This window comes from Hevea brasiliensis, chromosome 11, assembly GCF_030052815.1.
Source record: "Hevea brasiliensis isolate MT/VB/25A 57/8 chromosome 11, ASM3005281v1, whole genome shotgun sequence".
Lineage (NCBI taxonomy): Eukaryota > Viridiplantae > Streptophyta > Magnoliopsida > Malpighiales > Euphorbiaceae > Hevea > Hevea brasiliensis.
The window spans coordinates 84,094,407-84,166,495 of NC_079503.1; the positions used below are offsets into that span (position 1 = coordinate 84,094,407).

The following is a 72,089-nucleotide window of genomic DNA, read 5'->3' on the forward strand; positions in this document are numbered from 1 at the left end:
GTATTGTAGCATGAGTGGCATTGACCTCCTTAAGATTCTGAGGGCCATTAATAGTGCTTCATATTTTGCCATATTATTGGTGGCGTAGAAGGCTAACTTGGTTACGTATTGCAACTTTATTCTATATGGCCCCACTAAAATAATTCTAATTCTTGCACCATCTGACCTCGAGGCACCATCTACCCAGACTCCACTTTTCCCTATGGTCTTCTTTTTTATGGTTCTGTGGGAGTCAATTTTGCCACAAAATCTGCTAAGGCCTGAGCCTTTAGTACCAGCCTTGTGCTACTAGATGTCATATGAGCCAAGGTAGACTGCCTATTCTGTTGCTCTTCCAATAGAATCTGGGCGATGCAAGATTTTTCGTAATGGGTAGTTGCCTCTGACTTCAACTGTATGTGCCTTAAAGTAGCTCTTAGTTTCTTCACAAAGATTATGACAACAAAAGCAAGCTTCTTCAGAGTGGGATAATTTAGTTCTCCCCCTTTTAGTACTTGGCTTGTATAATAGATGTGGAATTGTTCTTCCTCTTCTTCCTTGACCTTGTAACGCCCTCACTTTAGGTAGTCCGTACATTCTACTGTTCCAATGACTAATATCTATTCAGACAGCCAGGATGTCTAGAAATACACTCGAACTAGAGTGAGGGATCATGAGATGGTTAAATAAAGACTAAGAAAAATTAATAAAAAAGAAAATAAAAGAAGTGTAGATAGGTTAAGGGAGCCGGAAGTCATAGCGATGGGTGACCCTAATGGGAAGCGACTGTGAAGACAGTTGTCAATCCCAGACTTGTGGGAAAACCCTGTAAGATAAATATTGGAATTAAATTGAAGGTTTTATGAGGATTAAATGACATTAAAAATATCAAAGAAAATTCAAAAAAATTAAGTCAATCGGTACAGACAAATATAACCCAATAAGCACAATGGAGGGCATTTTGGTCATTTCACCCTCAGAGATGAATTTTAACCTAAATGTCAATCAAAATGAGAGAGAATAAAATATTAAAAATAAATTAAAATTATGAATTATGGAATGGAAAAAGGGAAAAGAAAAGAAAAGAAAGAAAATCAAAATATAAATGAATTATTACATGAGCATGATGTCATAATGACATCAATAAAAATTATAACCAATAGATATTAGACAAACACACATAAATAGAAACAAAATTTACTTAAATAATTAAAAGACTTATCTTCTTCTTCTTTTTCTTCTTCTTCTTCTTCTTACCATGGTCGAACCTCTCTCCTAGATAGCTTCCTCCATTTTCAAACTCTCCAAGCTTGATTTCCTCCCCTTTCTCACCGTAAAATTCCCAATTGTCTTCATTAAAAATTGTCTCCACACCTTGAGGAAGCTAGTTTTAGCAACAAGAAGGGAAAGAATTGAAGTTTTAGCAAGTCCAAGTTGGACAAAGCAAGGTTAGTGCACTAATATGCTTCTCTCCTTTTCTAATTATGATAAACATGTTAAATTAGGTTGAAATTGCATGAGAACAAAAGAAAAGCATTAATAAGTGGGAACCTAAAAATTCGGTAGCCTTAATAAATGAGAATAGGTTGAGTTCAATTGGTACTAAAACTTGTTTATGGATGGTATTTCGTGTATATATATGATGGCTATGATGATTGGTATGAGTTTGGCATGAGATTGCAAACTTTGAATTAGGGTTTTGATCTAACTTTGGGAAATCTTATGTATGACTTGAAATTGATGATGTTGAGATGATTTTTTCACCATTAGAAATGCCATAAGTGTCAATTGAAGTTTGGGAGTTGGGAGGAATTGAATTAGGGAGTGCTGAATTTTCATGCAGGTTTGGGACTTATGAGTCCAGTGTAGTTTTTGAGCCATAAGTAGATTTGTGTTGCTCCAATTGGTGTGAGGCCAATTGGAGATGAAACTAGGGTCATAATTCCCCATTTTTCATGAAGAGACCATGCCCAAAAACTGTCCCTAACCTGACCTAAAAACTACTCGAATCCGGATAACCCTAATATGGACTCAGAAAAATGACCAAATGAATAGTAATTGTTCAAATGGCCATAACTTATTCTAGAAAGGTCAGAATGACCTGATTCTTGAACCATTGGAAAAGATAGGAGCACATTTTTCATGAAGAACATAGAGCCTAATTCTGCCTCTAACCCAATCAAATTGCTAGTAAAAGTTAGGTCACAAATTCTGTCCAGAGCCAAACTGATCAGAAATTCTGGACTTTAACCTATCCGACCAGTTTTGGCAAAAATGCCATAACTTGGTCCAAAAAACTGAAAATGCAGTGAAACCAAAGCCAAAATCTCTATAAGACCTAAAAATACAATTTTGATATTTTTACCAAAACCCAGAACCTAATGGAACTAGGTCAATTAGCTAGGAAAAATCAGCATGCCAAAACCTGAAATTGAACCAAATAACCACTTGACCCCATAACAGTTTTTATATCGTATCTCCCACTAGGAAACTCCAAATGGGATGATCCAAACTGTTCTGGAAACCTAAGAGACAGGGATCCAACGTTGATTCAGGAACCTTCCTTAGATTTTGAGTGTAAGAATCCTAAAATGGGAGACAAAGCCACTGACTTGAACCTGGAATCCTGAATGTACAGGGTACTTGAGTCCAGGCCAGTTAATTTACGATAATTAATTCTATAAAACTTGAAAAATTGCAAATCTTAAATCTGAGTGATCCTAAGACATAGAGTAACAACTCCAATGCAGAATATTAGGCCTAAAGGTGGTTGTAACATGTCCAAATAATTAGATAAAATTTGACTCCAGAATCTGCCTGATTCTGGAACTAGAATGAGTTAATGAACCAATTTTGGTTATTTGACCATAACTTGAGTTCTAAAACTCCAAATGACATGAATCAAAAAGGAAAACAAAGACAATATATAGAGGAACAACTTCCATGAAGGAAGTGTGGCCAAATAGTGGTCACATCTTAAACAATTTATTAGATGAATTTAAGAAACCAAATCTGGACCTTGAGAAAGGTTCATAAAATAATTTGGCATATGATATGAAATGAACTAAAATAATTTCCTAAACATAAAAATAACATGAATATGCATGTGGGACTTATGTTTCCCATTACAAGTGACGTGAAAATGCTATGAAATACAATTAGTACATAATATGAAATAATGAAACTATAAGTACTTAAAAATACTATTTTACCCAAAGTATACCTAGACTTATTTATATAGCATGGATCGATTGGTATATCAATTAGGGACTACAGATTGTAGTACTGCCACAGGAATAATCATTGATAGACAATATATGTCCAAGATGGTTGTTCTACTGGCTTTATGTCTGCCCATTGGCCATTGTGCCTGATTTTATTTCTGATTTCATGCCTGCCCACTAGCCTTATGCCTGACATGACAAATGTATATATGTTAGACATATGGATGTTTAACTAGTATACTCCCATGTATCTAGTATTTATAGTATGTTATAGATTACTTGAGCACAGATATGAGTAATAAGCTTTAAAATTTAAATAATTACACAAAGAGATTACAGATTTGAGTAATAAGACTGTACATGGCATAAATGAACAAAAAGAGATATTGATTAACTTAATTGCTTCCAAAGTTCTATAAACATGTAAAAGACTTCAAATTCATGAAATCTATATTTCTTTATAAAGTTATACGTAGAATAATTATTTTAATTATTTAGTTATTTTTATTTCAATTTATGCACCACTAAGCAATATGCTCAGCGCGTTAGTTCTTACCACGCATAGGTACGGGAAACCAGCAGCAGCAGCAGCAGCAGTAATGCCTAGATAGAATTTTGATCAGATCTACTACAGTGTCAGTGTCACCTCAATAGTCCATTTTGGTAGGGCTCTTGTACATTTAGATTTTGCATTTTGGTTATTGTATGTAAGTAAACGATGCAAATCATTTTGTGATTGTAAATAAATTATAAATTATTGTACCTGAATTTTATATGAATGAAATGAAATTTATTTTCTTGAAAATTTTATGAGCTATGATATGATATAATGCATGGAAAATTGATATGAGCAATGAAATGATATATGAAAATATGAAAAGGATATAAATTGTTTTTAACGGGTAAATAGTCTACACCCATCATACGCTAATATAACAGAGAGGACTCTGTCCGGGTCTCTATAAAAATGAAATATGATAAAAAAAATATATATTTACACATGGGATATTATAAATAAATGGACATTAAATTAATAAGGTACACGACAAGACAAGATAGGATGCACCGGCACTGAATGTGACACGCCTTACTCGGCTACATTATAGACAGGTAAAGGGCGTCACAGGCCTGAACAGAGCTAACAATTTCATTAATAACTAAAAGGTATAAATACAAAGTTTCACTTGGCTGAGGCATGTTAAGAAGAAGAGGCAGCATGTCCATGATGGCTTTTATTTTTTTGGGATTGGCCTTTATTCCCTTTTTTGATACCATGTATCCTAGAAATTTTCCAGCTTTCATCCCGAATGTGCATTTTTTTGGGTTTAGCTTCATCCTGTATGGAAATCCAACCATCAGGGAGGTTTGTTTTCGTTCTTTTTTTTATTCTTTTGCTTCTCATCACCATCCTCATTTACGTCACGATGTGCACCTGACTCAGGCTATCCATTCCTGTGGTTCAAGCCTGGTTTATTAAGCTATTCTTAATCTGAGTGTTGGGCAAAGGCTTCAGTGGATATGCTATAAACTAATGACTTTCTCCCTCCTCCCTCTAGCCATCAATTACAGGCTTCGATACTAAGCTTACTACTCTAGATAAAGAATGAAAAGAAGTAAGTTCGATCAACACGAGCTATTGTCCTTTGATGCTGGATACACTAGTGTAGATTTATTTTCTATAATTGGATTAGAAAAGTAATATAATAATATAAGTAGTGCTAAAGTCGATGCGTTAAATGAGAATTCGAGGTGGGATGAGTAAATTAGCTCAACTAGATTAGTGCATTTGCTTCTATTTTCATAGTGAAGCATAGCAACTTGAGTCTAGGACATCAAATGCCTCTATTATGTGTTTGGAATGGTCTTTCACCCTTTTACTTTTGATAATCATGTCATTCACATATACCTCTATCACCTTGCAAATCAAGTCTTTGAACATTATATTGACCAGACACTAATAGGTTGCACCTATGTTTTTTAGCCTAAATGGCATTACTCTATAACAGTGCACCCTATCATCTATAATAAATGCTATATTTTCTGCATCCCTAGGCCCTATTAATATCTGGTGGTATCTAGAGATTGCATCAACAAGTGAACATACAGTGTGTTCTATTGTGGTATCTACCAAACGGTCAATGGTGGGCAAAGGGTAATGGTCTTTTAGGCATACCTTGTTCAGGTCAATGAAGTCTACACACATCCTCCACTTTTCATAAGCTTTTTTGACAAGGACAACATTGGCAACCCAAATTGGGTAGTGAACTTCAAAGATTAAATCAGCATCTTTTAATTTTTTTTTTTACTTCTTCTGCTATTGTCTTTTATTTGTCTGGGGCAAATTTCCTCTTCTTTTGCTGGACTAGTTTGATAGTAGGATCGACATTCAGTTTTTGAGTCATGACTAATATATCAACACCCTTTACATCTTCTGAGTTCCAAGCAAAAGTTTGAATTCTCTAAGTTAGAGTTCGAATCACATCTTCTTTGGCTGTCCCCATCCTAACTTTCTTTGCTTCTTCCAATTCCACTATTGATACTGTGTTAACTAGTTTAGGAAATAATTTTTTTGGTTGCTCCAATAGCTCGATGGGCAGAGTCATTTGGGCGACCAGCTTGGAAGACTCTCTATAACATTCCTGTGCTGACTTTTAGCTTCCTTTGCAAATGGCTATACCTCTGGTTGTTGACAATTTTAGGCATAACATCCCCATGTTCATTGTTATTCCATAATCACTCAGTATAGATCTACCAAGGATGGCATTGTAAGAGAAATGGATGTTTACCACAACAAATTCAGCATACAATTCCCTCTTGTGCTTCTCGTCTCCCAAGACTATTAATTATGAGGTTGGCTATCATTATCACTGGTATTGACTTGTCTCCCAAATTGACTAAAAGGTAGGGGACCTTAGATAGATTTTTCACTTGAAGCTCCAACTTTTCATACACATCTAAGGTAAGGAGGTTAATCAAATTTCCAATATCTATCAAGACTCTTCTTATTTCATATTTCTTGAATCTAACTTTAATTACTAAAGGATTAAAATATGGGCAAGTGACCTTGTCATCTTTGGGGACAAAGGTAATGGGGGACTGGCATAGTTGTTCGACTGCCATGATTTTTATTGACCCATCAAGAGCCTAGTCTCTCTTTTTCTCCCCCTTGGCAAGGCCACTAGTAGTGATATTTATTACTCCAATTTGGTCTTTATCATCATCTTTATTCCTCTCCCTCCTTTGGTCTTATTGTACTTCAGACTTCCTTTTGTCCTTATGGTCACCCCTCCTATCCTCAAGGCTAAACTCTTTATTACTCTTCTTGTAAAGTGCTTAAGTGTACCGTCGCTGTCTACATTCATCTTTGGTGTGCCCATAGTCATCATGGAATCTGCAAAACTTACTTTGGTCTCTTGATTTAGAATACCCGGGGTCTAACTTTCTTGGCCATCTTACTGTCTCCCCATTTTTTTGAATCCACATTAGTGTGCTAGATCATGACTCATTTAGGGGGGGTATAGTTTCTAAACCTCTCCCTTCTTTTATCGATTTGGTGTGATCGACTCTCAGAGGTATTCCTTAATCGATCACGCTTTTCAGTTTACCTTTCTCCTTGCCTTTTATCATCCAGGCGGATATACTTTTGAGCCCTTTCCATTAATTGGTAGTATGTTGGTGTAAGGTTTTTTTATCAAAGAATCGACGAACTTGGAATTGGTGGAACCTTTTTTTAGGGCTTCACAGATTGTCTTATGGTTCAGTTGTTCCACCTAAACAACTTCAGAGTTGAAATGGTCTATGTAATTTTAGAGGCTCTCCCCTTCTTTCTACCATATCTTTTGTAGGTCAGAGGATAGGTTTTTGGATGGAATGTAGGTGATAGATTTCTATTTGAAATCACTTACCAATTGGTTAAAGTTTTGATGGAATTTGTTGAAAGGTGTTGGTACTACTTTTATGCCATACCGGTTAAGATAGATGGGAAGACCCTGCAGAGGATGAAGTCATAGACATTTTAGAGTTGCATGGTGTTTTAAAAGTTGGCAAGGTGACTGTGAAGATCAGTCTTTTCATTGTATTTGTCTAGACTTAGGAGTTTAAATTTTGCAGAGAATGGCTCAGCTAGGATCTCCTCTATCAAAAGGGAATAGTCTCTAACCCCAAAGTCATCTTCCTGAGCAATCTCTTTCTGTACCTTTTCAATAGCTCATACCAACCTCCAATCAAAACCTTTCTTAACTGAATTAACTTTTGGGTCCTCCTTATCCCTCTTTTTTGAATCAAATTTTGGTCCTTCATTGACTCGAACTGCTGCACTATTTTCTGGGATTCTAAAATTGTCCAGTTGCATGGCCTAATTTTTTAGGCTTAGATTTTCAACTTTTAATTGTTTGATTAACTGCAGTAGTTGTTCTAGTGTAAGTTGCATCAAGGTATTGTTTGCAAATGTGGCACCATTGGTGGAACCATTATTGGTGGGTGGCGTTTCTAGTGGTTCAACTAGTGGATCTGAGGTCATGATTTAGTGGAGATGACAGCAGTCATAAGAAAATTAATTAGTGGTTTTTCATAGACGGCACCAATGATGCTATCATAGAAATCTCTATGGGTATGGACCTGCAAAATAAGAAAGCACTAGATGAGTTAGTTGACCACCGCTTCAATGCCTAAGTCAGTATTAGGGTTTTAGAGAATGAGAATAGAGTTGAGAGAATAAGGGTTGGATCCTTTGTACTTGTCAATCCCCATATATATATATATATATATATATATATATATATATATATAAGCATCAGTTAGACTCTCATTGGGATTAGGAGTGTTGAGTCATGATAAGGATTGATCCCTGAATATCTTGGACTGTCCTATTGACAGAGTTCTTATTAGTGTAGGACTCATCTTCTTGTTAGGATTCTAACTTATTATGCAAGTATTTCAAAATCCTGTATTGGGAGAGGGAGATCTTCCAAGTCCGAATGCCCTTTATACCAGTTGGGTGAGCATAGTTTGGGCGAACAAACCATAGGCGATCAGGCGAACGCCCTTATACCTATTAGGAGAACAACCCACAAACGAACGTCCTTCGAGCGACCAAGATTATGGCAAGTAGCATTAATATATAACCACCTTCCAACTAAGTCATTAACCTAACTAAACTCAATTTTTTTACGATTTATTTTTTCCATCAGCAAAAACTTAAAAAAATATGAAACCATTCACTCTAAGGAGTTGTTTATCCAAACCCTATAGGTGGACATAAACCACACGTCTGTGTGTGTGTATGTATAAAAGAGTAAATAGCTCTGTAACACCCCTATTGGCATAGCCTGGAACATTTTGCTGTTCCGATGACCGATGTCTGTCTGGACAATTAAGAGAAGTAGAGCCATGTCTAAGACACCTAGTTAAGCCCTGAACACAAATAATTAGCAATTACCAAATAGTTAAGTATAAAGAAGAAAAATAGAACATAAAAAGTTAAATGAGCCGGGAGTCACAGCGATGGGTAATCTTCTCGGGAATGACTGCGAGGTCAGTCTAAACTCAAATTTCAAACCAAAAAATGTGACACCGCGGTCCTTAGGACTATTGCAAACACAGTGGAAAAGAGAAAATCACAGAAAAGAATTGTTAAGCAGGTTAAATAATTAGATCAGGGATCCGGAAGAAATATCGAATAACTTGCAAATCGGATTGAACCAGCGAGGGGCAATTTGGTCAATTCACCCCTAGAGCTGACTCCTAACCTAATTGTCTAATAAAATTGGAGAAAAGAAAATTTTGGGACCAAAAATTAAATTAAAGAATTAATGGAAAAATAAATGAAAAAGAAAAAGAAAGAAAAGAAAAAGTTTATTTGCATCATGCATGACATAAGCATGATGCAATAAATCTAATATTTAAAAATTGAATTTTGGGATAAATTCTAATAATTAAAAAGAAAAAAATTTTATTCTTCTTCTTCATTGTCAGCAGCCCCATTTCTCTCTTCCCTTTGCTTTCTCTCTCAAAACTCCATGGAAACACAACTCCAAGCTCTTGTGAACCTAAAAATCAGCTATAAAACTTGTAGGTTTCTTAATTAAATCTTGTCTTTGGACCTTGCTAAGCAACTTAGGAACAAAAAGAAGAGGAAAGAAGTGGAATTTGGGAAGAGGAAAAAGCTCTAATTGAGGTAAGTAATTGAATTTGGAAATCTTAGTTTATTTGTTGTGTTTGTATCTTAATTAAACTAGAAATCAACTTAAAATCAAACAAAAACAATTGTTGAGGGATCAAACATGAAATTCATTCAGCTAGGGTTAGGGTTTGATATGAATGAGTTTGAAGTATTTGAATGGTCATTTGAGGTGAACCAGGTGTGTAGAACATGAATACACACTTTAAATTGCATTATATTGAACTTTATGTGTAGCTAGGGTTTTGAGCATGTGAAAAATTGAAGAAATATTTGAGAATTAGCCAAATGATGTTATTGACCTTATTTGAGTTGAGAAATGATCAATTGTGACCTTTGTGACCATTTTTGGTGTGTATGAATTGTTAGAACCAAGTTCCAATTTGGATCGGTGAAGGTCAATCTGCAGGCAACTTAACCTAGGTCCCTTTCAAGGATCAAAACTAAAAATTTACCAACCCAATTGGTGTAAGGCCAATTGAGAATGAAACTAGACACAAAATGTCACATTTTTCATTTAGGAATCATGCCCAGAAAATGACCATAACTTAGTGAACAATTAGGCCAAATCCAGAATTGGGCAAACTGACTTGTACAAAAATTATCAAATGAATAGTAGTTACGTAAATGACCATAACTTGGTCTAGGAAGGTCCAAATGACCTGAATTTTATACTGATAGAAAGCTGAGACATAGCCCTACAACTTTTATGAAGAAAACAAACTCAAATTTTGACCATAACCTATTTGAAAAATTACCTACAATCAACCCATAAAATTTGCCAATAACTAGGAATTTGCCCAGAATTCTGGGTAATGCCAAATCTGGCCAGCCATGTTCAAATGGCCATAACTTAGGCTAAAAAACTCCAAATGGAGTGATTCAAAAAGGAAAATAAATTTAAGACAACAAGGAACAACTTCTATGAAGAAAACTTAGCCAAATTACCACAACAACATGACCAATGAAACAGTGTAAAACAAGGCACCAAATCTAAAATTTTGGAAGTTTCACCTAAGAAACTTAAAGTTTGAAAAAATAACTAAAACCAACAAATTAGGTAACCAAAATGTGGTATGTGGGTGAAATTGAAATTCCCATACCTATGAAGCATTAGAAAGTCAATAAATTGACTTGAATAATGTCATAAATAGTAACCCCGAAGTGTAAATTTTAATGAACATCAAGTTAAGCATATTAAAGCTAGGTATAAATAGATTTGAATCCATTTTTAGATTTATGATAAATTATGATACTGAAACACTGTGAAATTGTGTGTTTCAGTTGAAAAGAATACCAAGAAAGAACCCGAAGCATCGAGTCAAGGCCAAGAGGCGACTCGCATACGGTTTGTGCACAATATAGAAATTTCTATAAATTTTCTTCTGCAAATTGTTTTGAATGAATTGTGATATTAAATTATGAATTAATTGTATTGAAATGTTTATTATGCTTTTGACTTAAATTGTTGAAAGTTTAATCGTATGTGTTTGAAATAGCAATAAATGTTTAGTAAATTGCTAAGATAATTTTGAAACCACAATGTCATGACCATATATTTAAATGCCTCACTAGCATGACTAGTGAGGGAAATTAGTTTTGAATTTTGATTCTTTCTCTGGCTGAAGTATTGAGGTGTGTGCCAGTAGAAGAAGAAATTTGAATGGATATCCATATATTTGAGCTAGCTAGCCTTGTAATTTCTCATAAGCCTCCGGCTATTGAGATGAATATGTTTCGAATGGCATGATATAACTGTGTATTTTTATAAAATTGATTTGAGAATTCTTAAATGAAATTGGTGGACTAAAAGTTTATAAATCATGTTTTGCATGTGTCTTCCATTTTCAGCAATGTGTTTGAATAAGTATGATTTGAATTATGCATAAATGTTATTTTAGTATGTTGTGCACTACTGAGTCGTAGTACTCAGCGATGGCTGTTATTGCTGTCGTAGATATAGAGACTAGAGGAGTAGCAGAGTGAGCTGCTGAAGATCTTAGAGCCACCTTTCCTGAAGTTTTGTCGGGTATAAATTTATACCCTGAATGTAATGTTTATATTTGTGTATGTAACTGTTTGTATATGTAAAAACTGGTCATGAGTAGTTGTATAAAGTTGTAATAATATCATTTTGGAATTGCTAATGTAAAGTGGTTGATAAATGAAATTTATTTTTACTTTAATAAAAAAATGAATGGAAATATTGAGTTGTGAATTATTGATTTGAATTTTGGAGTTTGAGAAATGATGTTGAAGTTTGTTGTGGTAGTTGTTGAATTGATGAAATAAATTATTGGAAGTGTTTTTACAGGTTTTTGAAAAACTGTTTTCTTAAAATATGGACGGCACTCTGTCGAAATTTTTCTAAATTTTGTGTAAAAATAAAAATAGACAAAAATTTTAGCCAGCTTTTAAACTTATATTAAATGTAAAAAAATGCTCACCACTTCCAAAAAGTAAGAAAAAGGTTTTTAAAATCCCTTGTAGGGTACTTAATGAGTTATCGGTAGGTGAAGTTCGGTAGTTCATTAGGTATTATACGGGATTATGTTATGTCTTACAGAGGGGTAAGGTGTGACAAACTCACTAGCTTGGTTCCTTTCTTTTGTTATTGTCATTCATAGGAATCTCTGTAAGTACGAAATAACATCTTAATTAAATTTTTTCTTAAATGAAATTTTAGTTTATGTTAGTATATATTTAGTGTATCAATCTTTATGTCTTTGCCTATGTTTTGTTTCATCTTGAATTCTTCTCGTGACGAGAAAAGTTATTAATTTAAAAAAAAAATTTGACAATTCATTCATAAGAATTAAGATATAAATATAATATAATCTTTTCATAAGAAAAAAATATAAATATAAATAATTGAAATTAATATATTATCATATAAAATTATCATGTAATTACAATAAAAAGTGCATTTATAAAATATAATTATTGTAAATTGCATATAATTTTTATGAAAATAAAGTTAATTTTTATATAAGAAATTAATTTAAAATATTATATAATAAATACATAAAATTATTTTGAAGTATTTTTTTATTCACTGTGGTATTCCTCTATGTTCGTTTTACAGTCCAAAGAAAACTAAAGTATTAAATAAATTTTTTAAAAAATTAACTACATAGTTTTGGTGGTGGCTATAAGGCTTAAGACATGAACCAGTCTCTCTCTCCCCCTTTGCTCCTCTTTCTTTCTATATTTTGAACTTTTATAAGATTAAGTTTCAAGTTTAACAATAATATATCTAATTGTTAATATTACTTTCTCTATCTTTGTAGTCTTTTCCTATGATTTTCTATTAATACTAATTAATCTATTCATGTCATGACCTAAATTCTGGGCAGGACTAGCACTAGGACTGGGGTCAGCGTAAGACCCCCAAAGCCCGTAGTAAGCCTATCTATCCCTAGCTCAACCGTAAGGCCCTTAACAGAAGTCCAAATTCAAGAAATCAAACAGATAGAGTCTAGCCATAAATTAGACTATCCAATAGAGAGTATTAACTCACCCGACTTGTAAACATAAAATAACTCAATTTGAGGAGCTCAGCTCACCCTCACAATCCTCAAAACAATAAATAATCAAATGGGAGCTCAGCTCCCTCATCCAAGGTAAATACTCATCTTAAACATTCCAACATACCCATATAATATGTTTACAACTTCAAAGAAATAAATTATTACAGTCCAAATCAAGATTAGAACACTACCAGCACATGCAGAGTTCTAGATTATAAATCAAGGAAATAAAATTTAACTAAGCTGCTACTGGTAAACCTGCGAGAAAGGAAGCAGATTATTCACAAAAAGAGTTCACCTGTCACTTGAGGAAAAATAGTTGAACAGGAGTAAGCGTTATAGAGTAAGACATTGATTTTAAATATAATTTCTATAACTATCTAAGCTCAATGCATTCCTATGTATGAGATACAACATACACTCATATTTTCAAACAATTCAAATAATATTCACACAAAAGATAATTTAGAGCACTCACACACCTGTGCATCACATCAACACACACACACACACACATATATATATATATATGAGAGTTGATTCCTTATACAGTTCTCTTAATTCTAACACCTACCAATGAGATCAACTCGAGCTGAACTTTCTCTTAATAATCCAAATGCGGGGGTCAACGAGATCAACTCAAAGCCGTACTCACCCTGACTTATCCATATATAAGGATTGGGTCCCAGCGAGTCAAGCTTCAGCTGCGACTACCCATCCTACCCTTATCATAATCACACCACACGCACGTCGACATACGCACATAGCTCCAAATTACCTTAAGGCGACATCCACAACAATTTCATCAAACAAAAATGCAACACAAGGCGTGCCTAGTATTTAACTACATATATATATTTATAAGTGGATGCATGAGCATGTCTTTAATATATAATAATATTGAAATTATAAATAAAATCAATATCTACTCATAAATTCACTAGATATCACTGCAGTGGCTGGGAGAAAGAAGAAAGCTAATTCTTATCATCTAAATAATTATATCAATGAATTCATCAGTACCAATACAGAATAAGAGTTTAAATAGTCAAAGACATCCTAATTTATGCCCGAAATCTGATAGAGTTTTCCCTATACCTAAAACCTACTCAACCTGCAAAGCAACTTAAACACACTTCTAAAACCAAAGGCCTCAAGCTCACATCTCAATAATATCACACTGCCCTCCTGGGCTCGCCAAACCAGATAAAACTCAAGTAACAACACAATTTAGCTATAAGTCTTAAAACTAACATTTTACAAAAATCATCTAAACCAACCTCAAAAATTCTATAAACATGCCCTGCAGTCCTTAACAATGCTATAATACTATTGCGAAAGGAATTATAATTTTTTTGCTATCTATGAATATTTTATGAATTTTTATCCTAAGCCAGACATTAGGTAAACATGGCAATTTAGAGTTCGGGATTACCTACCCCAATTCTGACACCTAGAACCCATCTGCGGCATCCAAAAGGGGTGGGAAGTACTTTAATATTGACCCACTTTCGAAGTGGGTCCAATAGCTCGCCTGTCCGGCCCGAAAGTGCAGTACCAGTCACCGATGGAATTTCCTCGAAACGAGAGTACCTACGCAAAGTCTATAGCACTAGGAGTTAGAATATAATTTTTATTTAATTTAACAGACTTATTAAAGACCTAAAAAAAACTGCAAAACTCGTGGGACCTATCAAACTTTTGGTGTCAGAAAAATCAAAATTTATGTTAATGCGAAGCTCTTGCTGAGTGGAGTGTGCTAGTAGTCTTAGAATCTCCATGGGATTCACAGTTTGGGAGAAATCTAGTTCAAAAGTCTAAATGGGCTAAAACTTCCTGAGTTTGATTCGCACAAATCACCCAATGAAAATTGATGTTCTATGTGTCTATAGAAAAAGCTCTTGGAGAGTAGAACAAAATGGGAATAAGACCCGGTCCTATTGATAGTCGAATCAGTTGGATTTGGTCTGGGAAGATGAAAGGTCACGCGACAAGAGGGAGAGACTTTGGGCACAAATTTCGGCCAACTGGAGGGGCGCCAGCAATGGGGATGGTGACCAGAGGGGTGCCGGCCTGTGGGGGAGGCTGGGGGGTGGTTGGCCGGTGGTGGGAGAGGGAGGAGAAAGAGGAAAAGAAGAGAGAAGGGGAGGGGCTACCATGCGCGCAGGAAGGAAGGGAGAAAAAGAGGTGGGCCAGTTCGATTCGATCGGTCCGATCTGCTTCGATTTGATTCGGCTTGGGATCTAAAACGAGGCTCGAAAAATTTTGAAAAAATTACAAAAAACTCAAAAAAATTCATGAAGTCCAAATATATTTTTAAAATTACCACGTGGTCTTTAAATTAATTTTTAAATTTGATAAAATTAATTGTCTCGAAAAAAATAAAAACCCAATGTTGAAAACCCATAAAATTCAAATTAATTACCATAATATTTAATACATTAAAATATTATAATTTACACATAAAATAATTATTTAAAAATTTAGGGTGTTACAATTCATATATTATTATTACGTTCCATACTATTCCTCTCTTAGTCTCCGTCTCCATAATCTCTCTCTTTTTGAATTGTAATCCTTTAAAAGATTAAAGTTCAAGTTTAACACTAGGCTCTATATACTTTTAAACTTAAATATGTGTTTTCATCATTACTATCCTCCTTAATATTTTCTACTTATTCCATGCAAATTAAATTATTCATATCAGTATTAGTAAAATACATAAAACACTAAATATTATTTGAAAAATTATTAATCTAATATGTTTAATCCTTTTAAACTTATTTAAATAAATTAAAAATAAAAATAGTAAAAACACTCAAATTATAATATATTTATATTAAAAATTAATAAATTAATTTATTACTGGTATAAATTAATTAGTAATATAAAAAGTAATCTATTTTATCAAAATAATATTAAAAATAAAATGAAATTTTAATTATATGTAATTTTGAAATGAAAGAATAAAGAATAATAAATTTTATTTTATTTATGGTGTTGTTATAATTTGTGTTACTTTAAATTTAGTTGTAATATATTGTAAACTTTTTTTATTGTTATTTTCTATTATTAATGACTATAAACTTATGTAATAATGTATTATGAAAATAATTGTGGATTAAAATAGATGCAATAAAAGTCGAGCTTGAGCTCGATCTTATCAAATTCAAACTCAAGCTTGATCTCAAGCTTATTGAATTTTTGTTCTAGCTTATTGAATTTGAGCTTGAGTTTAAACTTTGTCCAGCTCGCGTTCGAATTCATTTTAATGAGCTTATCAAGCTTGACACACCGAATTCGAGCTTAACTCATTAATATAGTAAATGAGCCAAACTTGAACTTAACATATTTCAAATGAGCCAAGCTTAAGTCTTAGGGTGTGTTTGATAAGAAAGTTAAAAAAAATCAAGGGTTAAATGTTACCCTTGTAAGTTTTAACCTTTAAGGAGGATAATTATTGACCTAAACTTTCTAAGGTTAACATTTAATCTCACAAGAAGGCATAAATATTAATGAGGTTAAAAGTAAACCATTCTTCGTACCAAACGCCCCCTTAATATTAAAGTTTGAATTAAGCTTGAAATTGAATTAATATTAACGAGCTGAGCCTGAATAAATTGAAACTAAAGTCAGCTTGATTTGTTTACACTAGTAATGGAGAAGGGGAAGATCACCATTATTAATTCAACTATTAATAATAACAATATATTCACATATATCTAACAAGTAGGGGGTGTTCGGTTCTAATTTGATTCTGGGTTTGTCTATCGAAACCAAACTGAAATTTGGGTATAATTTTGTTTCGGCTCCTCATTGTTTTAGTTTGGGTCCAGTATAGTTCTCGATTCTTCGATTCTTATTCGGTTCGATAAGGTTTCGATTCGATTCTCGGTTCTTAAAATAATTTTATGTAATTATTTCCTTAAAAAGTCATACTTGAATTAGCATTTAAGTTTTTGAATTGAGTTATTAATACATAATATATCATATAATATATCTTTTAGCTATACATAAATTATATAATCTTTAACTATAAGGTGCACATATAATTTATGATTAAATATATTATATAATATAATAGTATAAGTATATCATATAATATACATTTTAACTATTTATTAATCGTATAATATTTAACTATAAGATACAAATATAATTAAGTGTATATATATAATTAAGAATTATAAGGTAATTTAATTTATTTATAATTAAAATTATTAAGAAGATATAGAAAAATAAAATATAATATTAGGTTGTATTTAGTTCATAATTATATATACATATATAAATATATGTAATTACATTGAAAGTATATAATACATCTAAAAAAATGTAGAAATATATATATATAAATTCGGTTATCAATTTGGTTCTGATTCGGTTTCGGTATGGTTTTGATTTGGTTTTGATACAATTCTGATTCGGTTCTTAGTGAAAAATCAAAATTGAACTAAAGTATTAAAATAAAATTAGTTCAATTCGATACAGCTCCTATCGATTTAATACGATTTTTGAATTCAATTCAGTTCCTCCAAAAACTGTGCACAGCCCTACTAACAGGGGGACATTTTAGTTGATCACACAGTTCTTGCTTTTCACGTGCATTGTTTATTATAATTAATTTCTAATCAAGGCAATTTTCCTTAAATGTGATTGCGATATCTTCTTTTTTTTATTGATTTTTTTAAGTCTAAAAGCGTATAAGTGTCTTTAATTGACTAGATTGACATGGAAATTTAACACATAGATTGCCATAATAACAATTGATATGAAGCAATTAACAGTTAAATACATGGGATCAATTAGATTATAATATCTTGTAACGCCCTCACTTTAAGTAGTCCATACATTCTACTGTTCCGATGACTAACGTCTGTTCGGACAGCCAGGATGTCTGGAACTATACTCGAACTAGAGTGAGGAGTCATGAGATGATTAAATAAAGACCAAGAAAAAATTAAGGAAAAATAAAAGAAGAAAAGTGCAATTCGGTTAAAGGATCCGAAGTCACGGCGATGGTTACCCTAATGGGAAGTGACTGTGAAGACAGTTGCCAACCCCAGACCCACAGGAAAACTCTGTAAGATAAGTTTTGGGACTTAACTGGGAAAATTATGAGGTCTAAATGATAATAAAAATGCCAAGTAAATACAAGAAAAATTAAGTCAATCGGTACAGACAGTTGTAACTCGATAAGTCCAACGAATGGCATTTTGGTCATTTCATCCTCAATGTTGAATTTTAACCTAAATGTCAATCAAAATAAGGGAGATTAAAATACATAAAATGAATTAAAATCATGAAATATGCAATGGGAATGGGAAAAGAAAAGAAAAAAATAAAATAAAATAAAATTATGATGTAAGCATGACATAGGAGTGACATAGTTAAAATATTAAGCCAGTTAAACTTAGACATATATGTATATATATGACAACTTCAATTAATTCCTTCTTATCTTATTTTAGCTTCTTCTTCCTCCTTTAAACCACCATAGGCCGAACCACCATGGCTGTCCTCTTTCACCATTTTTTTTCACCATAAGCTTGAATTTTTCTCCCTTTCTCACCTCAAAATCCCTAAGTGCCTCCACTAAAACTTGATCTCACACCTTGAGGAAGATAGTGGCAGCTAAGAAGTGAAGGAAAATTTACAAGTCCAAGTTGGGTCAACATAAGGTTAGTGCACTAATTATACTTCCCTTCTTTTCTAAGTATGGTGAGCATGCTAAAATAGGTGGAAATTGTATGAAATCAAAAGAAAATCATTAACAAGTGGGAACCCTAAATTTCGACAGCCATGAATTGAGTTGGGATTTGATGATTTTTTATGAAGTGAATTGGTTTGTTAGTATTATTTATGAGTTTATATATGATAGAAATCAAATTGTATGAAATTGCATGAGTTGTGAACATTAAAGTTAGGGTTTTAACCTAACTTTGGGAATCTTGTATATGACTTGAAATTGATGATGTTGAGATGATTTGTTGACTATTAGAAGTACTATGAATATCAATTGAAGTTTGGGAGTTTGGAGAAATTGAATTAGGGAGTGCTGAATTTTCATGCAAGTTTTGGGACCTATGAGTCCAGTGTAGTTTTTTAGCCATAAGTAGAGTTGTGTTGCTCCAATTGGTGTGAGGCCAATTGAAGATGAAACCTAGGACAATTTTTCACATTTTTCATGGAGAAACCATACCTAAAAACTGAACTTAACCTGACCTAAAATTGGCGTGAATCCGGGTTACCACATGCTGGACTTGGAAAAATGACCAAATGAATAGTAAAGGTTCAAATGGCCATAACTTACTCTAGAAAGGTCAGAATGACCTGATTCTTGAACCCATGGAAAGCTTAGACATAGTAGAACAACTTTCATAAGAATAGAAACCCAAATTCTGATCATAACCAAATCAAACTGCTAACCAAAGTTAGCTTGTCAAAACTACCAGAACCAAAACTACCCAGAAATTCTGGACATTGAACCTATCCGATCAAATTTGGCAAAAATGCCATAACTTGGTCCAAAAAATTGAAAATGCAGTGAAACCAAAGCTAAAATCTCTATAAGACCTAGAACTACAATTTTGGTATTTTGACCAAAACCTAGAACCTAATGGAACTTGGCCAAATTGTTAGAATAAGTCAGTATCCTAAAGCCTGAAATTGAACCAATTAGCCACTTGACCCTTAACAGTCTTCATATCATATCTCCCATTAGGAAATTTAAAATGGGATGAGCCAAACTATTTTGAAAACCTAAGATACAGGGCTCCAACTTTGACATAGGAACTTTCTCCAAATTTTGAGTGTAGGAACCCTAAAATGGGAATCAAAGACACTGACCTGAATCTGAATTCCTGAAGGCACAGGGCTCATGAGTTTAGGTTAGATAATTGACTATAACTCACCCTACATAACTTGAAAAATTATGATTCTTGAACTTGAGTGACCTTAAGACATAGGGTAGCAACTTATATGAAGAACATTAGGCTTAAAATTGATTGTAGCATGCCTAAATGACTAGGCAAAGATTGACTCTAGAATCTGCCTGATTTTGGAACCAGAAAGAACCGATGAACCAGTTATGGTAATTTGACTATAACTTGAGTTCTAAATCTCCAAATGACATGATTCAAAAATAAAAACAAAGATAAGACGTAGAGGAACAACTTCCATGAAGAAAGTGTAGTCAAACAGTAACTACAACTTGACCAATTGGCTAGGTGAAATTAAGATACTAATTCTGAATTCATGAAATCCTTTACAAAATGACCTAAGTTGTAAATGTTATTCATCCTACATGAGTTGATGAACATATATGAGATGTTATTATATATTTGGGACTTATGTTTTCCCATTACAAGTGACATGAAAATGCTATGAAATACAATTAGTACACAATATGAAATAATGAAACAATAAGTACTTAATAGTACTACCTTGCCCAAAGTATACCTAGACTTATGTATATAGCATAGATCGATTGGTATACCAATTAGGGACTACAGATTGCAGTACTGCCCACAGGAATGATAATTGACAGATAACATATGTCTGATATGGTTGTTCTTCAGGCTTTATGCCTGCCCACTGGCCATTGTGCTTGATTTTATTTCTAACTTTATGCCTGCTCGCTGGCCTTGTGCCTGATATGACCGATGTATATATGATAGACATATAAATATCTAACTTGTATACTCCCATGTATCCAATCTTTACAGTCTGTAATAGGTTACTTGGGTATAGATATGAGTAATAAGTTTTAAATTTTAAATAATTACATGAAGATATTATAGATATGAGTAATAAAACTGAACATGGCATAAATGAACAGAAAAAACCATGATTAACTCAATTGCTTCCAAAGTTTTATAAACATGTAAAAGGCTTCAAATTCATGAAATCTATATTTCTTTATAAAGTTATATATAGAATAATTTTTTTAATTATTTAGTTATTTTTATTTCAATTTATGCAGCACTAAGCAATATGCTTAGCACGTTGGTTCTTACCATGCGTAGATATGGGAGACCAGCAGCAGCAGCAGTAGTGCCTAGATAGGATTTTGATCAGATCTGCTACAGTGTAGGTTGTCATCTCAGCAGTCCATTTTGGTAGGGCCCATGTATTTTAGATTTGCTTTTTGATCATTGTATATAAGTAAATGATGTAAATTATTTTGAGACATATAATTAAATTTTGGGATTGTACATAATTTGTAAATTATTGTATATAAATTTTATATGAATAAATGAAATATGTTTTCTTGAAAATTATATGAGTAATGATATGATATGATGCATGGGAAATTGATATGAGCAATGATGTAATATATAAAAGTATGAAATGGATATAAACTGTTTTTAGCAAGTAAATAGTGAAACCCGCTATACACTAATAAAAACAGAGGAGGCTCTGTCCGGGTCTCCATAAAAATGAAATGTGACAAAAAAAAATTCCACACATGGACAAATATGAATAAATGAAATTTAAATTAATATTGTACACAACAAGACAAGATGGGGTGCTCCGGCACCGAATGTGACACGCCTTGCTCGGCTTCACTATAGATGAATAAGGGGTGTCACATATCTAATAAAAAATAAAGAAATAAAAGAAACATAAAATGTATGGTATGTAAAAAATGACCAGTTAATTTCTCTCATCATCATTAATAATGTTCTTAAAGCACTTAGATATTTTTAAACTTCAATATTAAAAAATTCCTCAGCATTGATTTAGATATCAATAACATCATTTTTTTTATTTTTGAAAAATTAAATTTTTTAACTAAAGGAATTATCACATTTATATACTTATATTAAAGCCAAAACAAAGAAAATTTTAAGATTTTCTATTTAAACATTTTTAATGAATTTTTAAAAAATTTTAATGAATTAAAAATAAAAAAAATTATATTAATATATACATTTCTTTGGTATTAACCCAAAAAATTCTCCATATGTTGCATCTAGTAAAGAGACTTTTAAAAATTTTATATTTTTTTAAATTTTAATAGAGTTAAGTTTGTGCGTATTAATGTAATTTGTAGGTAGATTCATAAATATACAATTTAATTCTAATGCTTTTCTTGGCAATTTTAGTTCAATTAATTAAGATGAAAATTTTTATGTTTTTTTAAATTTTAATAGAGTTAAATTTGTGCGCATTAATTTAATTTGTAGGTAGATTCATAAATATTCAATTTAATTTTAATACTTTTCTTGGCAATGTTAGTTCAATTAATTAAGATGAATTCGAAGAGAAGGTTTACCCCTTTCATGTATTTTTTAGCAATAATTATTTTAATATTAAATAATAAGTTAAATAAATGTAATTAATAAGATAAAATTAAATCGAAAGTTCATCCCTTGCCATGTATTCCTCAGCAATATTTATTTAAATATTAATGATAAGATAAAATCAAAGTTATATTAAAGCTGTTTTTAGATATAAACATGTGATTCTTATATTTAGTTTTTTTCGCTATTGAACAAATACATCATGCAATTGTTGCAAGAGAGTCATGCTATGCCCTAATAGGCAAATAATTTTACACATATTTAATATTGAACTTACAATTAAGACCTTGAAAGGGGTGAAAATGGAATTAACAGATGCTGCCTTTTCTCTGGTGCCATTCATAATATCAAGGTGTTAGTTTAAACTACATTTTATAATTATCACCTTTCATGTTTTTTTTTTTTTTTTTTTTTTTTTTTGAATTTTAAAGAAAGGTACAGAGAGGAAGTAAGTGATCTCCAAAAATGTATCTTTTTACAAGGCTCAAGCTTCAGCCTTTGAAAATATGTTGCTGTAAATTGTAAGACCTTTCCTGGAATACTATACGATGATAATAATTATTTGTATATTTAATTTAATTTTGTTGTATTTTTTAGTGTAATTAATAAGATAAAATCAAAGAGAAGATTCACTCCTCCATCTGCATTTCTTGGCAATATTAATTTTAACGTATTTCTTAATAATCTTTATTTTAATATTAACTAATAGATTAAATAAATACAATTAATTAAGAAAAAATAGGTAAATATCTTCCTATTGTAGATAATTTTTTATCAAATAGTAATGATATCTTATTTTTTGTATTAAGATGGTACCAAATAATTTATTTTAAATTTTTTTTTGAAATTATTATTTATATATGATTAATTATAATTTTTAAAAATCTACTAATATTATTAAATTAATTTTGACAAAATTTATTATACATTACAATTTCATATATATATATATATATATATATATATATATATATATATATATATATATATATATATATATATATTAAAAAATTAATGAAGGACAAATTTAGTTGAGATTATCTTCGTCGTTTTGTATTAATTGAGTTTGAATTTGACAACAATACAAATAGATTGTAAAAGAAATAAATATGTTATAATTATCCAAACGTAAATGTAATAAATATATTTCAAAAATTCAGTTTAAGAAATGAATTGCATTATAGAATGTATTAAATTTTTTTCTTTTTCTTTTTATTTATTGTATTACATTATCATTTAAATATATACAGTCTTTGCTCAATAAAAGTACTTACATTTTTAATTTAATAAAAGTGTCCACAGTTTTTATGCCTAATTTCTCTTGAAATTCAACTTAATTAATATAAATTAAAAAAAAAAAAGATAAAACCTACTTTTCCATTAAAATATCTATTAAGTAATTTATCAATATATTTTTAAGTTATTCTCACCTATTAAGTTATTCCCGTTTGTGGAAATTAGAAGGTGATGAGACAAGTGATTGGATTTAAATTAGAGATTCTCTTGTTATTAATTTATAAGATATTTCAACATATTTCAATAAATTTTAATTAAATTTATGATAAAAAAAGAGGAGAGATGATCTATGAGTGATAAGAAAGAGAGAAAATGATATAAAAATGAAATAAAATTCAAATATGCTTCATATTATTCTAAAAGGTAATTAACGTTTTGACTAAATTAATTTCTAAATTTTGCTTTTAAATCTAAATTAATCATGTCCTCGTAAAATATTATATTTTTAATAATAAAATTTTAATTTTTAAATATAAAAAAATTATTTATTTTAATTAAAATAAAAATTAAAAAATAGATATTTAAGAACATCAAGAACATCCACGATAAACTCAGCAACTAAAAATAGGGCTATGCAATCTTTGTTTCAAATCGAAAAATTGAATCAAGCCAAATCGATTTTAAGTTTTAAATATTTTTAATTTTTTAGTTTGGTTTGATTATTAGAGTGAAAAATTCACAAAAATCGAATCAAATCGATTTCTTTTCCTCTCCTTAAAATGTTGGGTTTTGGGACAGAATATATATAACATTTTAATAAACCCTAATCAACCTCTTTTCTTTTTTTCCCATTCTAGCTGCCTTTGCCCTTCTTCTCTCTGTAAATCACAACACCGACACTATCACCTTCTTCTTTCTTCTTCTTATTGCTCTATCACCATCACCATCACCATCACCATCACCAAGCGACGCGACCATCTCACACTTATTTTTCTTCTTCTTCTTCGCATGTAGCACCATAAACACACGACAATACTGTTTGGTCTTCATGCATGAGCTTCATTTTCAGTCTTCATCCTCAAATCCCAAAAGGGCAAAATCAAAATGTCTTTTGAATTTGATGATTTGGGTATTCAAAAGACATTCTTGATTTTACTTTGTTGGGTTTTCAACATCGATCTGTACACAAGTTAATTCTTCTTCAACGTATTTTTTGGGTATATTTGCAGTTTGTTTATTTGAATTCTTAATTGTTATGTTTAGGGTTTGTTTATTAAAATTTGGTAATAGATTTTTTTTTATTTATTTAAATTCAATTTGTATGGTGATGGTATTATGAAATTGCAAATATAAATCTATATGGCTGTTATTTGTTGAAATTTCTTGTTTCTTGAAACTGTAAATTTAAGAATAAATTGAATCTATATAATTGGTATTTGTGTTTGTGATGCCTGTGATATTGAATATGAAATTGGAATTGTAGAATGAGAAACCAACTGAATCGAATTGAACTGAACCAAATTAATGCGGTTCAATTTAGTTCAGTTTTTTTAATTGTTTAGTTCGGTTTGATTCGGTTTGTAAAATTCATGATTCCAATTAATTCGAATTTAACGTTTCGGTCCAATTCGATTTGATTTAAACTGAATACTCACCCTTAACTAAAAATACCAAAAATCATAACCTAGCATTTGAACCCAACAACTCAAGAATAGAAAAAAAATTTTACTCCAGTAATTTTCTTTAAATAAAATATCTAAATTGTAAATTAATTTAAATTTTTTTGTTGAATTATCATTGAAAAATTTAGATTAAGTTTAAATAATTTTTATGGCTAGATTTTGAGGTAAAAATATTATTTTTAAAACTTATTAACTAATTTAATATGAGTTAAAATGTAAATTAATCAAATCAATTTACATCAATTAATTTGAAAGTCATATCATTCAAATCATCCGATTGAAACAAATAATTTACATCTAAATTATTTTAAATTTCATATAAACTAAAATAATTAAAAATAATGTTATTGTCTCACTTAAAAAATAATCTCAGCTATCTCATAGTCTATAATTTATGGGCGTGCCAAATACTGAGTATATCATTTGATTTGCGCTCTGATTTCTAGGATCAAACGACTGTGGGAACTAACCTTATTGTATGTAACTTTGTCAATCTCAAAAGTAATCGAAAGTAAGTGAACTGAAATGTAGGGGTAAGCATTCGATTCAAACCGAACCGAACCGAACCGAATTGAATTATAAAAATCGGACCGTGAATTTTAGAAACCGAACTGAACCGAAGTGGGTGAAAAATCGAATCGAACCGAATCACTCTATTTCGGTTCGGTTCGGTTTAAACAGATCGGTTTGATTTTTAATTGATTTTTTAATTTAGACTTGATTTTTAAGTTATTTGGTCTAATTTTAACTTTGGTTTGAACCTAATAACCATTAATCAATGAAATTAAACAATTAATATATATATATATATATAATTAAATATAATTCATAAATTTTTCATAAAATAAATCAAATCAAAAATCAATTCGGTTCGATTTAGTTTGATTTGACTATACAATTACTATTCGGTTCGGTTCGGTTTAACCGATTTTTTTCTCTTCAAAACCGAACCGAACTGAAATAACCGAAATTTTTTATAATGTAAAACCAAACCGAACCGATTTAATTTTAAAACCGAACCGATTGAACCGAATTGACTCGATTCGGTTCGGTTTTTCGGTTTGAACCGAATTCTGCTCAGCCCTACTGAATTGGAATGTTTTGATTGATTGATTGCAAAGAAAATATAAGACTTGAAACTAGATGAAAAAACTTGGAAAATGAAAGACAAAAATAAAAATAAAAAACTATTAGAATTTGATTTGTGTTGTTTAATTGAGTTATTAAGGTCTTTAAATATTGCTGCTGCTCATCTGACATTTATACCTCTTTACATACACCTGAAGATTTTGGAAGACACACTTTATATGTCATACCTTACCCCTCTATAAGGCATAACATGATCCCGTAGTATACTTAATGAATTACCGAACTTCACCTATCGATAACCAATTAAATACAATACAAGGTATTTTAAAATAATTTTATCTTCTTTTTGAAGGTGGTGAGCATTTTTAACAGGTATTAAAACTTTTTAAAACAATTAAGATTTTTTTAAAAAAAAAATTACAATAGAAAATAATCTTACTAAATTCGGACTAATCCTTAACATCTTATAACATGACATTAAGCACTTCCTAACAATTTATTTCTACTATCATATATAGCATATCAAAAAAGAATGTGCTACTTTTTAAGTCATGAAAATTATTTACAAGTGAATATATAATAAATTTTTTAGCAATTATTTTTTAATATATAATAGAAAGTAATCAAAGAGGAATTTAGCTTTAATCTTGTTAAAAAAATAAATTATGAAATCTAAAGAAGCAAATCAAGTAAAGAGAGACTAAAGAACACGTATTTTAACCATTAAACAATTTGATTCTTTATCCACACAAATTTAAAGTACAGATTTTATTTTAACTTTATTTTTTTCATCCTCATCCCTTTTCTTTTTTTTTTTTCCTTTTATATCTTTATTTTTAATATTTTTTCTTCCCAGACTATTCTAAATGATTTCACATTTTATAATATTTAATTTATTATTTTGTTCACTGCTACTATATTTTTTAACATAATAATATTTTAGCTCTGTAAATATATTATTATTATTATTATTGTTCGTTTTTGCTTTTATCATTCACATTGTTATTTTAGACTCAATTTATTATAATCACAATATATCTATATTTAAAAAAAATAATTAAGAACAGAGCATTAATTGTCGAAATTTGTAGCTTGAATATGCAGATGATAAGATTTGAATATTGAAAATTATGGTTATTTATGAAAAACGTTTAACTAATCTTTTTCAAAATACGTGAAAGTTGATGGAAATATCAACCATCTTTGAAAAGCTTTTATTACTTGTGATATTTTCAATGCTTGACTTCTCTTTCTAAGTTGTTGAAAAGTATTATATAAAAGAGAGTTGTAATGGGTAAATAGAATTTTGAGAGATATGAAGCAACCATCTGAGTGATACACGTCGAGCGACTTCAGGTGTATTTGGGTTAAAAGTTTTGAGAATTGCACTCTTATTCTCTTGCTCATATATCAGTTTTCAATTTATTAATGAATTTTTTATTCCTTTTATTCGTGAATATAAACTTATATTATATCTCGTAAATATTATACCTTCTCTATTTTATTTTATTATCGCATCCGTTTTAACTTACATAAATATTTTGATTAGAATTGCTAGTCTTTTCCCTTTTATTAATAATAATAAAGGAAATATTGAGAAAAGAAAGAGCGAAAGAAGGAAAATCGAATTCACTTCCATCGCTCTCTCTTGTAGCTCCGTCTACTATTATGTTCTTACAGGAATCATGGGAAGAAAATTGTCATTTTTGTGAAATGGTGTCCTTGGCATATGTTGGGTCCACCCAACTAAGTGATTGACGGAGTTTCTCTGTGACTCTGTCTCGATCTGGTGTTGTTTTTTTCATAAGAAAAGCAAAGGGAAAAGAAAAAGAAACTACTGTTACTTTAAAATAATTTATTTTTATCCTTTTCAGGCTAGGAAACAATTGTCTTAAAATTGTATGGTAGTGAAAATAGTTCACTCCAGTTATGGCTGGGCCCTTCGCTACTGTCTTGGCCATGCCCCTCCAAAATGCTAAGACAATGAGTCCTCAATTCTTATATAATTATTAAAATATAATTTATTTTTAAGAAATGGAGATAGTTCTATTATTTTAAACATGAGTTCAAAAGTACTCAGTTTTTAAATTTTATAACACTTTACTTGTATAATTAAAATACTTCAATTTCTAAAATTTTGTTTTAAATAACATTTTTGTCCTTTAATTTTCAAATAATTTCTAAAATTTTGCTTTAAATAATATTTTTGTCCTTTAATTTTCAAATAATGCTAATTTTTAATTTAGGAAAAATAAAAGATGAGACTAAAATATTATTTTACCTAAAAAAAGAACAATCAAAAGTTACTTAACTTAAATAGTAGGGATTAAAATGTAATAAAAGGATTAGCTTTTATATTTTTAAAATTTAAAAACAATTTAATTCAATTTTTAAAAATAAAGTGTATAAGTATAAATTTCATTATTAGTTTAAAAATCAACCAATAAAGAAAATTCAACTCATTTCCTTTAGGTAAACCATGTATTTAAGGTTTTAATTAGAAAATTTATAAAAAGAAAAATACACTAAAAAATCAATGGGGTTTTTATTTTGTTGCAAATTTTGAGAGTTGTTATTCAATTAAAATTTTTTTTTTAATAATCTAAGTTAATGAGTTCATAAAAAATTAGAGATTTTGAATATATAGTTTTATGCAAAAAAATTTTTAAAATAGGTAAATTAAAAAAGTTGAATTCAAAATATTTTTATTTCTTATACCTTAAAAGTAAAAAAAAAACTATTCAGACTTTCTCCATTCGTTTAAAAAAAATTGACTTATTATAAACCTAATCATAATTATAAATAGAACAATTCATATTAATTTACAGCTTAATTTGTTTGGTAAACTATTTTTTGAAAAGTATTTTAAAAAAAAAAAAAAGAAAATTGCCATATTGGGATTGTAACAAGAATATGAAATCGTAGGGTTAAAATTTATGAAGCAAAATTTTTTTTTACCTTTTCTTGGTTTTTTTAATTAAATTTATTTATCAAGTTGTGTTTTATAAGTATATTTGATTTAATGTCAAATATAATTAATAATTAATAATTAATAATTAATAATTAATAATTATTATTATAAATGAATAATTAATAATAATTAATTTATATTAAGTATTTAGTAAAATTATATTTAATTATTAATATTATATATAAAATAATTGATAAAAATATATATTATATAATTTGTTTTATTAAATAAATAAATTTAAATAATTTAATATATATATATATATATACACACACGTGCCTTCCCAAGCAAGTAATGGCACTAGCAACTCCTGACGGTGGATGAGTGCGGGTCCCATGAAAGGGAGCAGCCCAAAAATATCTTTTACGAAAGGCCTTTTGCATGAAATATACTAAACGATGGATGAGTGTGGGCCATATGAAAGGAAGCAGCCGCAAAAATATCTTTTACGAAAGGCCAGTCGTATGAAATATACTAAACGATGGATGAGTGTGGGCCATATATAAGGAAGCAGCCCAAAAATATCTTTTACAAAAGGACAGTCGTATGAAAAATACTAAAATTTATATTTATATTAATAATCTTAATTTGTGTAAATTAATTAAATTTTTAAAATTTTTTTTAATTATATTAAGAGAAATGAAATTAAATTTAAAAACTTAATGAAAAATTATAATATAATATTTAAATTTTTATTTAATTAATAAATAAAAATTTTAAATATAATCACATTTTAACGCAAACGTTTGACTTTTTTAGTTAATTGATTAAATTTTATATTAAAAATAAAATATATTTTATATTTATTTTTAATTAAAATTTTATAAAAAAATATTTTTGTTAATTGAAATTAACATAATTATCTCTTAATCAAACAAAATAAATCTATGTATCTAAATATAAAATATTTTTTACAAAGTGTTTTCACCATAATTTTTTTTTCACCACAATTTAAAGCAATTTTGAAAATAATATATAACTGAAAAGAATGTATCCATATAAATTGATTTTTCTTTTATTTTTCTTCAATTAAAATTTAAACTCATTAATAGGTTTTTCAGAAATTTAATAAAAAAAATTTTTTTAACTCAATTTATCATGAATTATATCATCTATTAAATAAAATATATGTGTTAATTAAAGCAAACTATATATAAAATATACATTTTATTTTATGAATATTATAATTCATGTGAGATACATTTTATATTTTATATTTTTTTCAAAATTACTTTATAAAAAAGTTATGAACTTATTTTATATTTTATATTTGAATATATGTATTTATTTGACTTTATTCAAAAGATAATTACGTTAATTTTAATTAATAAAAATATTTTTTAGTATAAAATCTCAATTAAAAATTAATATAAAATATATTTTCTTTTTAAATATAAAGTTTAATCAATGGATTAAAAAGGCCAAACGTTTATGTTAAATCATGATTATATCCAAAACTTATATTTGTTAATCAAATAAAATTTTAAGTACTATATTGTAATTTATCATTAATTTTTCAAATTTAATTTCACCCCTCTAGATACAATTGTGAAAAATCTTTCAGATTTGGTTAGTTTACACATAAATTGAAGTTATAAATATAAATGTAAATCGACTCAAATCGTTTGGTATTTTTTCTATAATTGGCCTTTACAAAATAAAATGCAATCAAAGACAAAAATTGATAGAAGTTATTTCTGTTAAATAATAAAATAATTACACAATAATTCACGAACGTCTCCTATTTTAGAGCTAATGATGAACGCTCTATTAGCTATCTATTAGATATTAGCTATCTATTAGATATTAGCTATTTTAGAAAAAAAAATTATCACACTTTAATTTGACTGTTTAGATGCGTATTATCTATCAACTATATTTAGTAGCTAAACCAAATCTATAACACATAACAAATATTAAATGATTAATGATTTTTTAAGGCTATTTGATTCATTTGTTATATATAACTAATAACTGATAAGTATTCAAGTAGGTGAACCAAAATGATTAGTAAAAATTAGTTGATAGCTTATACAGAGTTGATAGAATACCAAACCACAACAATTTATATCAACTCTAAAGTAGAAATTGTTTTAAAAGTGTTACATATTTATTTAGGACATATTTGGTTTAACTGTTGATAGCTATTAAGTAATAATGATTGCTATCAATTGATAATGAAAGTTTATTATAGCTTGTTAAGCGTTTGGTAAAATTATGTCTAAACATTGTTGTTGCTATGTGAAATGATTGATAAGACTATATGATATAATTTATATATTTATTGAAATTAATAATTTATAATATTACATAATTTATTTTATTATTAAAATAAATATATAATTATTAATTTATTATATCGTAACATTTATTTTCTTATTAAAATAGATGAATAATAAGTAATCTAAAAAATATTGTTATTCAATAATCTAAGAAAAAAAAATAAAGAAAATAAAAAATATATAAATTTAATTTTAAAATTAATATTCTTTAATTAATGTTTAAAAAATAGTTTTTAATAATATTATTAAATAAATTATTTTATTTTTTTACGGTTGTAAAATTTATAAAATTAAGAAATAAAAAAATATATACTTCTACATTTAAATTTTTTTAATTTATCCTATGGTACTTAGCACTCTAAAGTGCATGAACACCAATTTTACTAGTCCCAATTAAGGCCCAAAGTCTGAACTCAAGATTTGATGGAAGCTAATAAAAAATAATAAAAAAAAAAACTCAACTCCGTCAATGGAAAAAACAGCTAATAATATTCTATCAACTATCTCACTAAAAAATTAAATCAAATAAATTGATTTAACAGTTTAAATATTTACAATTAAATTAAACACTTCCTTAATTTTTTTTACAAAATTAGCCCTTTCTCATTTTGCGTCTCTTTGCAACTTGGCTCTATGAATTAGGAACACTAGGCCTTAAAATCATAATTTGTATTCAGAGTCTGAGCAATTTTGAATTTGTTGGAGCATTTTACTTCTTTAGTATACAATTATTTTAAACATTTTTGTGATTTCATTATTTACTTATGCAAAAATAATTTTTATGCAAGTAGAGGTTATTACTCTATATTTTTCATTAGCAATGCCTTTTGTGATCAAATCATCCGTAATTTAATATTGATAAACAATGATAAAATAATATAATATAGTAATTATATATTTAATTTAATAATAAAGTAAATAATATGATATTATAAATTAATAATTATATTTTAATTTAATAATAAAATAAATTATATGATATTCACCCATTAATAATTTTACATATCAACAATTATAGTTAAATATAATATAATTTTATCAAACACTTAATATAAACTAACAATAATAAACCAAACATACCCTTCATCTTCAATGGCATAACTATTAGCAAACAATTCCTTTCATCTTCACCCTACTATTTCATATTCTTCTCAACTTTCAAACACCCATGAAACTTGCCAAGCCTAATTCAGATTTTAATGCCTCAAAAGATTGATAATAACACATGCTAAATTTGAAAAAAAATTAAAAAAAAAAAAAAAATTCCAGCACAAGAAGCTGGGATGGAAAATATATAGAGGGAACGATGGAGTGGGTAAGGCAAGGGAAAAGAGACTTGATTAGTATCGTACAACATCTTGAAGGCAATCGTAAAAATGAGCAATCTTGATCTTTTGTTTGCCAGAGTAGATTGCTTCTGCAGCCCCTCCTTGCTCACCTTGGGCTGCCATCTCAATCAACATATATAGCTTCTTGATTGGCATCTGTATAATGAAAAATTCAACAGAAATAAGAGTATGGAATCTAAGGCACTTTCATTGAAATTAAAAACCAAAAGCCATGGTTTCTAAAGATAATCAGCACTGCCATTTAAACCCACCCCTAATGGATAAATAGCAAAATCTAACACAATCTCGTAACAAAAGAGGTTGTCACATCTCATTTAATTCTCAATTTTGAGAGTAGCATCCCAAAATGAAAGAAGGAACAATTGATCAAATAAAAACAATACAAAGATAAAGGAGCATTTTAGAATAATAATCAAAGCTTACATCATTGAGTGCTTCAGCAGCTGCATCAACATCTTCTCGAGCAAAAACATTAAGTTGTCTCAATACCTGGAGGGAAAATGAAAATTTGCATGAAATTAATATTAAAAAAATGTTTCACTATTTTGCGAAATATTCTCCATTAACAGCTGCTAAGAGAAGAGGTGAACAATGCACACATCCATCCAGAATCCAGAAAATCAGCTAAGAAAGAAACCACGAACACACGCTATGTGGTTCATAGAGCAGTGCGCACATCTCTTTAGTAGCATCAATCAGATATCTCATTATAAGGTACTTTCTGATAACAAAAAAGCCCATGTTCAGCCCCCATGCTTAAACAGTTTTAGATATGTTACAATTTCTGAGCAAGCTAGAAGTGAGAAATTTCCCTTGCAAACAAAAAGCAAGTGATAAAAAGCGCACTTCGTTTTTTTTAATGGATGTCCATTGCCCCCTTATAGTTGCAAGGTAAAAAACATATAAACACTGATTCAACCCATCATTCCAGTACCAAACCTTAAACCCAACCACAACCAGTAAGCACGAATAGGTATTCCTAATGTTTAGGAAAAATTAAATTTCAGTTGCACAATCTTTATGTAGTTAGCAACTTGGCATCCCTAATGAATTATGATTCTCAAGAATCACTAATGAATATGAGTAAATTTCATTTGTTGTCCCTGAACTTAATGCACTGTAATAATATCATCCATGAACTTCAATTTGTAACATAAAACTCTCTCACCATTAATTTAAAGAACATAAAACTCCTCCTTACCTATAGTAGCCAATTTGTAGGCAATATGCTGAGTTGACATCATTTTAAAAATTAAAAAAAAAAAAAAAAAAGAGAAATGACCAAAATATTCTCACCATCTACCTCTCTCTCTCATCTATCAACCATATCCATCTTCCTCTCATGAATGCCTCCAGCCATTTTCTCAAAACAAACTCAACCAACATAAATTTCAGAATAACAAATTCAACAAACAAAAATTCTGCTTCCTTTGCTCAACGCAGTGGAGAGTCCTCTTCCCCTTCTCAAATTCTTTCAGACTTTTCTTTAAATTTCTAAAATATTTTTCTTTGTAATCTTTTTCTTTGGGTTCCACAGGTGAAAAAGAGCACATTGAGAAGCAGCAATCTTTGGGTTCTCTTTTGGAAATATTTTCTCTTTTTTAAGTTAAAGATGGTGAAACATTTAATTGAAGATGGGGACAAAGTTGTACTTCTTTTGTGTTCAACATGTAAATATTCATGATGATTTTTCATTAACTGAGGGAATGATAATTGATAAATAACTCATGAAGTTACATTTATGTCCACTGATTTTTATATAGTTTATTGAGGTGCTCACATCTGATGAACAAATGTCAGACGCTGGAAATAGATTTTGCAATATGGCTTGCAATGGGTAATGTTTGGGTCTTTGATTCTCGTTTTGGATCTTTCCACCAAGCTCCAAAAAATCCATGTTCTCTACTGAAAGAGGGGCACCGTATGATCAAACTCCAGCCTACCAATTTTATCACCATCTTCAACTAAATGTTTCACCATCTCAATTTTCATTTGTTCATTGAGTTATTGATAGTGGGATTATTTTTTTCCGATTTTGAGACAGTTTTTTTTCTAATTTTGTGTTATTGATTCTGCAAGAGAGACAAAGAAAAGAGGCTGAGAGAGAGGATTGTGCCGGAGGGATTGAGAGACGATGGGTGGATGAAACAAAGGTAGATTGTAAGGGTATTTTCATCATTTCCTTTTTTATTTTTAAAATGATGTCAGCTCAGCATATTACCTGCAAACCAGCTACTACAGGTGTTCATAAATTCATGTTGCAAGGGTTTTATGTTACAAATTGAAGTTCAAGGACAATATTGTTATGGTGCGCTAAGTTCAGGTGACTGTGTGAAATTTACCTGGAAAACACAAGTTAATACCAAGCAGCAAAAAAACATGAAAGCAAGTTGTTTACCTTCTTTGCATCTTCTGCCTTCAATGTGGGAACATGGTAAGTGACAGAGAAAGCATCACAAATGCCAATTGAATCTAAAAAACCGACTTCACTTGTTGTCCCTATCACCATAAGTTTCTTTCCCTAAACATAAAGTTCAAAAGATAAGATAATCAGCCTTGCCAAGGTCAGAAAAACTACCAAATGACTATATAACACAAGATGATTAAATAAAGAGAGCAGAGGATATATAAATATATGTAGGATATTTCATCAAATAATGATGGATACTGTGCCAGAGTATCCACAGACCTAAAAAACAGTCAGATGGATAATAAATCAAATGACAAAAAGCACTCATTTATGTTACTACGACCATTCCAAAGGTCACAGGTCCAAACGCTGCTCAAGAGACGCGAGGAGAGAGAGACATTGTTTTTTAATATACATAAAATTTAATCTGACCCTAAAGCCAAGAGGAATTATCTCTCTCTCTCTCTCTCTCTCTCTCCCTCTCTCTCATATTTTAACTTCAAAAAAGAAAGGCATATTTAACATTCCATGGAGCCTATAAAAGGAGACATGATCATAAAAATATATTACAGTTCTCCAACTTGTAGCCAAAAAAAGCAAGAGATAAAGTAAACCTTTGGAGGAAGACGTTTGAGGAGAACCAACAATGTCTGAGAAATCAAATTTGAAAAGCGCGGCCCAATGGCAACATATTCCAGTAGTCTGCAACAACAAGTATCACATAATCATAGAATAATATTCATTGAAGACACAGAACTAGCGCCCATATGACAATGAGTGATTAAAGTTAATGAAATTTCAATTTTAAAAGTACATACCTCTCAATGTCGTCAAGAATTATAATGCTTAGCGGTGACTTGTATGCATCCTCAAACACCTATTAAATATAAGAAGTTATATAAGGCTTTATACTTTACATAGTTGAGGCTTATCAATTAGCCACATATGAAGGTAAACCAATAAATTTTAAATAGTTGCCAATTTGCTACAGATAGAATACAGTTGTTTAGAATACAATCTGTAGGTATTAAGCATAGGTACAAAGTGACGTGAAATTCCTTGTTTAAAAGGGGGAAACAGAAGGCAGAAAACCCTAGATTGCATCAAGGCTTTGAAGAAGAGGCTTGAACTGGCCATTAACAAACCTTAACAATCTGTGCACATTTAGTGCTCTCATGAAGGCCAATCATTGATTCAGCTGAAACCTACCAAATTAGAAGTAGCAACTTCATGAGTTTAGAAATAAAGAATATATAAATTGAAATTTCCTCAAAGTAAGAATAAGAATTGAAATATACAAAATGGACAAAAGCTTACTATCTTGACATATGGAAAATCACTGTCAATGCCAACAGTAGCTGCCAAAGCAGTTTTACCACTGTCCAACACAATTAAATTAAAATTCATAAAATTCACAATTGATAAAATAAAAATAAAATAAAAACAGGACCATTCCTACCTGCCACTTGGACCTTCCAGGAGGCAAGTAACAAGTGGACTTCCTTTACTAACTTTAACTTGCTCCACCAGTAGCCTAGCTCTATGATAAATATGGTCATGTCGATCGCCACATTCCACCATGCCATTAAGTCTAGCAGTCACATATGTGGCCAAATGTAAGCATTAATGTTTGATAAAGATAGGTTCTATTTACAGCCATCCCATATTTTAGTTTTGATTAACAGAAATTGTTTATACATTCTATGCAAAATTAAGAATTTGACTCTGCATGCCCAGCGCTTTAAGTTCAAAATTATGAAATATTCAAAAGGCTGTAGTGATATTCACACCATCATTAGCAAGAATGATTACTTCTTGAAAGACCACAAAGATGATTTCTAATAGAATGAACTATAACATAAATAAACTTTTTGATGCCTTAACGAACGCTGATTTTCACTCTACCTGCATCGTTCAAGATCATCAGTGGAGGCCCCAAATGCAGGAACAATTTCTACGAGTGCATGTAGGAAATCATCCATTGTAACTTTAATACTCTCTTCATCTACTGGCTTAGTAAGATCATCCAAACTTAGTTGTCTATTCAAAGCAAATGATACTGCACTTTTTACAACACCTTCAAGTTCTGCCCCACTGTAATTTTTGGTCCGAGCAGCTGTGCATAAATACAACATTTTATAAACAAAAACCTCACAGCCCTGATTAATGCACTGATAAAGTTCATTTCAATTCACCTCAGATTATTTTCAACATCTTAAAACAAGCTATGAAAGAACATAGATAGGTAAGGGTTCAAGGTAATCACTCTCATCTACCAATATGGACCCATAACAACATGTTACCATTACAACAAGAACTTTCCCATTCTAAGTGGACAAGGCGTAGATCAAGAATAATGATTTCATGCATGGATAATTCCATAGTATCTTGTTATCAGCCAAATCAAACTAAATCAATCTATTTGAAGTTGGGAACTGAAAATTGGAACTTTTCTTCCCAAAGCAACTTGCATCAACTCAATATTCTCATCCTGATCTTTAGAAGGAATCCATGAGATCTAAAAAAACAAGCACCTTCATGTGATCACTCATACTACGGTATCAACACCTCTCTCACATAACCCCAGTTCTCCTAAAAAATCAATTTTTTTTTTCAATAGTGGCTAACACTTTGGATCTCCTGATATTGCAACATCCCTTCCATAGATTATATTGTAAGAATTTGCATAACTTATTTTCTCTAGAATAGACATGTTGGACAATATACAAGAAAGCATTAGGAACACATACCAAGTTCTTGAAGGTTCACATCAGGAGCAAGAAAAGAATTCTCCTTCATCTTGTTTGTATGAATTTGAAGAATTTGCAGACGACCATTTTCATCAGGAAGGCTTATCTCAACTTGAACTTCCAATCGTCCAGGTCTACAAACCAAAATATTTGAAATGTTAAATCATATACTCAGGGAATTTGTCAAAGAATATTTGTTTCAAGCAGATCAGTTTGCTGCCCATAGCCAGACAAATGAATAATAATAATAATAAATTCATTCATTCATTAAAAAAGTAAAATCCTTGCACATTTTCTATCCAAGTTATTAATCATCCATGAAACACTAAATAGGCTCAACCAAATACACTTTAACTTCTACTAATATTTGCCACTCATGCTTAGTAAACAGTTTTAAAATCATTAAGAGAGAGAGAGAGAGAGAGAGAGAGAGAGAGAGAGACCTCAAAAGTGCTTCATCAAGCAAATCCTTTCTGTTGGTCATTCCAATAAGTAAAACATTATTCAGAGACTCCACACCATCTATCTGAAAACAAGAAAAAAAAAGGATTCTTTTGGTCATGCTGATGACATTTCTTGTGCATTCTGACATCAAAACCCACAAATATAATGACTGGTTAAGAATGCACTTAAAACTCTTTACTAACCTTTGTAAGCAGCTGGTTCACAATGCTATCATGAACTCCTGTGCCATCTCTTGTTGATCCTCTTGACTACAAAACCAAGATAAAGACAAGACTTAGTATTCCTTTCAAAAAAAAAAAAGGAAAAAAGGAGTTAATATTTACGTAAGAAAACATATAAAATCCAATGCACATGAATACTCATGAGGACTGATTCATGGACAGATTATCATGTGGAGAGACAACCATTCCAGCACTAAAAACACAGTGCGGGCACTTTAAGCACTGAGATCTAAGCACAAACAGTAATTCCCTAAGATATTAAGTACGAATTGGAATTCAAGTTGGGTATGCCTTTTTCAAGAAACACCATGTATTTGTGTCTACAACTCCTAGAGTGCAATTCTCCACAACTCCCCTTTTAACACGAGGTCTGCACTCGTTAACTGGCTTTACAATAGTTTTTCCCCTTACTTTCTGTTCCCCTCTTTCTTTTTAAACATTCCTTTTCCCAAGACCAGTTTCTGCTACTCCTTTTTCTTCTACAATTTCATCTTTTTAAAGATTGAATTTACTACCAATTTATCCTTATTATTATCAGTAAGTCAGTATTTCAGGTTATTTGTGTATTTTTCACTGAATTGGAAAGAAGCCAACTTGGTGGGCACCAACTTAGGTTCTCCCTTCATAAAATAGACATAAAATGGGGTTCCATCCCTATATTAAATAGCCAGTATTTCAGGTTATTCTTCTTCAAAGTTCAAACAAGTACTAGTTAGTCAGTAAACAGATGAGAAATACCCGATGGAATCCATCTATAAAATAAAACTTAAAATAACAATAGCACCCATAAGGAGAACACCAAAAGCATATTGATGCCCAAATTAAAATTACCACTAGAAATGACAAGCTTAGCCTCAGAATTTAACAGCACCTTGCAACAAATTTCAAATTTTGGACAGGAAACAATGTGAGGGGCAATGAGATTTCAACAACATTGATATTCAAAAAAACCACCAAAATACCAAAAAAAAAGTGATATTTCAGACTTCAAAAGATTTAGTTGAGCTAATTATTATCCTGTTAAGCCTTATGAGATCAATGCCTTTCACAGCCACAACCTTAGATTGGTCTAGTATAAATTTAACCAATGAGAATGCTAAAAAAGTAAAATGTTACAGAGTAACAGAGTACAGCACAGAAGTGCTATCAGTTTTAAAAATCACAATTCCAGAAAACCCACTCCTGGTCTACTACAAGGGACATTAAATGTAATAAGAGTTAAGAAATCCCATACCTTACATATAGCATCAATCTCATCAAAAATTATTACATGCAAATCACTTTGGTCCCCTGCAAAGTAAAAGAATGCAATGCCGTTATCATTAAGGAAAAAGAAAAGGACACCTAAATAACACTGTGCTCATAAAGGTTCTTACCATGTGTCCTCTGATCATTTTCAGCATCAGCAAACAGGTCTCTAACATTCTTTTCAGTTTCACCAACAAACTTGCTCAGGACTTCAGGGCCATTAACAATCTACCAAAGTTCCATTCCAACCAAAAAATATCACGAACAATGGATTGCTAGCATTAAACAACACCTAACTAGTTCAACTACATGCAAAATAGTTGTTACTATTCCATCCCGGAAAACTTTTGCACATGTTGAATTAGATCTTATACCTAAATCATAGTTAACTAGCACAAAGAACAGCAGTTGGAAGTGCATTCCAACATATTTCTTACAGTTAGTGAAGGAATATATACCAAATTACAAACACACGAGGGAAAAAACACTTTAATGGCAATGCTTGTGCCTAAACTCCATCAGATTAGTTTTGGCCACATAAAACTCTTGGACGAAATCTGAAGCATATTAAACTTTAAAATAAGTAAGCCAGCCCATATCATAATTCAGGTCCAACTTTTCGTATGGTAACTGTAAAGACTAAGTGAATATTACACCTTCAATACCAAAATCTGACAGCATGATTTCAAGAAGCTTATGCAAGGTATGATCACATGACAGGCAATCACTAAAATGGATGGTTTGTAAGATCCTTTAATATCCCATATGCACAATGAACTCATGCATCAACCATTTTCTATAGCCTGTAAAAAAAGTAGCAAAGATATCAATTTGTTCAATGCACCAAAGGGCCACGTAAACAGGAATACCAAAATTATGATCATCGTATGAGGAGTTCAAGATATCATCAAAACCAATTTTACAACATTCATTGAACTTCTAGACATCAAAAATAAAACAAACACCTCTTGACTCTAAACATAGAAGATAAAATATAGCAAATTTTAAATGACACTAGCCACAAAAAGAAATAATTCTAGAAAATCAAGAATAAAACAAGACACAAATATTTTACAAACCTTTGGTTCCCTCCCGTTCAACATTTTCCCAATTTGACGAGCCATGAGAGTTTTTCCAGTACCAGGAGGCCCATAAAGTAGCATTCCCTTTACATGCTTAATCCCCAATCTAGTGCATCAAGTGCTTAATTATTATTAAGAACATAAATGTACATATTCCAAGATGTGGATGCATTTAACTTGAGGAATTAGTCATATTACTTGCTTGTCACGTGGGGAGGAAAAACTCGAGAGGCAAAAGCTCTTCGAAATATATCTGCAAACTCTGCACTTAAGCCACCTATACCCAGTGACTCAAGATTAAATTCCTTATGCCTAAAGATGTTGCTACTGGCAGCTTCACGTTGATTAACAATCTGCATGACAACACATATCAATGAAGTTTGCAACCAGAATCAGCAGACAGTGGAAATGTATTCTCCGCACTAGGGCATCATATCAAATAGACAAGAACTACGTTGAAAAGAATACTGAGGAGCAGTACGAGAAATTAGGAGAACAAATTCAATGTTTACATATGTCCATCGTAATATTTCATCTCAACCATCTTGATCATCCTATCATGTAAGCATGTATTTGTCAGGTGCAAATTCCGTAAAATCTAGACTAGGATTGTACTGTTACATTTAATTTATTGACACTGCATGAAAGTATCAGCTGAAAATCATTAGACATATAGAAAATAAGCATAATCAACAACAAACATAAAAAAATAATTTAACCCATCATGCATGTACAGAAAGCATGTGAAATCAAAATAATGAAGTGGGGAGAAAGTGAGAAGAAGCATGGAGCGTGCATTCATGTCATTAACATCAACGATAGAAAGTTTAACCATCTTAAAATTAAAATTCTAGACGTCAGCAGCCACAAAAGAATATAAAGTAACAAATATTGAATAAAAATAGCATATAATCAGCTGACAATATGAACATTGAAAGTTGACCTTTATGCCACTTGAATTTGATGCTTCAAAGATGAAGTAGGTGTCACTTGAAACCATCCCTCTTTCAAAATCATTAGATTTCTCTGCCCTCTACAACAGCTTGATTGACAGTAAAAATATAATTGTTCCCATGATACTCAAATGATACTCTTTGCTCTGTCGTCATAACCTGCATAGCACAGGATCAAATTAAATTATGAAACAAAATATGCCCCCAAAGATTATTAAGCAATAAAACCAGACTCAATAACAGAACAAAATTGAAAAATGAAGTCTGGGCAAGTTGCACCCAATTATGCAGGGAATCTGTTACCAAACCCCTGCAAGTATATTCCCGTTATACCCATGGTCCTAAATCCAAGTCACCAGTAATTGAGTGGCTGAATTAGTCAGCAGTAGTTGTTCTCTTTCTGTTTTGATTCTGTTTCAACATTCCTGCATTGTAGGAGGGTATTCCTCCATTTTCCTATTTTCTTGTTGTTAGTGGGAGGTTATTCCTCCATATAGAAGTAGTGCTCCTTGTATGTAGGGAGTAGTTATTTCTGCACTTGTATATATTCAGCAAATCTGATGGAATAAAACAGACTGTTAAAACCCAATTTAAGTCTTCTTGACTGAGGTTTCAGGCTCCCTTTAACGAGTCTGACTTTTTCTTGTCTTCCACCATAGGTCGCTCAAGGAAACACCCTAACCCAAACACCCAAACACCAACCCCTCCTACTACCCATCGACCCATAACTAGATCCGTTAGCCGGGACCATAACAGTTTGGTATCAGAGCCTGCAGTTATGGGAGATTCTGTTCAAGACCAGCTGGCTAAGCTCTTTAACTTGTTATTAGCCGAGCAACAATCCAACAAGGAACTGCACGCCAAATTCGATGCTCTAACTCAGGAATGGGAATCCACTAAAAAGGATTTCCAAACCAGCAGCACTGGAAGTCCAGCAAGCTTACGGAGAGATAAGGGAATTTCTGCATCGGTAATTCAAAAAACTGGAGGAAGCTCGCTTGTACCAAATTCACAAAACTGGATTTTCCTTGCTATGATGGGAAAGATGACCCTTTGGGATGGCTAAACCGTTGCAAACACTTCTTTCAAAGACCAACAAACTCCGGAAGAAGAGATGGTCATTTAGCTTCATACCATCTCAAGGAATTGACCAACTTTGGTACATTCAGTTGCTAGATGACATTCTGAATCCCTCTTGGGCTGAGTTTTCTCACCAATGTACCCTCCGTTTTGGGCCTCCAATCCGCAGCAACAAACTTGGTGAATTAGCTAAACTGAAGCAAATGGGGTCCGTCATGGATTATCGTAATCGCTTTGAGGCTCTTGTGTCTCGGCCGAACTCTCACTCAACACCGTAAGGTCCAATTATACCTCGCTGGTTTACAAGACTCCATTGCGGTTGAAGTGGAGCTTCACCATCCCACCGACTTGGTTAATGCTATGAGCATTTCTACTGTATGAACGCAAATCGCTTTCCACGCTCTTCACCGCGAGGGATACTCGCTACCGCAATTCCACCCGACAACCGCGCCAATCGGATAGTGAGGCGGCTGTCCTCGATGAAATGGAGGAGAGGCGGAAGAAAGGACTCGCTTTAATTGTGATGAGCAGCTTTGTTCGAGGCCATCAATGTAAGAAATTGTTCGATTGATTTGGAAGAGACGGAAGATGTAGAGGATTTCACACTGATCCGTAAATTTCTTTGAATGCCATTATCGATTCAAATCCTACCCATGAGGTTGATAGGCGCTTGGATGCTTGGGCAAGTCTTGATCCTCATCGACTCCGCAAAGACTCACGCTTTGTTTCTACCGCAAAGTTGAGGAACCGAATGTCGTGGTAAACAAATGTAATGGTTTAAAGGTACACGCTGCCAATGGCGAGCAACTTACTAGCCTGTATTTGTAAGGGAATTCCGGTCCTTCCAAGTCTAATTCTTTCATGGTTGATTTGTTTGTTTTACCCTTAACCAATATCGATATGGTTTTGGGGGTTAATTGGCTTCGAACCTTGGGACCCATTCTGTTGGATTTCACCGTTATGAGCATGAGTTTTTATCAACAGGGCCACTTAGTGACATTGCATGGTATTACTTCTTCAAGCTCTTCCCACGGTTCAGATCCAACAACATGCGATTTCATCTAACCTGCACATCCAACTCCGTAAATTATTGGCGGAATTTGCTTCTTTATTCAATGCTCCTACTGGCTGCCCCTCAGCAGATCTTGTGATCATCGATTCCCTAATCCCTGAGTCGGGTCCTCAGGTAGTTCGACCATACCGCTACCCTCATGGTCGTAAGGACGAAATTGAAAAGCAATGTGCTGCAATGTTACAACAGGTATAATCCGTCCCCACTGCTCCCATTCTCGCCGCGGTGATTCTGGTTCCCAAAGCTGATGGTTCGTAGACCCTTTGTATTGTTTACAGAGAATTAAACGCCAAAACCATCAAAGACAAATTCCTATTCCGGTTATTGACGAATTATTGGAGGAATTGGGTGGAGCTAAGTTCTTCTCAAAGTTAGATCCGCTTTGGGTTACTTTGTGGGGATGCATCCCGCCGATATAGAGAAATCGCTTCCGCACTCACCACGGACACTTTGAATTCTCGGTGATGCCGCTTGATTATCCAACGCCCTCAACTTTTCAGCCCTAATGAACGAGGTATTCCAACTTTACTTACGAAAATTTGTACTGCCTTTTTTGAAGATATTTTGGTTTTCAATCTCGGCGTAACACATCCACCATTTGCGTTGGTTTTCCAATTGTCGTTACGTAACCGCTTGGTCCTCAAACGGTCGGCGTGTGTCTTCGGTCAATCTCGATTTCCTATTTGGGTCATATTATTTCTTCCCAAGGAGTGCAGTGGATCACCCAAAGTTGTCAGTATTAGAATGGCCAAAGCCCAACACCATTCGTGGGTTACGTGGATTCCTAGGGCTCACAGTTATTATCGCAAGTTTGTGCGAACTATGCCATCATTGTCGCCTCACCGCTATGTCGCGTAAAAACAACTTCCACTTGACCGATCACGCTATCGATGCATTCCGAAGTTAAAGGCAGCCTTGACATCTACTCCAACTCGCTTCTACCAAATTTTGATCTAACTTTTGTTATAGAATGTGACGCTCGTACAGGATTGGAGCAAATTTGTTACAACACAACCGCCACGTGATATTTCACCTGCCTGGCAGCTCGTCATCAAAATCTTCCGGCTTACGAGCGAGAATTGATTGGCTTAGTAAAGGCACTAAAGCATTGGCATTCCTATCTGTGGGGACGTGAATTTATTGTTCGGACAGATCATTATACATTGAAATATCTGCTTGAGCAACGCCATCTCTCAACAACTCAACAACATTGGATTAGCAAGCTCCTGGGTTTTTCTTTATCGTTGAATACGTATCGGCAAATCTAATGTGGTGGCGACGCTCTTTCTCGACTAATGCCGATGATTCAATCCTTATGGTCGTTTCCATGCCTCAACTCGCTTTGTTTGATGAAATTCGAAGGAACATAGTGATTCACCAAAGAATTCAAGAACAAATCTCTGCAATTACCAATGGAACAGTCGCTTCAAAATGGGTTTTTCGGGATGGGTTACTCTTCTACAATAACAGAGTTTACCTGCCTCCCAATTCCCCATCAATTCAGCTGGTTGTTAGTGCTCTTCACAACCAAAGTCATGAAAGTTACTGTAAGACATTATACGTAATCACTAGAGATTTCTATTGGCAGTGGGATGAAAAATTTCGTAAGGGATTTTGTGCGTTCTTGTGATGTATGTCACGCATAAACCGACACACTACAACCGGTGGGACTCCTTCAACCTTTGCCTGTTCCCACTCAAATTTGGGCTGATATCTCCATTGACTTCATAGAAGGCATTCCCACTTCACGCGGAAAAAATGTTTTAATGGTTGTCGTTGATCGGTTCTCAAATTACGGAAATTTTTGGCTCTCACTCACCCGCATAATCGTAAGTGTCGCCGCACCTTCTTTGACAACATTTTTAAATTACATGGGTTGCCGTAAACTATGGTCGCGATGTGGATGTGACTTTCACAAGTTCTTTTGGAAAGAACTATTCCGCTTATGTGGGACCAAGTCGTGTTTCGCTTCCTCTTACCATCCACAACTGACTGACATGCAGGTTGTGAACCGCATCGTTGAAATGTATCTCCATTGCTTCACTAGTTCATCGCCATCAAAGTGGATTGATTGGTTGTCTTGGGCTGAATATCGCTACAACACCACTACCATACCTCACTTAAATCCACACCTTTGAGATCGCTTATGGTCGACCACCTCCTCGACTATTATCTTACTTGCATGGCGCTTCTTCAATTGAAGGTTGATACTGCTCGCGCTAACGGGATGACATGTCCGCACCTACTTCGCCAAAATCACAAGCCCAAAATAAGATGAAAGCCACTTATGATCACCCCATCATACTGGAATTTAAAGTTGGTGACATGGTCCCGCAAGGCTTAAAGGCGATAGACAAATGGCCATAAAAAGAACTAATCACAAGTCGTCGCCAGTTTTACGGACTTTCGGTTCTCGAATGCATTGGCACCATGGCCTATAAATTAGACCTTCCACAGAGTCCAAGATCCACCCCGCTTTCCATGTTTCCTATCTCAAGCCCTATCATGCCGGCCACTGTCACTCCAACATTACCACCTACCATTCTTTTGGAGGATCCCGCCCATCCTTTAGCCGCTCGATCATCGTATCAAAGGAGGAATTCTGCAGGTTTTAATTCATTGAGTCATTCTTCACCACAGATGCTTCGTGGGAAAGGGTCCAAAGATATAATGCATAAGTTTCAGACTTCAAGCTATGGACAAGCTTCCATTGGGGCGGAAGTAATGTTACCAAACCCCGCAAGTATATTCCGTTATACCCATGGTCCTAAATCCAAGTCACCAAGAATTGAGTGGTCGAATTAGTCACAGAGTTGTTCTCTTTCTGCTTTGATTCTGCTTTCAACATTCCTCGCATTGTAGGAGGGTATTCTCCATTTTCCTATTTTCTTGTTGTTAGTGGGAGGTTATTCCTCCATATAGAAGTAGTGCTCCTTGTATGTAGGAGTAGTTATTTCTACACTTGTATATATTCAAAGAAACTGATGGAATAAAACAGATCGTTAAAACCCAATTTAAGTCTTCTTGATCGAGGTTTCTGTGCTCCTTTAACGAGTCTGACTTTTTCTTGTCTTCCACCATAGGTCGCTCAAGGAAACACCCTAACCCAAACACCCAAACACCAACCCCTCCTACTATCCATCGACCCATAACTAGATCCGTTAGCCGGGACCATAACAGAATCAGAGAGAAAGGCAATGATAACAGCACAAGATGGGTATTTATGGTCTTATAAAAACAGTTAATTTTTTATGTTCAATTTGATCAAATGTGATAATGTCCAATCCTATACTGTCTATAGTTAGTCTACTTGAGAAGAAACCTGCTAGCTTCACAGAACCCATTTTGATGTGATAGAAAATGGGCTGAAGCATGAAGCAAAGAACAAACTCATAATTCTGACTCATCTCTTCATAATGAAAATTCAATCACTTAAACAATAGTGATACAATTTCACACAGATCAAGGGATTACTTGATTATGTATATCTTCCTATATAGGATCCTTTAATTGTATATGTACATGTCATAGCTTGAGAAAATAATGAAGGAAAACTATTCCAAAAATTTCTTCTTCTGCTCTGTTTTTTCATGGTATCAATGCATACAATTTATGGGCTTTCTCCTCTGTCATCCTAGGGTTTGAATCACTAGTTTCCTACCTGAGAAACATTAATAACATAACCATAGGTGTGTGAGTGTTTCTTAGTATCACAACCACTGCCATAAGTAGCATCGGCTGCCAGCAAGTCTACCCTGGAAGTCAGGTCACCTCAACTCTCCCCACACGCTACCACAAGAATCTAGGACACTATTCACGCGCCTACATGTGAAGCATCTCAGATGACCAGTGTTTCCAATGGCGCGCTTGAGGCGCAAAGCACACGAGGAGTACAGGATGGATCCTCCTGCAGTGAAAAGTGCTCAGCCTCCCTCACTAAGGCGCACCCAAGTGCAGGCGCAACAAGGCACACCTAGGCATGCCCAGGTGATGCCAACTGACTATATAATAAAATTATTGTTATTTTTGTCTTAAACCCAGCATCCATCCATAAAATTAAATGAATAAAGAGGAAGAAGAAGAAGAAGAAGAAGAATAAGCTAACATTTGATCTCCAGCTCTATTTATGTTTTAAACCATAATAATTTATTTTTTTTTCCATATTCTCTTATACTTAGCTCCCGTTATCTGTTCTTTCTATTTAATCCAGTTGATCTTTCTTTTTTTTTTTTTCCCTTTCCTCGCTTTTCATCCATCTTCCGCTTCCGCTTCTTCTACTCATATTATGGTTTCCTTTTATTCTAAATTTCTTAATTTATTTACTATTTACTGTGAGAGAATGATGAGATGTTGTTCCTCTAAATTTCTTTTATTAGTTTTATGGGTTAAATTTCTTATTAACTTTTAGTTTTATACTCAACTCAACTCAACTCAACTAAGCCTTTATCCCAAAAATTTGGGGTCGGCTATATGGATTCGCTTTTTCCACTCTGAACGATTTTGGGTTAAATCCTCAGAAATGTGTAATGCTTCTAAGTCATGTTGTACTACTCTCCTCCAAGTTAATTTAGGTCTACCCCTTTTTTTCTTTCTATCCTCTAACCTAATGTGCTCTACTTGTCTAACTGGAGCCTCCGTATGTCTACGCTTCACATGACCAAACCACCTCAATCTCCCTTCTCTCAACTTATCTTCAATTGGCATCACTCCTACCTTTTCTCTGATACTCTCATTACGGACTTTATCTAGTCTAGTATGGCCTTTAACTTTTAGTTTTATATTTGATTAAATTGGGTTGTATCTTGTATGTTGCTATTATAAATTATTAGTTTGTGTCACAATAATTGGATTATGTTATTGTTTCTGTAAATTGGGTTTATGTTATTATAAATTATTAGTTCTTTGTTGAAATAAATAAATTAGTAGTTTGTGTTATTATAATTGTGATTATGTTATTAATATTATAAGTTGAGTTATATTTTGCTATTAGGTAGATTAAGTTTAGTTATTATAAATTATTTATATGAACAAATATTATGTGCATATTTACAATTTTTTTTTTAAATTTTTAATATTTTTTTTTCATGTGCCTTGCCTCGCTCGAGCAAATGTCTGAGCCTTGCGCTTTGCACCTAGGCTCCAGGACACCTTGGCATCTTGGTGCGTCTTGAGCCTTTAATAACTATGCCAATGACCCTTCCTCGCTGGAACTTGTTCCTACCTTTTCGTTGAACTCTGGCAATTCTTCCCCCTTGGGCAACCCTTTTCACACTTTCTTCCCTTTTTTCACACTTTTTCCCCTTTAAGGTGCTTCTTCAATCTGTTATGATGTTACCTTAGCTAATGGATCAAAAAACTATATTTAAAAGAATAGGTAAAGCTTGCCCTCTCCCTTCCTTACCTTTAGATTTAGTTTTATTTACACCTGAATGTACATATAATTTGATATTCATTAGTAAATTAACTAAATACCAAAATTTTCCTATGATCTTTTTTGTAGATTCTGTTTTTTGTGCAGGACTGGGGTACGAAAAAAGATGATTGATGCAGGTCATAGTCACAAAGACTGTATCATCTCTCCAGCCAAAAAAACCAATTTTCCTTGCTTCTGATGCTAGTCCTAATCTTCTCCATAGTCGGTTGGGTCACCCAAATATCCCCAAAACTCCAAAAACTGGTGCCTTCTATTTCTTATTTATCCTCTTTAAATCATAAGTCATATCAATTTGGCAACAAACTTGCTCTTCATTTTCCAAATGAATTAATAGTTGAGCCGCATCCATGTTTGACATTGTTCATTCGTATATATGGGGTCCAAGTCCAATGAGTTCGAATTTGGACTTTCATTATTTTGTCACTTTTACTGATGACTATTCTTGTTGCACTTGGTTATTCTTCAAAATTATTTTCTATGTTTCAAAAATTTTTTGTTGAGATACGTACTCAATTTGGAGTTTCTATCAAAATGTTACGTGGTGACAATGCATGAGAATATTTTTCTCTTCCTTTTCAAAGTTTGTCTTCTCAAGGCATCATTCGTCAGTGTTCTTGCACCTATACTCCTCAACAAAATAAAGTAGCTGAGTTGTAAGAATCGACATCTAATTGAAACAGCCCATACTTTGCTTATTCATCATCATGTACCTTTTCATTTTTGGGAAGATGCTGTCCTTATGGCCTACTATTTGACTTCTTCTGCTTTGCAGCATCAGATTCCTCATTCTGTTCTTTATCCAGATCAAAACTCATTTCCTCTTCCACTGTGAGTATTTGGGTGTACTAGTTTTGTGCACAATCTTACCCCTGAAAAAGACAAAATTCAATCACGAAATGTGTTTTCCTAGGGCATTCGCGTCTTCAAAAAGGCTACAAATGTCATGATCCAACAATCAATAGATATTTTGTTTCAGCATACGTAACCTTTTTTGAGACTTCTTCATATTTTTCACCAAATACAGTTAATCAAACTTCCATCTCCACAAATCTACCTATTCCTACTCTTCCTGACCCAAAGATTCCTCCTCACTTCAGGTTTACTCAAGATGACCTCAAACAAATCCTCCGCCTGCTAACCCAATTGATGTTTCTTCTCATGATACGGTCCACAAACTGTTCCCAGTGACTCGTCGCCTACTTCAACATCATCTCTTGCACCGATTGATTCCTTAACAAATGATGCTTCCCTTTCATTGCCCTTCAAAAAAATATTCAATCCTCTCACAATCCATTCCACATCCTATTTATAATTTCTTAAATTATCACTATTTGTCACCTTAACTCAACCTAAATAGTTTGTGCTTAGCCGGTCCTAAGCCCAGATAAAGAAGGAGGGTTACGGTAGGTGACAACCAGCGTAAAAATTCCGTCACACCTCATGATATGAATTCAAATGATATAAATGTTGGAGCGTCCTCTACTTACAACGCGCCATATCGGAGCCTGGGTGTAATAAAAAATATGCAAAGGTGTAGGGCATTCACCGAAAGCGACGCACCATGACAGCGCCCAGGTGTAGTGTTAAATGAGCAAGGGTTCTCACATCATAAACGTGTGTGGGTAAAGAAGTTAGTCCATAGGACAGATAGTAGAACAGATAGTGGAACATAATACAAGATAAGCATAAAAAACAATAGAAGATATCATAGAAGGATATCAATTAGGAAGGAACAGGATAGGAGGAGAATCAGGGTTGGTACTTGGAATGTTGGATCACTTACAGGAAATTAATAGAGCTTGTGGATACCTTGGAAAGGAGAAGGGTGAATATTACTTGCATTCAGGAGACTAAATGGGTAAGAAAGAAAAGCAAGGAAGTGGGTAATTCATGGTACAAACTGTGATTTACCGGAAAGGAGAGGAACAAAAATGGAGTACGCATAATTATAGATAGGACATTGAAAGATGCTGTAATAACTGTGAAAAGAGTAGGAGATAGAATTATAATAGTAAAACTAGTACTAGAAGGAAAAACAATAAATGTAGTTAGTGTTTATGCCCCACAAATAGGACTAGATAGTGAGAGTAAACAAAAGTTTTGGAAAGATATGAATGATCTAATACAAAGCACCGAATGAAGAGAATATTTTCATCGGTGGAGATTTGAATGGACATGTAGGAAATGATAAGCAAGGTTATGAGAATGTTCATGGAGGTTTTGGGTTTAGCAATTAAATGAGTAAGGAAAAAAGCATCCCAAATTTTGCTATGGCATACGACCTAGTACTAGCAAATACCTACTTTATAAAAAGAGTCACATTTAGTGACTTTAAAACGTGGGCAACATAGAAGCCAAATTGACTTCCTCGTAACCAGGAAGACAAATAGAGCTCTATGCAAGGATTGCAAAGTCATTCCGAAAGAGGCTTTAACAAGTCAACATCGGTTAGTGCTCTTTGATGTCAAGTTTAAGAACAACTCAAGTAAGATCAGAAGAAATAGTGTAGCTCGAACAAAGTGGTGGGAGTTCAAAGGAGTAAAGCAAGTGAAGTTCAAAAATGAGCTTTTCAAGTCCGAAGCATGGAAGCTGGATGTGGAGGCCAATGGTATGTGGATACAGATGGCATCAAAGATTAGAGAAGTAGCTAGAAAAATACTTAGGGAGTCTAGAGGACATGGACCACCCTCAAAAGAGAGACGGTGGTGGAATGAGGAAGTACAAAAGGTAGTGAAGAGAAAGAGGGAATGGTATAAGAAATTACCTAAGTGTGATAATAATGAGGCATATGAACAGTACAAGATAGCAAAGAAAGAGGCAAAAAAGACAGTTAGTCAAGCAATTGAAAAGTTATATGAGAAACTTGGAACTAAAGAAGGGAAGAAAGATATTTATGGATTAGCAAGGAGAAGAGAAAAGAAATGTCAAGATCTCAATCAAGTTAGGTGCATTCAGGATAAAGAAGGAAAAGTGTTGGTGAAAGATGAAGACATTAAAGAAAGATGGAGAAATTATTTTAATGATCTCTTTAACAATAGTCAAAGTGGTAATAGTATGAATATAGATTATAGAGCAATAGAAAAGAATGTGAATTATACTAGAAGGATTAGATTTTTAGAAGTAAAGGAAGAACTTAAAAGAATGAAAGTGGGTAAAGCCTATGGACCTAATGGAATACCAATTGAAGTGTGGAAGTGTTTGGGAGATATGGGAGTGGCATGGTTAACTAAATTATTTAATAAGATTCTAAACTCAAAGAAAATGACTGATGAATGTAGGAGGAGTATTTTAGTACCTACTTTTAAAAATAAAGCAGAAATACAAAGTTGCTCAAACTATGGGGGAATTAAACTCATGAGCCATACTATGAAATTGTGAGAGAGAGTTGTGGAACATCGACTACGTCATGACACTTCTATCTCTCCCAATCAATTTGGCTTAATGCCCGATTGTTCAACTATAAAAGCAATCTTTCTCATTAGAAGCTTGATGGAGAAATATAGAGATGTGAAGAAAGATCTACACAAGGTTTTTATCGATTTGGAGAAGGCTTATGATAGTGTTCCAAGAGATGTCTTATGGAGAATGTTAGAACAAAAGAGGGTATCTATTAGATACATACAAGTGTTGTAATATATATATGAATGAGCAACTACTATTGATCGCAAAGTGGGAGGTGACAAGAGATTTTCTTATCTCGCTTGGATTACACCAAGGTTCAGCTGTAAGCCCTTACCTTTTTACATTAGTTTTAGATGAATTAACGAAACATATACAAAAGAATATTCCTTGATGCATGATGTTTGCGGATGATATAGTTCTGATTGATGAGACGCGAAAATGAGTCAATAGAAAGCTAGAGCTTTGGAGAAGTACTATAGAGTCAAAAGGCTTTAAGTTAAGTAGAACAAAAACAGAATACATGTATTGCAAGTTCAGTGAAGGCGAACTGGTGATAGGAAAAGAGTTAGTTTGGATGGAGTGGTACGCCTGAATAATCACTTTAAATATCTCTACCAATCCTTCAAGTAAATGGGGATGTGAGGAGGATGTTAATCATAGTATTAAAGCCACGGAGTTTTATGTTATCGCAAGATTCCCAATAAGTTGAAATGAAAATTTTACCGCATACAACCATACGACCGCCATGTTATATAGTAGTAAGTGTTGAGCAATCAAGGAGTCGATGTGTCTAAGAGAAGAGTTGCGAGATGAGAATGTTAAGGTAAATGAGTAGCCATACTAGACTAGATAAAGTCTAAAATAAGAGTATTAGAGAAAAAGTAGGAATGGAGCCAATTGAGGATAAGTTGAGAGAAGGGAGATTGAGGTGGTTTGGTCATGTGAATCGTAGGCATAAGGAAGCTCCAGTCAGACAAGTAGAGCACATTAGGTTAGAGGATAGAAAGAAGAGAAGGGTAGACCTAAACTGACTTGGGGGAGAGTAGTACAACATGACCTAGAAGCATTACACATTTTCGACGATTTAACACAAAATCGTTGAGAGTAGAGAAAGAGAATCCATAGAGGCGACCCCAAATTTTTGGGATAAAGGCTTAGTTGAGTTGAATTGAGTTATCACCATTTGTCACCTTCATATCATGCTTTTGTTACCAAGTTATCCACTGTCCAAATGCCTATGATAGTGGCAAAAATGCCTCACCCCAGTTGGCAGCAGGCTATGGTTGAGGAAATGGCTACTCTTTATGATAATGATACTTAAGAGATAGCTCCCTTACCACATGGCAAAACTACAATTGGATGTCATTGGGTATTACAATTAAGGTAAGATCAAATGGGACAATTGATCGTCTCAAAACTCGTATAGTTGCCAACGGCTATACTCAGATATTTGGCCTTGATTATGGTGATATTTTCTTCTGTAGTAAAGATTGTTTCTCTGCGCCTTTTTATCTCTATGCCAGCCAATGTTTCATTGGCCTCTTCATCGGTTGGAAAATAAAAATGTCAGATTACATGAAAAGCTTGCTGAAGATATGGAGCAAACACTAGGATTTGTCTCTCAAGGAGAGCCTGGATTAGTATGTCGACTATGCTGGTCTCTTCATGGTCTAAAACAATCCTGGATAGCATGGTTTGGTTGATTTAGTACTGTTGTTCAACAATTTAGGATGCAAAAAAGTGAAGCAAACCATTTAGTGTTCTACCGACATTCTCTTCATGGCAAGCATGTTAATTTAATAGCTTATGTTGATGATATTATCATAACAGACAATGATCATGTAGGCATTGTCCAACTCAAACAACATCTAACTAGTCATTTTCAAACCAAAGATTAGGGAAAATTAAAATATTTGAGGTGGCTCAATCTAGTAATGATGTCATTTCACAAAGGATATATGCATTGAACATATTGAAAGAAATTGGCACACTTTATTGCAAACTTGTTGATACTCCCATGGACCCAATTGTTAAGCTTATTCCTAGATAGGGGGAGCCTCTAAAAGACCTTAATCAGTATCGAAGACTTGTTGGTAAGTTAAATTATCTCATGATCACAAGACCAGATATCTCTTTTGCAGTAAATGTGGTCAGCTAGTTCCTACAAGCTCCTTGTGATAGTCACTGGAATGCATAATGCACTAATTCGGATTCTCAAGTATATCAAAGGAGCTCTAGGACAAGGTCTATTGCATGAAAACAAGGGACATACACAAATTATAAGGTATTCTAACGCAGATTGGGCAGGATCTCCTTCAGGCAAACGACCTACGTTAGGGTATTGCATTCTAATTGGAGGGAATCTAATATCCTAAAAAACTAAGAAACAATAAGTGGTAGCCAAATTGTGTGTAGAAGCAGAGTATCAGGCTACAGCTTTCATTACGTGTAAACTTACAAAGTTAAAACTGCTTCTTAAGGAGCTAAAATGTGGAGGTGATAAGCAGATGAAGCTTATTTGTGACAATCACGCTGCACTATATGTTGTTTAATCCTGTGTTTTCGTGAGAAGACGAAACACATAGAGATATATTGTCACTTTATTAGACAAAAGATCGAATTTGAATGTATTGCAAGTAGTTTTGTCAGTTTGAATGACCAGTTAATAGACATTCTCACTAAATTTCTCCGAGGGACTAGGATTGGGTATATTTATAACAAGGTAGCATACAATATGTGATGCAAGACATTTTTGAGTGAAGAAGTCAAGCAACAATAGAAGCATGCTAGTGTGAAAATGAGGGAAAATAACAATTTTTAGCAAGTTCGGGCAAAGTTGATTTTCGGGATAGTAGGTGTGAGATTCCCACACCCAGCTATGAGATTCTCTGAACAAAAGGCAATAACATTTTTTTTAGTTTATTTTCATATCTAGCAGTCCTAATTCACTTAGGGCGTCTTGTGAAGACTTCTAGCAGATGTAGAGATTAGATTGAAATTAATTAGGAAGTTTCCTACTCTATTTAGGACTGGTTAATGTTTTCTTATCTTATCTAAGATTTAGATTTCTTTCCTATTTTATTTAGGATTTCTTATTGCATTTTAGTTTATCTAAAATTCCTATTTAGTAGTTTCATATTTCTATTAGGTTTAGGAGATTAATATCTATAAATACCTCAGATTTTATGTATTTTGGGAATAGATGGTTATCAATAAAAATGCTATAGAGAATTTTCTCTATTTTTCACTCTTATGCATGAAGTGTGTTTCTATTTGAGTTTCACGCTGCATTAGGTGGTATCAGAGCCGTAAAAATCACCCCAATCAAGATGGCTAACCTTGATGGAGGTGATGATGACCATGGCTCTTGCAAGGATGATCGAGGAGCTAAAGCTCATGAAAGGGACAACACGTTGCAACGATTGGAGCATCGTTTGGAACAACACTTAAAGCAACCAGTGGACCACAGATTGGGGCGTATAGAAAGACGTCTTGAAGAAATTGTGAGCCGTGTTGGTGCTTTAGAAATCAATGCAAACAGGGATCAGGTGGGAAATAGAAGGCCAAGAGATGGTGCAACTTGTGGTGATCCTATTTACCGACCAATTCCTGCTCGTGGGCAATATGTCTATGATGAAGACTCAGAAGAGGACGTATATGATCCCCATTATTATCCTAGCCATTGGCAACAAGGTGATTATGGGAGGAGAGGTGTGGATATGACAAGAGGGGAAGCAAAGCATTCCAGTTGAAAGTTGATATTCCCAACTTTAATGGGAATTTGAATATTGAGGAATTCTTGGATTGGATAGTGGATGTGGAGAGGTTCTTTGACTACATGGAGACGCCACCAGAAAGACGAGTTAAATTAGTCGCATGCCGGCTCAAAGGTGGTGCTTCCGCTTGATGGGAGAGGTTGCAAGCTACGAGGAAGAGAGAAGGTAAGGGTCCAGTTTATAAATGGTATAGGTTAAAGTGCCTATTGCAATAAAAATTCTTACCACCAGATTATAAGCAAATTCTCTTCCAAAAGTACCAACAGTGTCAACAAGGAAACCGAATAGTCTATGAGTATACTGCTGAGTTCATGAGATTAGCCGAAATGAATAATCTCCATGAATCCAAAGGTCAACAAGTTTCCAGGTATTTGGAAGGATTGAGACCCACAATCAAGGATCGAATTGGTGTCCAAGTACTAGGAACTTTGTCTGAGGCAAAGAATAAGGCATTAAAGGCAGAGATGATGAAGTATGAAAGGGTGCACCATGATTCATATCCAAGGTATGATGAGGACAATGAACGGGCTGTAGTTGGGAAAGAGGAAGAGGAAGTTTCCCATAGTGCTCCTAATTTTGCCAAGGGGAAGAAGACAAGCAACGAAAATCCAATAGGTAGAGTTGACAAGGCCTCAAGTTTCCATCCCACAAAAGGTACAAATCCCTACAATAAACTAACTCCTATTAAATGTTATAAATGCAATGAAGAGGGGCATAGGTCAAACGAATGTCCAAGGAAGAAAACTGTGAATTTTATTGAAAAACAAAGGGAAATTTGTTGTAAATCCAAAGAAGGTGAGGATGACGATGATGATATTGAATCTGAAGAATCCATAGGAAGGAAGTTGATGTTCTTGCAAAAGGTTGAGGAAGAGTCATCAAATATTCACGAAGAATTTGGAGGAAAGCAACTTAAGGTTACAATTGGAGCTTTGGTTGTACCACCTCAAACCATGGTGATTCCACAAGAAAAATTAATGAACCCTTTATGTCCTATTGTTTCTATTGATTTTATTTGTCCGAGTGTTTTTGAGAAGACAAAGGCAGCGGTGAAATTAATAAATTCAATCTCGTTCAATTCTCCACTGACTACCTCAATAAAGGAAGCTATATAGTGTACATCTCCAATAAGATTCTCATTCGCTTCCACTTCGAGGATTGATTTCAAGTAGGGGAGAATGGTGCTGGAGTTGTTTTGGCTATGCTTTTGGATCATTGCAAGTTATTTCAACTCGAGAACAAGTTTGTTTTTCAAGTGAGGGAGTATGATGCGGGAAATTTTTGAGTGAAGAAGTCGAGCAACAATGGAAGCATGCTAGTGTGAAAATGGGGAAAATAGTAATTTTTAGCAAGTTTGAGCAAAGTTAATTTTTGAGACAGCAAATCTCACTCCCACACCCAGCTGTGAGATTCTCTAGACAAAAGACAACAACATTTTTTTAGTTAATTTTCATCTCCAGCAGTCCTAATTCCTTAGGATATCTTGTGAAAACTTCCAGCAGCTGTAGAAATTAGATTAAAATTAATTAGAAAGTCTCCTACTCTATTTAGGACTTATTAATATTTTCCTTACTTATCTAGGATTTAAATTTCTTCCTATTTTATTTAGGATTTCCAATTGTATTTTAGTTTATCTAAATTTCTTATGTAGTAGTTTCATGTTCCTATTAGGTTTAGAAGATTAATATTTATAAATAACTCAAATTTTATGTATTTTGGGAACAGATGGTTATCAATAAAAATACTATAGAGAAGTTTCTCTCTCTTTCACTCTTGTGCATAGAATGTGTTTCTATTTGAGTTTCACACTGTGTCAATATGTACGCTCTAGCTTGAGGGGTAGTGTAAAAATAGGATTGTATATAATTGTAAATTAAGGGATTGACTCAATCCCTATAATCAAAGGATTCCTTGATTATGTATATCTTCCTATATAGGATCCTGTAAGCGTATATATACATGTAATAGCTTGAGAAAATAATGAAGGAAAACTATTCCACAAATTTCTTCTTCTTCTTCTCTGTTTTTTCACAACCAATAGGCAATCCAGACATGTGAGGACCTACATTAAAGTTATTTTATTATAGACATAAAAAAGCTCTAATTATACCTGGCATCAGCCACATGAAACAATTCTGCTATTCAAATCTATCTAGGGCCATGTACTACTTAAATCATAAGCCATTGTCTTCTATTTATGGAACCACACAGTTCCATCTCATCTGCAAATCATCTACTACAAATATCAAAAGCTAATTGTTGTTACTGCAATCATCAATCCTCACTTCATGATCAAGCACTCTTGGTGCACAATAAGTACAAGCTCTAACTTCTCACAATTTGCTTCAAATTCAGTTCAAGTTAACCTATGAGCATTTTCATCTCAGTTTTGCAAATTCCAATGTGACATAGAATGAATTTCTAATAGGCATAAGCATCTTTTCAAAGTTCCCATTAAGTAATCCAAATGGTTCCAGTGTAAATTTTAACATCTTTAGGATAAAAGAAATTGATAGTTTTAAGAAAAAAGAAATTGAAGTAAAAAAATCAGCCAGCAAACAAACAAGTAAGATTCACAAGCATAAGCAATACATTTTGGACATATAATAACTTTACCTGGTTAATAAATCTCTTTCTGAGTTGGTTAGCCAGTAAAACAGCATCCACCTACAGAACAACATAACATAAAAAGCTTTCAATCCTGAAACCTTCCATAATGGAAGCAATGCAAAGAACAAAATCATCATTCCCTAAACACCAAAAGAAGTGGCCGATCTGCATACCTGTTCATTCTTAGTGCCCTTCTTCACAAATTCTAACTCAAGTGTCAGCAATGCAAGGTTGAAATTTTCAGGAGGGATAAACCTAAAAGAATTACCAGAAGAAAAGTTAAATAATTAGAAACCAATAAAGGGTGAACGATAAGCAGAGCATAAGGTATAATCAGTTTAACCTGCTCACAGAAATGGAGTCTCCAGTAGAAACTCTTGCATGCCGACGTTGAATAGCATTCAGGGCAATATTACTTGGACGAATGTTTTCGTGAGGAGTAATTCTTAGTTAAGGCCACAAAAAATCCAATGGCAACTTTAAGGCATTGATTAAAATGTTGCTAAAAGAAATTACATGCTGTCCTTCAATATTGAATTTAAACAAAGTTTTCCCAAACGCAAGAGAAAATATAAACCTAATAGCACTAGCAGCAATTAAAGCAACTCTTTATCAATCTTTTTCAATCACGATTAAGCCAATTCTCTCTCCCATTACATATCTTCTGAATTTCACAAATTAGAAATCGTCACTGTTGATTTCAATCACACTAATGCGAACATAATTTGCCGATTACCAGTAATCAATGTTGGACAAAAAAAAAATCTCAAAATAATAAGTCGATTTCCAAAAGGAAAATGCTAATATAGTGCTGGAATTTAAGAGAATGATTTCAAAGAAATGGATTAAAGAGGAAATGAGAATGCAGATGAAAGGATATGAAAGAGATAAAACAAAGGAATCGCCGATTAACGCCATGAAGAACTTGGTTCCAGGGACGGCGAAGTTGTGTAGATCGGACGCTGAGCAATAGGCGAGGTTGGTGAGAGCGAGATCCGACGCCGGAGTGTTGGTCACGATCATCGTCGAGGGTGCAGAACCAAACCGTCCCGCCATTTTTCTTCTGTATTTTCCTTTATTCCCTGTGAAGATCTGTTTTGAGTTCTTTTTGCACAGAAAATAGCAAAAGAATCAAGGGGTTTGCTTCGATTTGAAGGCAATGAAATCGAAGTAGTTAAGTAATTGGATCCAGGGCGGAGAAACAGGTAAGAATCGGATCGAATCACAATTCACAAGGGGCTGTGATTTTCATTTACGCCCATGGCCTCAAGTTTCCGGGTTGGACTTCGGAATCGTGGGAGGATTCAATAACTGGTTGAATTCCAAAGGACGAACTGTGGGTTTAGAGATCGACTACCCTCCACGCGACACGTCGTTCTTTGGATTGCTAATCAATTACATTGCCGTTTACTTATTTTTTTTTTTAAACAAAGACCTACACTTTTTTTTTTTTTATACAAAGGCCTATACTCGCCCTTAAAATATGATTGATAGTTATACAAACTCTTACAATATTTCAGATGTACTTTGTAGTTACTTTATTTAAAATAAAGTGAAAGTACTCTGTTCAAAAAAAAATTGGTTAAACGAAATTTTATAATCCATCTCTTTAAATTTTTATAAAATAATATTTTTTTATGAAATAATTAATTATAAAAAATTTATTAACTAAAAAAATAAAATTTTTTCAACATCTTAAATTATCATTTTTTATACATCTTAACTTTTGATTAAAATAATAGATTTTAAATAAATATGTTCTTTTAAACGAAGAAATTTTATTTTTTTTTAATTAATAAATTTTTTTATAGTTAACCACTTTACGTAAAAAATATCATTTTATAAAAAATTTAATAAGATGAATTGTAAAATTTTATTAAATCACCTTATTTATTTTAAATCAAATAATCATAGAATACATCGATGTTTCAGGGTCCAATTACATTATTTAATTTTTAAAAGTTATCAAATAAATCATTCAAATTTTAATAATAGATCATATAAACTCTTTTACCATTTTTGAGATAAATAAACTATTTAACTTCTAAAAATACATAATTAAATTATAATTTTTCTATAATATAAATCCAACAAGGTGCACGGGGTCTCATCAACAATCACGCATATTTGTTGCATCCTGAAGCAAATAAATTAGTTATTCTTTGCCGATTAATTCAAAAAACTTTTCTATGAATTCATCATTTGTATCATAATTTATGTAGAAAAGTTTCTTGAATCATTCGATAAAATAACAACTTATCAACATACTTAAGATGCAGCAAATATCTATGGAGATGTTGTAACTCAAATACGTTTGTTGATGAGAACCTTATGAAAATTTTTGTGGACAGCCCTTGGTTGGATTTATAATAGAGACAAATTATAATTTAATATTTTTTTATCTATTTTTAAAGTTAAAGGCTTATTTGATAAATTTTTAAAATTTGAAAAACTTATTTAATCTTTTTTAAAAGTTGAATGACTTAATTAAATGCTGAAACACTTTAAAAGCTTATATAACTATTTTATATAACTTTAAGAGCCTAAATAGGCCTTTACTTATTTTCTTCCCTTCTTATTTTTCTATTTTCTCTCCACAAAACAGCTTGTCATTTTCATAATTTATTTTGTAAAAGGCATATTTTGACCATTACAGTATAAGCTAATAATTATTTAAGTTCTTAAAGTGTTTCGTGATTTAAATAAGCACTTCAAATTTTAATAAAAATTAAATAAGTTCTTCAAATTTGAAAAATAAATCAAATAAACTATTTTACTATTTTGAGGATAAAAAAAAATCTTTTAACTTTAACTTTTAAAAATAGATGAAGAAAAATTACACTGTAATTTGTTTCTAATATAAATCCAGTAAATGCAGTACATGAAGATCTCTTAGTGCACAGCTCTCGTCAACAATCTTATGTATTTGATTTGTATTATCACAGTAAATAGCATATTAATAAGTTATTCTACTGAATATTTCAAAAAGCGTCTCTATGGAAACTATAAGCACATACAACTCAACTAAGCCTTTATCCAAAAAATTTGGAGTCGACTATATGGATTCTCTTTCTCCACTCTAAACGATTTTGGGTTAAATCCTCAAAAATGTGTAATACTTCTATGTCATGTTGTACTACTCTCCTCTAAATCAGTTTAGGTCTACCCCTTCTTTTCTTTCTATCATCTACCCTAATGTGCTCTACTCGTTTAACTGGAGTCTCTGTATGTCTACGTTTCACATGACCAAACCACCTTAATCTCCCTTCTCTCAACTTATCCTCAATTGGTACCACTCCTACGTTTTATCTAATACTCCCGTTATGGACTTTATCTAGTATAGTATGACCACTCATCCACCTTAACATTCTCATATCCGCAACTTTTATCTTAGACACATACGACTCCTTCAGTGCCCAACACTCGCTACCATATAACATGGCCGGTCATATGACTGTACAGTAAAATTTTCCTTTTAACTTATTGGGAATCTTACGATCACATAAAACTTCCGTAGCACGTCTCCACTCCAACCATCCGGCTTTAATCCTATGACTAACATCCTCCTAACATCCTCCATCTACTTGAAGGACTAAGCCGAGATATTTAAAGTGATTACTTTGGGACAGTATCACTCCATCCAAACTAACTCCTTCCCTATCACCAATTTGGCCTTCACTGAACTTGCAATGTATGTATTCTGTCTTCGTTCTACTTAACTTAAAGCCCTTTGACTCTAGAGTACTTCTCCAAAGTTTTAGTTTTCTATTAACTCCTTCTTGCATCTCATCTATCAGAACTATATCATCCGCAAACATCATATACTAAGAGATACTCTCTTGTATATATTTCGTTAATTCATCTAAAACTAATGTAAAATGGTGATAGGGAAGGAGTTGGTTTGAATGGAGTGATACTGCCCCAAAATAATCACTTTAAATATCTAGGCTCAGTCCTTCAAGTAGATTGAGGATGTGAGGAGGATGTTAGTCATAGGATTAAAGCCGGATGGTTGAAGTGGAGACGTGCTACGAGAGTTTTATGTGATCGTAAGATTCCCAATAAATTAAAAGGAAAATTTTATCGTACAGCCATACGATCGGCTATATTATATGGTAGTGAGTGTTGGGCACTAAAAGAGTCGTATGCATATAAGATAAGAGTTGCAGAGATGAGAATGTTAAGGTGGATGAATGGCCATACTAGACTAGTTAAAGTCCGTAATAAGAGTATTAGAGAAAAGGTAGGAGTGGTGTCAATTGAAGATAAGTTGAGAGAAGAGAGATTGAGGTGGTTTGGTCATGTGAAGCGTAGACATACGGAGGCTCTAGTTAGACAAGTAGAGCACATTAGGTTAGAGGATAGAAAGAAAAAAAGGGCTAGACCTAAATTGACTTGGAGGAGAGTAGTACAATATGACCTAGAAGCATTACACATTTCTGAGGATTTAACCCAAAATCGTTCAGAGTGGAGAAAGCGAATCCATATAGCCGACCCCAAATTTTTGGGATAAAGGCTTAGTTGAGTTGAATCTAAAACTAATGTAAAAAGGTAAGGGCTTACAGCTGAACCTTGATGTAATCCAACTGAGATAGGAAAATCTCTTGTGTCCCCTCCCACTGTGTCCACAATAGTAGTTGCTCCTTCATACATGTCTTTCAACACTTGTATGTACCTAATAGATACCCTCTTTTATTCTAACACTCTCCATAAGACATTTCTTGGAACACTATTATAAGCCTTCTCCAAATCGATAAAAATCATATGTAAATCTTTCTTCACATTTCTATATCTCTCCATCAAGCTTCTGATGAGAAAGATCACTTCCATAGTTGAACAACCAAGCATGAAGCCAAATTGATTGGAAGAAACAGAAGTATCATGACGTAGTCGATGTTCCACAACTCTCTCCTACAACTTCATAGTATGGCTCATGAGTTTAATTCTCCTATAGTTTGAGCAACTCTGTATGTCTCCCTTATTTTTAAAAATATATACTAAAATACTCCTCCTTCATTCATCAGGCATTTTCTTTGAATTTAGAATCTTATTAAACAATTTAGTTAACCATGCCACTCCTATATCTTCCAAACACTTTCACACTTCAATTGGTATTCCATCGGGTCCACAGGCTTTACCCACTTTCATTCTCTTAAGTGTTTCCTTTACTTCTAAAGATCTAATCCTTCTAGTGTAATTCATATTTTTTTCTATTGTTCTATAGTCTATATTCATGCTATTATCATTTTGACTATTATTAAAGATATCATCAAAATAATTTATCCATCTTTCTTTAATATCCTCATCTTTCACTAACACTTTTCCTTCTTTATCCTTAATGCACCTAACTTGATTGAGATCTTGACATTTCTTTTCTCTCCTCCTTGCTAATCTATAAATATCTTTCTCCCCTTCTTTAGTTTCAAGTTTCTCATATAACTTTTCAAAGGCCTGCGTTCTTGCTTGACTAACTGTCTTTTTTGCTTATTTCTTTGCTATATTGTACTGTTCATATGTCTTATTATTATCACACTTAGGTAATTTCTTATATCATTCTCTCTTTCTCTTCACTACATTTTGTACTTCCTTATTCCACCACCATCTCTCTTTTGAGGGTCGTCCATATCTTTTAGACTCTCTAAGTACTTTTCTAGCTACTTCTCTAATCTTTGATGCCATTTGTATCCACATATCATTGGCCTCCGTATCCAGCTTCTATGCTTTAAACTTGAGAAGCTCATTTTTAAACTTCACTTGCTTTACTCCTTTGAACTCCCACCACTTTGTTTGAGCTACACTATTTCTTCTAATCTTATTTGAATTATTCATAAACTTGACATCTAAGACCACTAACCGATGTTGACTTGTTAAAGCCTCTCCCGGAATGACTTTACAATGCTTGCATAGAGCTCTATTTGTCTTCCTGGTTAAGAGGAAGTCAGTTTAGCTTCTATGTTGCCCACTTTTGAAAGTCACTAAATGTGACTATCTTTTTATAAAGTAGGTATTTACTAATATTAGGTCATATGCCATAGGAAAATCCAGAATACTTTTTCCCTCCTCATTTCGGTTGCCAAATCCAAAACCTCCATGAACATTCTCATAGCCTTGCCTATCACTTCCTACATGTTCATTCAAATCTCCACCGATAAAAACATTCTCTTCATTCAGTATGCTTTGCATTAGATCATCCATATTTTCCCAAAACCTTTGTTTACTCTCACTATCTAGTCCTATTTGTGGGGCATAAGCACTAACTACATTTATTATTTCTCCTTCTAGTACTAGCTTTACTAGTATAATTCTATCTCCTACTCTTTTCACAGCTATTATAGCATATTTCAACGTCCTGTCTATGATTATATCCACACCGTTCTTATTTCTCTTCTTTCTGGTAAACCACAGTTTGTACTCTGAATTACCCATTTCTTTATTTTTCTCTCCTACCTATTTAGTCTCCTGAATGCAAGCAATATTCACCCTTATCCTTTTCAAGGTATCCACAAGCTCCATTAATTTTCTTGTAAGTAATCTAATATTCCAAGTACCAACCTTGATTCTCCTCCTATCATGTTCCTTTCTAATTGATCTCCTTCTATGATATCTTATATTGTTTTCTATGTTTATCTGGTATTCTATTCTACTATTTGTTCTACTATTTATCCTATGAACTAACGTCTTTACCCATACCCGTCCATGATGTGAGAACCCTTACTCATTTAACACTACACTCGGGCGCTGGCATGACGCATCGCTTTAGGTGAATGCTCTATACCCTTGCATATTTCTACCTACAACTGAGCTCCGATATAGTGCGTCGTAAGTAAAGAACACCTCAATATTTATATCATTTGAATCCATATCATAAGATGTGACAAAATTTTTACGCTAGTTGTCAGCTATCACAATCCTCCTCCTTTATCCGGGCTTGGGACCAGCTAAGCGCAAACTACTTAGGCGAAGTTGGAAACTATAAACACATAAAGAATCTTATTAAACCATTTGGTAAAAAAATGAACTTATCAATTTGCTCTAAAATGTAGTAGATACTTATTAAGATATTGTAAATTAAATATGCAAAATTGCTGATGATGACTCAATATACAAAAAAAATTTTGTGCTCTTGGCCCTGTGAATATTGCTTTTTCTGGTGTTTATTAATGGTAGTGTACAATCGGTTTACATACTAATGAAGATCTTTATATTGGAGCTCTTTTTTTATTATTTCTTTATGCCCTAATATTACTAACAGGTTGGTAGACAAATTATAATTTAATCTTTTTTATTTATTTTTAAAAGTTAAAGGACTTATTTAATTTATTTTTAAAAATTTAAAAACTTATTTAATCTATTTTTAAAAGTTAAAGAGCTTAATCGAATATTGAAACACTTTAATACTATGTTTGGAGAAGGTTTTTGAAAGTAAGTTGTGGATTTTACAAATAATATATACTTAGGTAACATATTTGGAAGCAAAGTTATTTTAATGAGGTTTTGAAGAGTTTTTAGAGATTTTTAAAATCTCCCAAACCCTTACATTTTCAACCCACAAAATTGATAAATTAAAAAAGTAAGAATTTTAGAAATTTTAATAAATAATAATTTTATATTTCTCATATTACCCTTTTCTTTAAATTAAATATTGCATATTAATTATATTTTCTTACATAATAAATGTGTTTTTATAATCTTATATTTTACTTTTGTTTCTCATACATCCTTTTTAAACAATATCTCGTTATTAACTTACCTAATTTTATTTTAAAAAATTTTATTTTATCTCTTTATTTTATTTTATTTTAAAAAACCTTATTTTATCTTTTTACATATAGGAGTGGCCACAGTCCGGTTTCAAACCATAATTGGTTCGATCAAAATCAAATCGAAACTGATCAAAATCAAAATTGGCTTCGAATCAGACTAAAATCGTTATTCTGCAGTTTGATTCTGGTTCATATTTTTTAAGAATCATAAATCGATAATTTTGAATCGGACCAAACTGATGATGTAAATATAAAAAAATGCAATAAATATCTAACTCTACTCTTAATTCATTTATATATATCATTAATTCTCTGCACAATTATTCTCTATACTCTTTTTAATTCTTAATACTCTTTCAATTTCTCTTAAATTTTTTAAACAATTATCTTTTATACTCCTTTTAATTACTCTCTCAATTTTCCTACTTTATTATTTTATATGCTCACTAACATTTTCAATACTATCTCAATTACTTTGTTATTATTTTACATCCTCAATAAAATTTTCGATACCCTCTATTTTTTTTCTCCTTTATACTTTTAATTATCAATTATCATATAATTTTTTTTTAAAAAGGGCAAGCAATATAACTAGAAATTTTAATTCTTCTAAATTCTAAAATGATACATAGGCAAAATAAAGTTTATACACATTTTTAAGATTTCTTTAAAAAAAAATTAATTTCATCTCTAGTTTTTTAATCAAGTTCAAGTCTTTACTTATTAAATTTTTCTTAACGATAAATTATTTTCATTATCTTTCTTCTTATTTTATTGTTATTGAAAAATTTCTAAGAAAAATTAAAATATTTTATAAATATAATTTAAATTATAATTTTTCTCTAATTTTTTCATTTGAGTCACATTTAAATAAACTCTAAATCGTTCTCCAAATCATTTTAAAACATTCCTTTTTGAGTTATCATTTAAACCATTTTAAATCAAAACTTGAACCAGAATCAACCATTCAAAATTTGTTCAAAATTTGTCTCACAATAATTTGATACAAATTCATAATTTTAGTAAACTTGTATTGATCATTCAGAAATTATAGCCAGCAATTTTTAAGTCGTGGCCACCCCAATCCGTATTTACATATACTTATGCGACTAGTTGGTATAATTTTAACAGCTTAGGCAAGGCTTTTGCAAAAAAAAAAAAAAGCGCTCAAAAGCCTGTTCCACGAGTGCTAAACCCTAATGTAATGCCCTGCACTAGCTGAGCAGCTGAGCTTGGTTTGTCACACCCTCATCAGCCTGCATCACCAGCAGCCATGGCGCAGAGACGGTGTCTCCACACCCTAACCCGTCAAGCCATAGCTCTCCTCTCTTCAAACCCTACCACACTGTATCACCCTTGCAAAGTTGCAGCTTCTTTCCTGAACCTTAATTCTGTCAAAGCCCTCCTCATCTGCAAATCCTCTCACATTTTCACCAAAGCTGACTCCATATGGTGTTCCTTCTGGCCTTACCACCATCCTCGCTATTTCTCGTCGGATTCTCGCTATGAAAGCGAAAATGATGACGAAGATGAAGAGACGGCGGGAGAGGATAGCGATGGAGAGGAGGTAACGGGTTCTGATTTGAAGAGAGAGTACACGGCGGAGGAGAAGGAAGAGGAGGCTGCCGCTATTGGCTACAAAGTAGTTGGACCACTCCAGAAGTCCGACCTGGTCTTTAAACCATACGAGCCTGTTTTCGCCGTTGTTCAGGTTTATTTGATTTGATGCCATTCCCTGTCTCGCCCACTTGTGTCTTCTTTAGATGTTGAGATCATGTTGTGTATTTTTTTATGTAGATTGGTTCTCACCAATTTAAGGTGAGCAATGGGGATTGCATTTTCACCGAGAAATTGAAATTCTGTGAAGTAAATGACAAGGTGAGTTGCATTTGCGCTTGTTTATTCGCCTGCGTTGGTGCTTGGCATCTTAGGCGTTTGATTTGTGTATTGCCTTTTGTTAAACAAAAGCTATGCATTATCAAATTCTAATTCCCTATCCAAACACAAGGTTAAATTATTTTCCAAAATGCTAATTAAGAGTATAAACAGATAGAGAAAATCAATGAATTATGAATGATGCATTCATGAGAACTGGCTGGGTGTTGACTCTAACTAGAGCTTATTGAGAACAAAAACTACTTGCATGAAAAGTAATAACAGCATTGCTTAGATGACTGAAAGATTGGAGCATATTATGTTGAAGCAGCAATGTCTCGGTGTATACCTAAATGCAGTCCACAAGCTGGGTCTCAGTTAGTCGGACTAGGAACTCAGATCAAGAGTTTGTTAGGCTAAGTTGAGGTGATGTAAACACAGTGTGCTTGGAAACAAGGCGTGGGTTGAGTTTTTATGTAACTAGTTCCACAAAACTTCTGGGCTCTCATGGTAGTGAAGCAGACACGCTGCTAATCCTAACATTGGAAACTGGTATTTATACTATCTTCATGCCTTCAGAGTAAAAGAAAAACTGGGAAAAGTTTAATGTGGCTGAGCAATATCAAATTGGTTCAGATGCTATGCAATTGCAATTCCATAAGTCCCTTATTTGTTCTCGCATATGCACAATGGGAACTAAAGTTTGGTTACCCATATCCACTTCTATTTTCATTGGCATGTTGTTTAGTAATTTTTCAAGCATGCATTTCTCTGTACCTTACTTTAATAGAAGAACGAAGGCATCTTTTTTGAGGGCTAAGATGGCATTGATGAGGTTTTCTTTATGTCATCTTCTGTAGCTTTCAGATGGTTACCTGGAATATTTGCCTATAATTTTTTTTAGAAAAAAACAAAGGGTTCATTTTATCACATTCTTACCATCAAACTGAATTTAGTTGATGCTCCCATGGTTTTCCTATTGCAGTTGATTTTGAGCAAGGTTCTCTTGTTAGGATCAAGCAATCAAACAATTGTTGGCAGGCCCACAGTGCCAGATGCAGCTGTTCATGCTGTTGTTGAGGAGCATGTAAGTGTGACAGACGTTTTTGTTTGATACCCTCACACGTGTATGCGCACCAAAAAAAAAATCACAAATCTGCATGAGCTCACATGCTTAGGGATTTATGAAAGTTTAATGGGTTAGACCATTCATGTCTCCAATTGAATCAATTTGATCAATTTCTTTTTGTTTTGATGGTAAATACATCCTGCAAAAGTTATACATGAGAGAGAAACAAGTTGGGTCACAAGTTTGGTCTAGTTCCTACTTCTGAAATCCTCCACTCTGTCTATTACCGCTTTGTTGGGTCTCGCTGGTGCAGCAGGGGTGGGCTTTGGTTGTTGGTTGCTATTTTTCCTCACCAATGTACCAAAAAAAAAAAAAAAAGAAAGAAAGAGGAATGGTGTTTTTTAATAAACCTAAGTGTTAAATTTCTTATAATTTCATGGCAAAATATGCATTGGATGGGATGATTTGTGAAAATGCTCTGCTGGGAAAGCTTTTCTGAAGGCAACATCTGCCAAAAAAAAAAAAGGTATCTGATAAATCTACCTTCATGGGTGATGTGAAAGTTCTCTTTTTTGTGGCCTTTTTTTCCCTAATAGAAAAAGACTGCTACTTTTGTTTTTCTATCTCTTCTTCCAATTTATTGAGGGGGAAAAAAGTGAGAAACACAGACTGAAACAAACCAAGAAATTCTATGTTATATTGCATTGTTTATTAAAAGAGAAATATACTTCAATTTAGCTGGCATTTGCCATGTGGTACCTTTTTGTTTGATGTGGAATTTATGGTATAAATGAAATAATTGAATGATTGATTGGTGGAGAAGTTGTTAAAGGAGGTAAAACCAAAGATTGAGTTCTTCCCTTTTTCTCTTTGGCTGTCTGTCACTCTGTTTCCAAATCTTTCAAGTTCTTTTGATCCATTGTTCTGATTTTTTGCACATTTTTCAGCTTTAGCTTTACCTGATTCTGTATTGTTTTCATTTTGTTTCGTGCTTGCTTGAATTCATCCCATGTTATCTTTTAAGACAAAATATCAATTAACAAATAGAGTAGAATAAGACTATCAGTTCTATGTGTGGACTATTACAGGCCTATAACCCACTCATTTGCTGTCCATTTCTGTGGACTAGTAGGTTTCTAATAAATTGTTCTCTCATAATTTGTCTTAGTGGGAAAGAGTTTGGTGGATTCGTGGAAATTAAAATTGGAAGAAGCCAAACTGATTAGATAGACGGACATAAATATAGAATTACTATACATGAGATTTAGTGTGGGCTGATTGAGGTTGTTTGAATAATGTGATTCCTGACACCAATAAAAACACCAGTTGAAGGTGCTCATTATGGATGAAAGGTGAGCAAAGAAACAGATGAAGCACTTAAAAAGTAAATTCATATGCTTTAGACGAAGCCATGGTTATTTATAGGGACTGTGCAATTTTATGTTTAGTAATTTGGTGTAGTGGTAAGAAACTTTGAATATTGAGGCATTCTTATTTCTAATTTGGCGAAATAGTATCTTGTAGATTTCAACTGCTTCCATATTTTATTAGAGCACGTGCTTGAACTTGATCTTGATATGATGATGAAGTTGTGGAAATGAGATTGTTGGAAAGTATTATTTTATTTGGAAGTGTAAAGAGAGGCGGTTTTCTCTATTGTTGCACTAACTGGAAATTTTGTCTTGAAGTGGAAACACATTACTTTAACCATCATGTGGTTTTAAACTGTGGCTTTTTTTTTCTCATTTCTTTTAATTGACAAAAATTTTTGTGGTCTTAGTGCGTGTTATCTAGTTTACTAGGTTATGCATATGAATCTTAATCACTGTATTTCCTTCCTTTTCTTTCAGGCCTTAGATGCAAAAGTAATTATCTTCAAGAAGAAGAGAAGGAAGAATTACCGCCGAACCAAAGGACATCGCCAGGTAAGCCTAGGATCCTTTACCTAAAGGGTTGTAGTTTATTAAATTCAAGTATGTTGGTTTTGGTTTCTCTTGATCCATTGTCCTATGTGATGCTTTTCAGGAACTGACTAAGTTGAGAATAACTGA

At 32.8% G+C, this 72,089-nt stretch overlaps 2 protein-coding genes across 3 annotated transcripts in view; one reads left to right on the forward strand and one right to left on the reverse strand.

Moving 5' to 3' along the window:
- Window positions 1-32,545: 32,545 nt before the first annotated feature.
- On the reverse strand, window positions 32,546-60,666 carry LOC110636373 (vesicle-fusing ATPase). The gene is given in 22 exon segments (XM_058130281.1): window positions 32,546-32,963; window positions 33,252-33,317; window positions 35,227-35,349; window positions 35,853-35,940; window positions 36,057-36,115; window positions 36,384-36,443; window positions 36,556-36,616; window positions 36,698-36,829; window positions 37,144-37,354; window positions 37,989-38,122; window positions 38,432-38,514; window positions 38,636-38,701; window positions 39,909-39,964; window positions 40,051-40,150; window positions 41,002-41,110; window positions 41,203-41,357; window positions 41,948-42,026; window positions 42,028-42,116; window positions 59,338-59,388; window positions 59,505-59,586; window positions 59,675-59,770; window positions 60,212-60,666. Coding segments are annotated over 22 exon segments (2,220 nt in total). The 5' UTR covers window positions 60,388-60,666; the 3' UTR covers window positions 32,546-32,819.
- A 7,565-nt stretch (window positions 60,667-68,231) lies between these two features.
- LOC131170660 (50S ribosomal protein L21, mitochondrial-like) overlaps window positions 68,232-72,089 on the forward strand; it is a 4,270-nt gene continuing 412 nt past the window's right edge. The window contains exons 1-5 of one of the 2 annotated variants that reach the window (XM_058130282.1): window positions 68,232-68,805; window positions 68,892-68,972; window positions 69,955-70,056; window positions 71,889-71,963; window positions 72,064-72,089. The exon at window positions 72,064-72,089 is cut by the window's right edge and continues 412 nt beyond it. In XM_058130282.1, coding sequence (XP_057986265.1) covers window positions 68,368-68,805; window positions 68,892-68,972; window positions 69,955-70,056; window positions 71,889-71,963; window positions 72,064-72,089 — 722 coding nt within the window. In that variant the 5' untranslated portion in view covers window positions 68,232-68,367. The remainder of the gene's footprint in view (window positions 68,806-68,891; window positions 68,973-69,954; window positions 70,057-71,888; window positions 71,964-72,063) is intronic. The other variant, XM_058130283.1, reaches the window with a different exon arrangement.